General features: G+C 38.9%; 2 protein-coding genes across 2 annotated transcripts; one reads left to right on the top strand and one right to left on the bottom strand.

The window, feature by feature from the left end:
• The first annotated feature begins 45,470 nt into the window (after positions 1 to 45,470).
• On the top strand, positions 45,471 to 50,605 carry LOC104085878 (uncharacterized). Its single transcript, XM_009589996.4, has 5 exons — positions 45,471 to 45,811; positions 47,014 to 48,060; positions 49,115 to 49,518; positions 50,074 to 50,143; positions 50,270 to 50,605. Exons 2-5 carry the CDS (start codon positions 47,165 to 47,167, stop codon positions 50,331 to 50,333), a joined length of 1,434 nt encoding a protein of 477 aa, XP_009588291.1. The 5' UTR covers positions 45,471 to 45,811; positions 47,014 to 47,164; the 3' UTR covers positions 50,334 to 50,605.
• Positions 50,606 to 52,336: 1,731 nt separating this feature from the next.
• LOC104085880 (T-complex protein 1 subunit gamma-like) lies at positions 52,337 to 71,752 on the bottom strand. Its single transcript, XM_009589997.4, has 13 exons — positions 71,490 to 71,752; positions 70,811 to 70,872; positions 69,930 to 70,002; positions 69,766 to 69,833; positions 69,467 to 69,536; positions 67,264 to 67,332; positions 67,116 to 67,187; positions 59,955 to 60,028; positions 53,454 to 54,116; positions 53,252 to 53,377; positions 53,029 to 53,133; positions 52,868 to 52,942; positions 52,337 to 52,778 (listed from the first exon to the last, which is right to left on the bottom strand). The coding sequence occupies exons 1-13, from the start codon at positions 71,512 to 71,514 to the stop codon at positions 52,587 to 52,589; spliced, it is 1,674 nt and encodes a 557-aa protein (XP_009588292.1). The 5' UTR covers positions 71,515 to 71,752; the 3' UTR covers positions 52,337 to 52,586.
• Positions 71,753 to 72,089: the final 337 nt, after the last annotated feature.

Here is a 72,089-nt window from a genome sequence, read left to right as displayed (position 1 = left end):
AACTTGACAAAGCATCACCATGTATATCAACATCACTAATCTCATCATTACAGGCATTATATTATCAAGAGTGATATCTGGACATGAGATGCACATATTTAAATCATAACACATAGAAAATACCTTTCAAATCACAATCATTTGACTATACACTCAAGTGAGAACATTTTATTTCCTTAACACTTTTGGCCCTCAAGGTGGCCTCCTCGACTTACAGACTTTTCCATAACACATTAACGGAGGCAATCTCAACTCCCGGACTTTTCTAACAAGGATAGCAAATAGTTGCTCCTCATAATCCAATTATCCATTAACTTCACCTTCTTAGACATAGACACATGAAACACCGGGTATACGGAGAACAATAATAGGGAAACATCATACTCATAGTTTGGCCTATTTCCTTCAAGATTTCATAAGTCTAATGTGACTACACATACTTTACCTTTATTAACAATTCACATAGCATCCTCATGGAGAAAATATTGAGAACAACCTGTTCACTTTCGTCAACTTTAAATCTCTATGCCGAACACCCAAACTAAACCTTTGGCGACCTCTAACAATTAGTCTAAGATGTGCTAGCTTGAATATCACTATAATATTTCCTATCCAATATATTTGATCACGGGATGACGCTTCTTCTTTGACATGTGACATATGGGAGGCATAATCGGAAGGATAAATACATTAGTGTCAGCAATTCTTGGAAGTCTATGAGTCATGAAAAGGACAACAACAATTGTTTCATTCCATATGTGTTTTGTTCGGCAATAGTAAGCCTTAAAGAGAAATGGCCAAGTACATGACACCAGTCGTCTCCTGGAGTGTAGGAAAAATCAGTTCAAATCGAAATGAGAATATTTTGGCACCCCGAATGTGATATGGGTTTCAAAATGCATGAAATTGCATTACGCTCTTAACATTAACTGACACAAGGAATCTATGTCACAAGCCCATGGGGATGAAAAATAAGTTGAACACTTGTGAGATTATTATCATTCTCACAACTTAACCTTTGCCAATAGTTGATCCTATATGAGAGGACTATAGATACGACGAATTTGTGAAAATCTCAAATTTTCCAGAAATTTTTATGCGGACAAGTGACCTATTTCAATTGACAGCTACACATATGATAGGTGTTGAGATATGCTCTTATGTTACTAAACAGTGAAAAGGATTCATGATAATATTCACAAAGGAGTAAAGTGACTCTTTAAACCATATGAGCCATGTGCACAAGAGAAAGAGACTAGCTCAAGAAAGATCTCGGCACTAGGCTGCCTTACATTGGATTTGATACCACATAGGTAAACTTTATGACTATGCATGCATAAGCACAAGTGAGCAGATGTTATCTATTTAAATCAAAAGGTTTTGTAAGAAATTCATCAGGTATAGTCCCTTGTTGAGAATTCAGGAAAGCAAGTGGAAAGTATTAATCCTAGAGTTATAAATCACTCCAAGGAAATCATTATAAAACTCAATTCCTCAAGAGGTTGTAAATAAGAGAATTTTTGATAGAGTGGCTTCACGAATAATGTGTCTCGTCTAGAAAGTAAGTACATGCAATGTTTTATGATTCAACATTTTGGTTAAGACCATATTTATATTGGCCCTTTCAACATGGATGTACATATACAACAAGGAAAATAATGCGGTGTTCAATGATGTACTAAGGAGTGACTTACTTGATGACTTTAGATTGACAGGGCAATACCTTAATTGATGCCCCTCTACTCCGCATCCAAAACATACATTAGTACCATAGTGACATACTCCCGAATGACATCTCATACACTTCACACAATGAGGATGGGGTCCGCTAAACTGACTCGCCCCACTTACCTGATATTTACCCTTTTGCATACATCATAAGCATTCCCCTTAGTCTTCCTCCAAGACTTCATAGCGAGAGTAACAATCTCTGCAACAACTCGTTGTATAGACTTTTGAAATTGCCCAAATCTACCACCGCTAACACGCTTCTGAGCATACTCACAACGTGACGCAAAATATTTTTGCCTGCATATTGGGTAGACCGGGATGGGTGTATCCAACCTAAGGGCATTTGTTCTTCTTGTACCCCCTCTTTCCACAACCATAACATATTTCAAGAATCATCCAACATAAACTCGAGTGGCTAAACCCGAGTGGCTCTTCTTTCATATCAAACATTTCGGCTTATTGATGCCAATCATCCTCTTTCATTTCTTAGGTGCTCTCACAACATAAACTGGTGGCGTGGTGACATTAATAGAAATAGGGACACTTCCCCAAGCAAGTGGTTCTTTCATTCCCTCCTCGATGCCTCAAACCCATGGGTTACTCATATGGAAAATGAGACATGACGAGGAATTTAGCTTCCTATCTTGAGCTTTATCGCAAGATTTGGAGTATCAAAGAAGTGTGAAATGCCTAAATGTCCAAGTAGCCTCCTCATTATAGATGTGGTCAACAACACACCGATAGAAGGACTCTACTAGACATGGCTCCGAGACATCCTAGGACACTTTAAAACCTTAGACTCTGAGTGAACCCGGCCGAGTAAGCCTGTTAGATTTCCTTCTACCCAAACTCATCCATGAATAAAGAGGATGTGTACTCCATTAATCAAACATTGAAAATATTTTATTAATAACTCCCATTTCATATCCATTAGCAAATTCATTTATAATTTCCAAAATATTACAAGTTTATAGATATAATGAAAAACATGTTTCCCAAATACCAACATTTCTAGTTCAATTTCCCACATCAATCACCACCAACAACCTGTCTACGGAGCCTCTAAATACAACACAAGATTAGTATGGAAGTGCCGGCAATAAGGCCCCGGCTATACCTCAAAACACAATGTATGACTCAAATGACATCCGGCCCGGAATAGAGTAGGGCTCACCAAAACTTGTTGAATAGAGAGTGACTGCTAACGAGGACCAAAGCTGCCCGTTGATAAATCACCTGCATCCATTAAAGATGCATCGCCCCCGGCAAAAAGGGACATTAGTACATATGGAATAGAACTAGTATGTAAAGAAAATTGTCCTCTTTCAAAATAGAATGCCAATGTAAGAAAGGGAAAACCATGGAAACAACAATCAATAATCAATGATATTCAAATGCCAAGTTAGAACATAATAATTCCCAAAATATGAAGATAACACTGTGAAGTCATAATCAAAATATTATAACAACAACAACAACCCAGTAAAATTCCACCAGTGGGGTCTGGGGAGGGTAGAGTGTACGCAGACCTTACCCCTACCCCAGAGGGGGTAGAGAGGCTGTTTCCGGGAGACCATCGCCTCAGAGACAATAGATCTGTGACAACAAAACCCAAAAAATAATCAGCAACGTGAGAGACAGCAAATAAATGGAAAAGCAGTAACACAAATATTATGCAAAAGTGTGAAACACAACATAAATCTCTAGCAGTGCTAGACAAGACACTATCATACTCGTCGGTACAAAGAGGGAAACCGGGAAAAAGAGGAAAACTGCTCAACTACCCTTTAACCTATAACCCTAATGCTCGATCTCCACACCTTTCTATCAAGAGCCATTCCCTCAAAAATCTGGAGCCGCGCCGTGTCCTGTCTAATCACCTCGCCCCAATACTTCTTGGGCCGCCCTCTACCTCTTCTCATACCTGTCAAAGCCAACCGCTCACACCTCCTAACTGGGGCATCTAGGCTTCTCCTATGCACGTGTCCGAACCATCTAAGTCGTGCTTCCCGCATCTTGTCGTCCACCGGAGCCATGCCCACCCTCTCCCGAATATCTTCATTCCTAATCTTATCCAGCCTAGTGTGCCCACACATCCATCTCAACATCCTCATTTCTGCTACTTTCATCTTCTGTATATGTGAATTCTTGACTGGCCAACACTCAGCCCCATACAACATGGTCGGTCTAACCACCGCTCTATAAAACTTACCTTTGAGTTTTGGTGGCACATTCTTGTCACACAGGACCCCAGACGTTAACCTCCATTTCATCCACCCCACTCCAATACGGTGCGTAACATCCCCGTCGATCTCCCCATCTCCCTGGATAATTGACCCTAAGTACTTAAACCTTTCTCTCTTGAGGATGACCTGTGAGTCAAGCTTGACTTCCACATCTGCTTTCCCCGTCACGTCGCTGAACTTACATTCCACATATTCCGTTTTACTCCTACTCAACTTGAAACCTTTAGACTCTAAGTCCAACCTCCATACCTCCAGTCTTCCATTAACGTCACCTCGCGTCTCATCAATCAGAACTATATCATCAGCGATCAACCTACACCATGGAACCTCTCCTTGGATATGGTGTGTCAGTGCGTTCATCGCCAGGGAAAATAAGAACGGGCTGAGCGTAGATCCTTGGTGTAACCCCATAACCATCGGAAAATGCTCTGAGTCACCTCCCACAGTCCTAACCCGAGTCATAGCTCCATCATACATATCATTTATTGCCCTAATGTAAGCCACCGGCATACCTTTCACCTCCAGACACCTCCAAAGGACGTCACTGGGGACCTTGTCATACGCCTTCTCTAGGTCAATAAACACCATATACAAATCCTTTTTCCTATCCATGTATTGTTCCACCAACCTCCTGATAAGGTAGATAGCTTCCGTAGTAGAATGACCCGGCATGAACCCGAACTGGTTTTCCAATATAGACACCGCCCTTCTTATCCTCCCTTCCACCACCCTCTCCCAAACTTTCATGGTATGACTTAGTAACTTGATATAAAATATGATAATAATATTATTTTTGGTTGGGAGACATCAACCAAAATTACTCTCAATACCAATACCACCGTAGTTTTATCACGGAGTCCGATCACGACCCAATCGGATAGGCCATCTCATTAGAGACATCAACTACAATCACAATTTCAATTACAATTTCCAACACAATCACCACCATGTGTGCGGCATGGTGTCCAATCATGACCCGATCGGCTAGTCCATCTCTTCTGAAACATCATCCATTTCTATCAATCATCTCATCCCAATTAAGGGGAATAATTTTATCACATCAATCTCATCCCAAATAAGGGGAATAATCACAATCCACTCCTACACTGACACGTGTAGTTTCGGGGTTAGGTTATTTCAACCTACCCTTCCTTGGTGACTATCGATACTCCCAAAAATATTATTATTGTTTTTGCACACAAAGGTAACATAGGTTCAAATGTATTTACCTCATCATCTTTCACATTGTATGAATCTTCACTAGTATTTTCAACCAATAACAACAGCAATACTCTCTTGGCTCTTTTGGCCATTCACAAGATTCTTTATTCAAGGCACGGTGGCCGTATTTGATATTCCATACTTTTATTTCTTCCCTCTCATGTATCATCATCATAAATATCAACATATATAATATTCCAAAAATCACAACTTTAAGTTCATTAGGAATGAACAATTTAAGCACAATAGATTTCTTTTCGAGAAATAGAGTAAAATAATTGGCAATTTATGTGCAAGTTAAAATCATCAACAAGTTACACACCATTTATTCTTGAAATACTTTTCCCCAAAAAAATGGGCAATACACAATTTTCACTCACGAATATGTAAGAACGCAAAACACATTGAAAATACTCACAAAGCACAACATTAGTTAGGATAGCCACATTTGGGCATGACTTGAGTACATAAGCTTTTAGGCAAATCTATTTTCGAAGTCAATTCGAAATAGTTGAATCAAAGCTCATTTCATAATCTTTCTCACATCATCTTATTTCATTGGCACCATTGGTCACTAAATATAACTTTCACTCTTGGCACGTTGGCCACACTTTATACCCACAATTCACTTATTTCACTTCCAATCATCTATATAGATTATCAACAATAATACATTTCCAATCAAGACTTTAGGTACACATATGAGCAATTAAGAGTCTTAAGCATATTGAGATTTTCTCACACAATTTGGCATCATAGCCTTTATTTGAAACAGGTCTCAAAGACATAACATTTTAATACACATATCTCTTGAACATATTCCCAAAGGATAACATAATGTGATAGGAACATTCGGAACATGTTTTGAATACATAATTCTCGACACTTCGCTTATTCGGGACAATCGAATTTATAGGGAACAACTCGAACCATGAGAATAAGGAACTTGAGCCAACCATACTTGAAACTTACGGGAACATCATGGAATTCAATTCTAAGAGAGTAGTTTAGCCAACATACCTCGCTTTGAGCTTTCCTTAAATTACTACAACTTTCCGGAAATTCTAGAAATCCCAATCTATTTTGAGACATAACAAAATTGAACACAAATTAGGAAGGTATTCATAGTTTCAACTCATTTGAGCATTTTATCAAACACTAGGTGTGCAAATTTGGTTACAAGGTTCTTCTACAAGGTTTCCTTCATTCTACAACCCAATCTTTACTCATTTAAGCTCAAAATTCTTCCCACAAACCTTATTGGTACATGAATGTATAAATAATACTCTCATGCCCAAGAATCATACTCCTAATTAATCATCTTCTATCCAAATTCAAAATTGAAAACTAGGGTATGGAACCTTACCTCTTAGATGAAGAACTTGTGAGATTTTCTTGTTGGATTTCAAAGCTTGGACAATATCTTGATGAACAAAGCACTTGAGCTTCTTCCTCTCTATAGAACACTCTCACTTCTCTCTAATATCATCACATAATTACCCCAAAATAAGCCCCAAAGCCTATTTATCAAAATAGGGTCGGGTTATGGAAATAGGGAAATAGACCCTCCGAACTCAGGTATGTGGTCGCACAATGGATCGCAAATTCGATGCCCAGAAGTGGGCTGCACTAGTCAGGTTTGCGACCATTTTGTGGCCGCATAATACGTTTTGCGATCGCATAATGATTCTGTGGTCGCACATCTGACTGCAGAATCACATTCTTCCAGCCTTTGGTAATTTGGTCATACCTTCTTGTAGGAGTGTCCAAATGAAGTACGATTTGAAGCGTTAGCAACTAGACTCGAAGCACTTTCATTTGATAGGTAGATCATCACATAAATCCTTATATGTATGTAGATATGCTCGTCCAAAGTTTGGTATTGTGTGTACCCATTTGAAACTTTAGTCTATCATGAAATTTCCAGCTTGATTTGGACTTAGGGCTCTCCTTAGACCCCACATCACTTATAATATGCCTCGTACACTTATTATCATATCCAATTGATATCTATCATATTAATAGTCCTCATCTGCACACAAAATAATATAATTAGCGCACATCAACTTTCTTAATAGTGCTAAAGTAGTTCAAAATTTTCCGGTGTGTTACAGTCTCACCCAGTACAAGCTGCTCAGGCAATAAGCCACTTCAAACACTGACTTAGATCTCATATGATGCCATCAATGCGCCGACAAGCTACAACTCGAATATGACACATAAGGCGGAATGAACTCCGGAAAAGAATTACCCAGCCTGCATAACGAATAAAACGGTTGAACAGATGTTATGAACCCTCCTCAGAGGATGAGAAACAAAATATGCATGAATAGATATAGGGAACCGTACTCAACATAATGATGTTGAGGCGTGCAACACGATCCAAACATGATATCCTTGCAGCGTGCAACCCGATCCAAATAGCATACCTGTGGCGGCGTGCCACCCGATCCACTCATAACAATAAATAAGGACATACCGAATATTGGCTACAAGCACGCCAAGTGCAAAAACACAACTCTGGGGAGACGGATAGTGCAATACGACACAAAACCCAAGCACGACTAAGGTACGATAAATGACCTGCATCACGAGAGCCATCCTACTCATATGACACCACAAGCTACACGGGACCTCAACACATGTACGAATAATCAAGCCGTCTCAATCCGGCACAACCCTCACAGTTCACAACCAAAGGAATAGAGCGCCTTCCAAGCATAAACTCTCACATTAACGATAGTACCAAAAATCTCCATACTTGGTTTCGATCCTTAACAATCAAGTGACTAGCATGTCACACTCATATAATTTCCCCGTGGCATACGCTCCCACGACCTTCCGCCCAGGTAGCCAAGTCCGCACATCCATACCACCAATTGTACTAATTCTGTAAAGTAGATCAAGAATCCGTAAATCAATACACAATGCTCCTTCCACATAACACCATTGCCAGGCGACACTAGGATAATGTCAGCTTACTCTGAACATCAAATTCTTCCCGGCTCATCCGAGATCGTGACATTCTTGTCAACATCGAACTGCAACCTTGGTCATCAACTTTCAAATTCCCATGCCGCTCACTGCATCTATCATGCCGCTACATGAGAATACACGAATTCATCATAACTCTTGAACTACCAATAGAATAACACTTCATTAGCTAAAAACCTTTCACTTAGCTCATTTCCGAAGAGCCCATGCAACATTCAACTGAATTCCCAAACCACAGAAAATACAACCTCAAGCCGTCATCTAGACCGTGATAACTCTTTCGGAATCCATTTACAAAACAAATCTATTTGAATCAAATACCTCCCAAATCAATCAAGTTATGGTGGATGTCAAGCCCGCACGTACAACCACAACCACATATATGACTTCACACGCCGAAGGAACTGATCATTGCCACGATCATGTCGAGTCAACCATTACTAATCGACCCAATTTCTTTCAATTTACTCTTGACCTGACTTAGAAATATAATAGCTCCATTCATAACATAACGAACTCAATCCGCGCTCATCCCAAGTGACCCAAATCGCAAGACCGCATCGTCTCAATACCCATGAATCATTTCATACCTCCTTACGCGCATCCGAAGCTATTTCATCCTTTCCTCCAATACTGCACTGCATACCCGATGGTAACATAGAACATTCCAAGTCTCATTCGTAATCCACTGTGAAAACTTTATCCTTAACCACAATACGGACCTAAAATCCTTAGGTACTATACTTTGATTCTTGAACCCACTAGGACTGCTGTCGAGAGTCATCCACTCTGACTTGGTCCCGAATATAACGAAACTCCAATGCTCTACTAGCACATAAACCGATAAGGAAAAATATAGCACACATTCGACAAGTTACTTGCTCGAATCACTCCTGATACTTTCTTTTCTTAGTCATAAATAATCCACCAATGGATCGATAACCAGAAACCGCACAAGCAGATAGCCAGGCGATCCAATCATAGACGGTGGGGCTCCCCCACTTAGCTTTAAGCTACCATCACATAATGTAGAGCCCACAAGATTCCTCCTTCTCAATTACCATGATCCTGTACCGTTAACCCGCTAAATTTCTCGAAGTCTTTTTTTAAGATTTTCATGAACATTCTGAATCATCATTCACAATTACATGTTCGACCTCCTACCGGGTAGCAAGTAGTATTCTTCCAAGAAGCTTTGTCAACATCACGCAACCGCTAACCTACCCATAGGAGATAACCCACATGTGAAATTCCATGCCGACATCTTCCAACGGCGCTGCACTGGTTACAACTACCACAAAATCAGTAAACCCTCCCGAACCCATGCTCGTCCAACAGTTGTAGAAGTATGTTCACTCTCCATTGACATCAACTGAAAACCTGACAATGCCTTCCAAACTCAAAGCTATGTTGCATCCATAACGATAATCAAATCTTCACACCCTTCTTTATTTCAGGCAAACTCCTTTCTGTCATATTCAATCTTTCTCTGTACAGTAACAACCATTCAAATTATAATCTGTGGACCTATTCACTCCCACCATGCCTTCCAAATCGCTCTAGCCTTCCTCAAGGTACGTGGCTATCCTACCACAGAATCCATTTGCTACTTTGTCACTCCCACTTTGGTCAAACCATCTCCTTTAAGCAACTTCTCGACATCCGCTTCTCATGCTTGACCTGCTAGTAATTTATCCTCCATGAGACACCTCCCGCCATGTCCTTCCTCGTACTTCGCTGCCCAAATATTTCCTTAAATTAATTCCATACCTATAGCATCGGAACTAATGAATTGCCACCAACTCTAAACCTCCTAGAAGATCATCTTTCTCGAGCCACTAATATCAGAAATACCAATTCGATCCTGAAGCGTTGCACACTGCTATCTCTGACAACCGCCCCTCAGGCACTATTTTACAACACCCTGTCCCGAAGGAAAAATCAAAAAAGACCATAACACCGGCGAACCGTAATGCATTCAAACAAAGACGATGATACCGCGTCATAACGAAATTTCCACCACGCTTGAAGATACCAAGTCTAGCTACTCCATAACCCAAAACCTGGACATCTATAGTCTAGTTTCCTTTTCTCCACTGGAATTACCTCTAAATCATGTACTGAGAAATCCTCCTTCTGAGCCATTTATTGTCGCGATCCATACATAAGCATTGTACCATTACACCAACAAGGTGCGATAACAACTCATGAACAACATAGCAATCTGTGCATAGCCTCAAAACCATAGGAAGTACAGATACTGAACTAAAACGACATAACATCTTTCTGCAAGGCGGCGATAATAGCCTACCCAAACACGCAGGGAAAAATATCATGCACCACGTCTGCAGTATCAATACCACTACTCGACGTCTAATTGATAACAAGCGCCCTCACGTCGCGTAATATTGAGTAGGAAGGAAAAAAGGCACAAGCCTCAATGGAATCAAATTGCACGATGAGGAATCAAGAAGGGAAGTGCTCCTAACAGCCATGTAGCCTCTCGAGGATAAGTACAGACGTCTCCGTACCGATCCGCAAGACTCTACTAGACTTGCTCATGACTCGTGAACCTAACGCTCTGATACCAAGTTGTCACGACCTAAAATCCACTAAAGGTTGTGATGGCGCCTAACACCGCTGTCAGGCAAACCAACGGTAATTAATCACTTAATTACTTATTTTAGTGTTTTGAAATCATAATTTTCATTAATTAAATAGTATGAAAAAGAATTTATAGGGTAAAGGGTAATATTTACATGAATTGCAATAATGAACAACCCGTAGGAACTCCTAAAACCCGGTGTCACAAGTGCATGAGCATCAACTAGGAAATATAATAAAATACAACATCTGTCTAGAATAAATATTAGACAGGAGAATATAAATAACTCTAATGGAGACTCTACAGGATGAGGATCGTAACATGAAATGCAGCTCACGGTAAAGTCCCTGCAATAGCCGCTCCTCTGCGCCCAAAAGACCACCAGACATATATGTACATGCACAAAAAGTGCAGCAAGTGTAGCATGAGTACATAAATCAACGCGTACCCAGTAAGTATCTAGCCTAACCCCAGAGAAGTAGTGACAAGGGGTCGACATCAACACTTACTAGTGGTCCAATAAGACAGACACAGTGGAAGTAAACAGCTGTGAGTCAGAGTAAATAAGCGAAATAACAAGTATAATACGTGGCACATTCTTCCTCTCAACAATAACTCAAACTCCCATCTAGTAGTTACCTTCTCAATCGGAGTATATATATTTTGGAACTTACTAGATAGGTCGTCACAGTTCAATCAGGAAAAACTCACAGATATGTTGGCTTCTTGCTAATTATTGCGCACGATTTCATAAGAGTATTTTATAAAAATGCCGAGGTGTACGGCCCGATCCATCATAACATTGCCAAACCATAGATATATCTATTTTATTGTCGAGGTGAACGGCTCGCTCATATGAGAGTGTGGTACATAATCCTGTCGAGGCGTACGACCCGATCTATCATAATGTGCGCATTGCCGAGGGTCGAACGGAATGAACCATAGATATATCTATCCTTCCGAGGCGAACGGCCCAATCCTATTAGAATAAGAAGCTTTCATGTGACCTTGACCCCACTCATGAATAGACGTGGAGTTATAAATTTTAAGGGAAACCTTTCGATGAGAACGCATAACGCAGGAGAAATTCGTAAGAGGAGTACAATTATTTCACAGCTAATCATGAAGCCTGCTGAATCTCTACAATAGCAATTCTATCACTCTATACAAGTCTAGGCTCAAGTCGCAACATAAAATAAACGAATTTAATAGGCAAGAGACAACTCAAATAGTACAGTTATAGCATAGCGGGAACCTAAGTCTACCCGGACATAACATGAATCTAGCTACGCACGGACTCTCATCACCTTGTGCGTACGTAGCCCCCGCAACAAGTAGCACATAACAAAAACATCACCTAGGGGTAGTTTCCCCCTCATATAGTTAGATAGGAGACTTACCTCGCTCCGAAGTTCCAAAGCCGGCTCCAACGCCTCTCAAACACCTCAAATTGATGTCCGTCTCTTCAAAACTAGCCAAACAAATGTGTAAATTCATAAATATATACTCTATTACCCATAGTTAATCAATTAATAACAATCCCCAACTCCGCTCAAAATGTCAATAAAAATCAACCCCTGGGTCCACGTACCCGGATTCCGAATATTTTCGAAGATAAACTTTACCCATAACACCACGAACTAAAATATATAACTTATTCCAAATTCCTTGTCCAATTTAGTGGTCAAAATCCAAAAATACAAAATTCTAGGTTTTCTACCAAAATCCCAAATTTCTACTCATTTCCATGTTTAAATCCATATACAAACCATGTATTTAACTTGTAATAGGTGGGAATCACTTACCTTGTGTTGCTTGATGACAATCACCCCTTGAAGCTCTCCAAAATCGCCCCAACCAAGTGAAAATGAAAGGAATTAGGCCAAATCCCGTTCTTAAAAGAACACATTGCCCAGCGACCTCTCGCAGCGGTCACCCTTCAGCCCCCTGCCTTCGCATATGTAGATAAGACTCCACTTCTATGGAGTCTCATCAGTGACCAAGAATCCGCTTCTGCGGTCCCGCAGGTGCGGCACAAACCTCGCACTTGTGCCTCCAGCCTCCCTCACTTTCTACCGCTTCTGCGACCACTGGGCCGCTTCTGCGGTCAAACAGATGCGGGAAACTCTTTGCACATGTGGCCACTGCCAGTCTCTTCCCATTTTTCTTCTACGGGATCGACCTCGCTTCTTCGACCAAGACATCGCAGAAGCGATCACACCAGCTGCTGTCGAGCTTCAGCATTTCTCAAGTCCAAAAATCAATCTGTTAACTATCTGGAATCCACCCGAGGCCCTCGAGACCTTAACCAAATATACCAACACATCCAAAAATGCAATACAAACTTAGTCGAAGCCTTAAACTATGTCAAACAATGTCAAAATCATAAATCGCGCCTCGAATCAAACTTATAAATTTTCAAATTTCCAAATTCTATATCTTGTGTCGAAACGTATCAAATCAATCTGGAATGACTTCAAATTTTGCACACGAGTCATAAATGACATAACGAAGCTATACCAAGTCTTGTAACCCCAAACGGACATCGATAAAATTAAAATCCACTTCAAGTCAAACGTAAGAATTTCTTAAACCTTTAAAATACCAACCTTCCATAATAAGCGCAGAAATGCTCCTGGGTGATACGATACTCAACCCGAATATACACCCAAGTCAAAAATCATCATACAAACCTATTGGAACCGTTGAATACCGATTTTAAGGTCGTTTACTCAAAAGTCAAATCTTAGCCGTTTCTTTCAACTTAAAGCTTCTGAAATTAGAATTTTCTTTCCAAAACAATCCTGAACTTCCCAGAATTCTATTCCGACCACACGTACAAGTCATACTACCTGAAGTGAAGCTACTCAAGGCCTCAAACTACCAAACGATGAACTAGAGCTCAAAATTATCGGTCAAGATGTTACAGTGGTCGTATGTTCGGGTTGAGTATCGGGTCTCCCGGGAGCATTTCAGCGCTCATTATGGAAGTAACATTTTGAAAGTTTAAGAATTTCTTAAGTTTGATTTAAAGTGGACTCTGTTGTTATCGATGTCCGTTTGAGTTTTCGAGCCTTTTAATAGGTTCGTACTGTAATTTATGACTTGTGCGTAAATTTTAGCGTCATTCCAGAAAGTTTAAGTGTGATTCAGACGCGTTCGGCGAAGTTTGAATGTTTGAGAGTTTAAAGAAAGGTTTTGATCGTCAATTCATAATTTTGATGTTGTTTGACATGGTTTGAGGCTTTGACTAAGCCTGTATCATGCCTTGGGATGTGTTGGTATGCTTGGACTGGGCCTCGGATGCGAATCAGATTGGAAACGGATCGAGTTTAGGCTTGGAATAATTGCTGAGGCAGCTGTGATCTAGTGCAATTGCACCTGCATTGAAAGAGCCGCAGGTGCGAGACCGCAGAAGCGGTTGGGTTTTAAGGTTGGTTGGATTCACAGGTGCGAGGACTTTATCGCACGTACGGGGGTGCAGATGCGGGCGGAGGAGTGCAGAAGCGAAAGCGGTCTGGGGATGGAAGATCGCAGGTGCAGATGTTGCAGCGCACCTGCGGAGCCGCAGGTACGGTCGTGGGCATGCAGTTGTGGAAGGCTACTCGAGCTAAGGAGTTCGCAAATGTGGGTGGTTTTCACAGAAGCGGATGCGTATCTGCGATTGAGGGCCCACAGGAGCGAAAAGCTGGCATCTTTGGGGAAAGCCGCATTTGCAAGGTAGCTTCCACAAAAATGGAACCGCAGATGCGAAAAATCGACTGGGCAGAATATATATATATATATATTCGCTCATTTCATTTCATTTTTCTCTCTTAGATCCGAATTTGGGGCGATTTTGGAGAGTTATTTCATCCTTCTCTTGGGGGTAAGTGTTCCTAAACCACTTTTGATTATATTTCATAAACACATATGGAATTTAAACATGGAAATTTATAGAAATTGGGGGATTTTGAAAGAAACCTAGAATTTGGTATTTTGGATTTTTGACCACGAAATTGTTTGACTAGTTTTGGAGAGACGGGCATCGGTTTGGAGGTGTTTGAGAGATGTTGGAGCCGGTTATGGAAATTCGGAGCGAGGTAAGTCTCCTTTCTAACTCTGTGAGGGGGAAACTACCCCTAGGTGATGTATTTGATATGTGCTACTTGTTGCGGGGGCTACATACGCATGAGGTGACGGGAGTCCGTACATGGTTAAACATTCATGTTATTGTCCAGGTAGACTTAGTTTCACACCATGCTATAACTGTACTATTTGAGTTGTCCCCTACCTATTAAATTCCTTTATTTTACATTATGACTTAACTTGCGTAGAGTGATAGACTTGATATTGTAGAGATTTGATGGGCTTCATGATTAGTCGCAGAATAATTTTACTCCTCTTACGAATGTCTCCTGCGCTATGCGTTTCATCGAAAAGTTTTCCTTAAAGTTCATAACTCGCATGTTTATTTGTGAATGGGGTCAAGGACCTGTTAAATCTTCTTATTCTAATGGGATCGGGCCGTTCACCTCGGCGGTATAATAGATACATCTATGGTTCGTGCCATTCGACCCTCGGCAATGCGCACATTATGATGGGATCGGATCGTTCGCCTCGGCAGGATTATGTATCACACTCTCATAGGAGCGGGCCATTCACCTCGTCAATATAATAGATGTATCTATGGTTCATGCCATTCGACCCTCGGTAGTACACATATTATGATGGGATTGAGCCGTACGCCTCGACATTTCTATAAAATACTCTTATGAAATCGTGCGTAATACTTGACAAGAAGCCAGTGTATCTGTGAGTTTTCCTGATTTGAACTGTGACGGCCTATCTGGTGAGGTCCATTATATATATATATATATATACACACACACATATACACACAGTCCGATTGAGGAGGTAACTGCTTAGTGAGAGCTTGCGTTTACCGTTTATCTGCTCTGTCCCATATTTATTTACTTCTTACTGTACCTGTCTTATTGGACTACTAGTAAGTGTCGATGTCGATCCCTCGTCACTTTTTCTCTAGGGTTAGGCTAGATACTTACTGGGTACGCGTTGATTTACGTACTCATGCTACAATTGCTGCATTTATTGTGCATGTATATATATATATGTTTCTGGAGGTCCTCCGGGCGCAAAGGCGCGGCATTTATGGGGACTTTATGGTGAGCTGCATTCCATGTTACAATCCGCAACATGCAGAGTCTCCATCAGAGTTATTAATGTTCTCCTGTCTGACTTGTATTCCAGACAGATATTGTATTTTATTATATTTCCTACTTAATGTTCATACACTTGTGACACCGGATTTTGGAGGTTCCTACTGGTTGTTCGTTATTGTCGTTCACGTAATTATTATCATTTTACCCTGTAAATTCTATTTTATAATATTTAATTAATGGAGATTAAGATTTTGAAAGTAATAAATGAGTAATTAAGTTGATCAATCATCGTTGGCTTGCCTGACGGCGGCGTTAAATGTCACGACCCAAAATCCACTAAAGGCCGTGATGGCGCCGGACACCACTGTCAGGCAAGCCAACAATAAATACTAGATTTGGGTTCTCATTTGTAATATTTTTGAAATCATATTTTCCTTCAAATTAAATGGTAGAGGGTGAGATTTTCAGAATAAATAATAATATTTTTAACAATCTCAATACTAATATATCATAATCATCCCAGAACCTGGTGTCACAAGTGCGTGAGTATTTACTATGAGGTAAAATACAATACAATAAATGTCCAATACAAAATTTGGACAGGAAACAAAAATACAAATACTCTGAAGGAGACTCTGCTGGCTGTGAATCGTCTCACAAAAATGCAGCTCACCTAAGTCCCCGTATCAACCACGTTGTTGTGCCCACACTGTCGCTAAACATATGTGTGTCTGCACAACAAAATATGCAGCAAGTGTAGTATAAGTACGTAATCAACGCGTACCCAGTAAGTATCCCGCCTAACCTCGAAAAAGTAGTGACGAGGGGTCGATTCAGACACTTACTATGGCTATAATTAATATACCAATGATATGATAAATTATGGATTTTATGAGGCAACGGTAAACACAATAACATGAGGCAGGTAAATAATTCTCTTGTTAATAGTGGATTTCCAAATTTATTTTTCGTCTTTTAATAATTTATAACTCCGTCCAATGAGGCCATATCAAATTATCAATTTATCTCCGACTAGGGAGAAAATATCATTATTTATAAATTTCAAGGCAAGCAATACAAGCATGCGCAAATCATTGCCGAGGTCGTATGGCCCGATCCAACAAATATTTAAATTATGCACTGCCAGAGGGTTGAATGGCGAGAACCATAGATGCATCTATTTAATCTACCGAGGCGTTCGGCCCATTCCACAAAAGATAACACATTCAAACAATAATTCATCAAGGGGCAATTATCCAAGAAAAGGCAATTTCTCTTTTAAAAGTCAAGAAAATGATGTTCAACTTTTTTGAAATTCATTAATCAAGTTCGATATGATTTAAGCAATTTACATTTGACAATGAGGTTACAAATATCGCAAGTATAGCATGCTTTTGGGTCCTAGACTACCCGAACTTAAACATAATAGTAGCTACGCACGGACTCTCGTCACCTTATGTGTACGTAGCCCCCACAAATAGAAGCTCGTATTGATTTAATTTATCTATGGGGATTATTCCCTCTTACAAGGTTAGAAAGGAGACTTACCTCGCTCCGAAGTTTCACAACCGGCTCTCAAGCCCTTCCGACGACTCAAACTGATGCCCAACACTCCAAAACTGGTCAATAATTATGCAAACTCATATATATATACTCAAATACTGATTATAATCCTATTTACAATAATTCCCAACTCCGTTCGAAAAGTTGATAAAATCACCCTCAGGCCCACGTGCCCGGATTCCGAAAATTTTAAAAGATAATTATTACCCATAGCCTTATGAACTCGAATATATGATTTATTCTCAATTCCTTGCACAAATTTCATGGCAAAAATCCAAAATACCAAGTTCTAGGTCTTTCTTCAAAATATCAATTTTCTACTAGTTTTCATATCTAAATCCGTATATAAACCTTGTATTTAGCTTGCAATAGGTGGGAATCACTTACCTTGCTGTAGATAATGAAGATGGAGCTCCAAAATCGCTCCAATATCGGGTCCCATGGAGAAAATGAAGTGCAAATGAGCCAAAACCTCGATTTTAAAAGAACACTGCCCAGGTCCGCCCTTCTTCGCGATCGCGGAAAGACCATCGCGATCGCGAAGGCCAAAGACACACTGCACCCAAATTTCCTCTTCGCGTTCGCGTTCCTCACGACTCATTCGTGAAGCTTTTCTCCCTCACTGCTTCACGTTCGCATACCCAGCCTCGCGTTCGCGTAGGCCAAACATCCTCAGGCCCAGTCCTCATTTCCTTCGAAGCGTTCGCGACTCCCCACTCGCGTTCGCGTAGGTTCCTCAAGTTCTTCACCGCGTTCGCGTCTCAACCTTCGCGTTCGCGAAGGCTAAATTCCAGAAGCCTCAAAGTTCCTCTTCGCGAATGCGGGACTCCTTTCCCGTTAGCGTAGAAGGAAACCAGATACCAGATACAGCAGCAGCAAATCCTTCCATTTTGGTCTGAAACCACCCTGAAACACACCTGAGGCCCCCGGGACCTTGTCCAATCATACCAACCAGTCCCATAACATAACACAAACTTGCTCGAGACCTCAAATCACATCAAACAATATCGAAATCATGAATCGCAACTCAATTCAAGCTTTATGAACTTTAAAATTTCAACTTCTACATTCGGTGCCGAAACATATCAAATCACGTCCGATTGTCCTCAAATTTTGCACACAAGTGACATTTGACATTATGGACCTACTCCAACTTCCGGAATCGAATTCCGACCCCGATATCAAAAAGTCCACTTCCGGTCAAACTTCTCAAAAAACTTCAAATTTATAGCCTTAGCCAAATGACTCCAAAATGACCTACGGACCTCCGAATCCACTTCCGGACGCGCTTCCAATACCAGAATCACCATACAGAGCTATTCCCAGACTCGGAATCCCAAACGGACATTGATAACATTGAAATGCACTTCAATCCAAATTTATGGAATTCTTCCAAAATGTAACTTCCACAATAGGTGCCGAAACGCTCCCGCGGCATCCAAAACCTGATCCGGACATACGCCAAAGTCCTAATTCATCATACGAACCTGTTGGAACCTTCAAATCCCGATTCTGAGATCGTTTACTCAAAAATCCAACCTTAGTCAATTCTTCCAACTTAAAGCTTTCGAAATAAGAATTTTCTTTCCAAATCAACTCTGAACTTCCGAAATTTCAAATTACGACCACGCGTACAAGATATAATACCTGAAGTGAAGCTGCTCATGTCCTCAAACCGCCGAACGACATGCTAGAGCTCAAAATGACAGATCGGGTCGTTACATTCTCTCGTACTTAAACATACGTTCGTCCTCAAACATGCTAAGAACTGCGCTGGAATTTTCTGAAATCACTGTTGAACACCTCGTGCACCTACTCGGGCTACCACAACTCAGTTGAGCACATTAGATCGATCAAATCTGAAGATATTCTCTTTTATTTAGGCAAATAAGCCTTAGACCCCAATTCCAATATCTGAATTTCTCTACCAGGCCTGCTTCCAACATACGAACATTGTATCAATCATCACACGATGTACCAGAACATGACTGCATACCTTTGCTAAATTCACACCATGCACCGCAACATTCACATGACCATAATAACATTCTCTGATCATAATAGCTGATATTCCCCAAATCTGATGCTCACCATGCACCTCATGACATATATAAGTCTGGTTCCAACTCTTGCAATATCGCCACGACGGAGGAGACGTGTAGAAATTCATAACCGACTGTCGAGTCAATAAATAATTGAGTCTCTCTTCCTGACTAGAATCATCACCTCATTATAACCAAATAATGGTATTTGCTCTTTACTATACTTCATATAATCTGATCGCACTGATCCCGGATCCAATAATTTTGTCTCACCCAGTATAAGTTGCACAGGCAATAAGCCACCTTAGACATGATCAAAAGTCTCATGTGGTGTCACAATGTGCCAATAAGCTACAAACTCGATGTGATACATGAGGAAAATAAACTCTGGAAGGGACCACTCAACCCCCGTAACTAACTAGACAACCGAAAAGGTGTCATGAACCTTTCTCAGAAAATGGGACACAAAACACATGAAATAGAATATGGGGGACTGTACTCAACATCACACAGTTGCGGCGTGCAACCCGATCCAAACAACATACCCGTAGCGGCGTGCCATCCGAGCCGCACAAAAAGAATCTATAAAGAAATACTTACCGAGCTAGAATGCTCATTACTACAAAATATCCGAATATCGGACACAAGCACGCTAAGTGCATAATACCATCCCTGGGGGGACCGACAGCGCCATACGCTACAAAACTCAAGCACAACTAAGGTACGATATATGATCTGAATCTCGAGAGCCATCCTGATCACATAGCACTATCGCTACACGGAACCTCAACACATAAGAAATTTATCAAGCCGTTTCACAACTCACACGGCACAATATAGTATTACATGAAATAGCCAACAACAAAATGACATCCAACGTCCGAATAGCCCCCTATAAGGAGCGCTATGCGGAAATGAACACATCCGGCCTGATATAGAGCCCACATTTATATCTAAATCCATCCACGGACCTCAAGCCAATTCTGATCGCACCGTACTAGGCTAATAACCTTCAAGGATCCATAATAACCCTTTTTCCATAACACACAAGAACAGCCATCATAACCGAAACAAACTTTCACAGTCCACAACCAAATGAACCGAGCGCCCTCCAAGCATAAATTCTCGAATTAGCGATATCGCCACAATCTTCATACTTGGTTTCAATATTCACTCAATCAAGTGACTACATGTCACACTTATACAATCTTCCCATGGGATACGCTCCCACGACCTTCCACACCATGTAACAAGTCTTCACATCCATACCACCGGCCGCACAAATGCTGTAAAGCAAATCAAAAACCCGAAATCACTACTCAAAGACTCTTACATAGGACACCGATCTCAGGTGACGCTAAAGACAATACCCGCTTACTCTAACCATCTGAATCATTTCCCGCTCATCCGAGCTCTTGGCATTTTTGTCGACACCAAACTGCAACCTTGATCCTCAACTTCCGAACCCCATGTCGATCACTGCACTTAATCATGCCAATGCGCAAGAGAAAAAAAATTTCATCTTAACTTCCGAACTACTAATAAGGTAAACACTACATTACATAGAAACATTTTACTTAACTCATTCCAAGAGAACCATCGCAACACGCGACTGAATCTTCATATCCGCAGATAATACCAACCTCAAGTAGTGGTCTAAACCACCATAACCCTTCTGGATCCATCTGCACATAACATGCCATAATACTTGAATTCCTCCAAATAAAAATCAATTACGGCGGCCGTCAAGCCTCGCACGTACTGCCACAAATCACATGCATAACTCAATACACTGAAGGAACTGATCATTGCCACCATCATGCCAATTCAACCATTGTTAGCTGACCCGTCCCTTCCCAATTTATTCTTAAATTGCCTTAGAAATAATAATAGCTCCATTCATTACATCACGAACCTAAATCTGCACTCATCCCGAGTGACCTTACTTCACGAGACCACACTGTCCAAAATCCCACGAACCATCTCATACCATCCTTGTGTGCATGTTCGCATCTTCAACTGGTACCCCTATTCTGGAAAAATCCCTCTATGAACCTGAAGTTATTTTCTTCCATTCCTCCAATGCTACACCGCAACCCGAAGCTAACGTAGAACACTCCAAGCCCATTTCATAATATGTTGCAAAAGCTCGATACTTAACCATGCTACAAGCTCAAAATCCTTAGGCACCACACTTTAACTTTTAAATCCACTAGGACCGTTGTTGAGAGTCACCCATTCCGACCTGGCCCCGAATATAATCAACTCCAAGGCTCTACTAGCACATGAACACTCTCTCAATAAGCACCCGGCTCAATCACTTTCCTTGTACATCACATTTACACGAAACACAAACTCTGAGTCTTCCCAAAGCCTGAACATGAATCGACAAGGCATAATATTCCACACATTCCTCAAATCCTTTGCTCAAATTACCACCGATGTTTTCTTTCCTTAGTCGTAATGACCTACCAATACACCGATAACTAGAAACCGCACAAGTTGACAACTACGTAATCCAATCACAGACGGTGGGGTTTTCCCACTTAGCTTGAAGCTATACTTACAAAATTCTTGAATCCACCGAGATTCTTTCTTCATCGTTGACATGATCCTACATACGCAACTCACCAAATTTCTCGAAACCTTTTTGTTAAACCTTTTATGAACACTTCGAATTACTAGCCACATTTACATATTCGACCTCTTGCCGGATAATCAGTAGAATTCTTCGCAGAGCTTCGTCGACCACGCGACCACTAACCTGCTCACAGGAGATAACCCACATGTGGAAATTACATGCCGACATATTCCAACATCGCTGCACTGGGTATAATAACCGCGAAGCCAATAAGCCATCCTTAGACTATGCTCGTTCACCAGCTGTACAACTCCGTTCACTCCTCATGGACATCAACTAAATGTGCGACAATACATTCTAATCCAAAGTCATGTTGTATCCCTCTTCATATCGGCAAACTCATTTTTGTCGCATCCAATCTTCCCTTGGTATAACAACCAACATTCCAAATTAAGTCTGTAGACCTAGTCACTGTCCACCATGAATCCCAAATCACTCCAAACTTTCCTCAAGACGTGTAGCTATCCTATCACAGATTCCACATGCTACTCTGCCACTCTCCCACTTGGTCAAACTCACTTCTTCAAGCAATTATTTGACTCTCGCTCCTCACTCTTGGCCTTCTAGAAAATTTAACCACTGCAAGGCACCTCCCACATGTACTTCCTCATCCTTCGCTGCCCAGTTGTTGCCTTAAATTAAAAATCTATCTTTGTAGCACTTGAACCAATAGATCGCTACTAACTTTAAACATCTTAGAAGATCATCTTTCTCGAGCCATCAATACTAGAAGTACCAATTTGATTCTGAAATTGCTACACTTTGTTATCTCTGACAACCGTATCCCAAGCACCATTTCACAATACCAGATCCCGATGTCAAATTGAAGAAGGCCATAACATTGGCGAACCTTAACGCGTTCAACAAGGACGATGACACCACATCACAGTTTGAGAACTCTACTATGCTCGAAAATACTAAGCCTCGTTACTCCTTCAACCCAAATCTGGACATTCATAGGCCAATTGCTTTTCCTCCGTCAGAAATAAGACACCAAATCTCGGAACCATGCACTAAGTAAACCTTTTTCCAAGTCATTCACTGCCCCGACACATAGAAAAGCATCCTACTATCACATCAATACCATGCGATTACAACTCATGAGCATTATAGCAACTGGTGCATAGCCTCAAAGCTCTCAGAAGTACAACTGGGCTGAAATGACAGAATATCCTTCCACAAGGCGACGACATAGCCCAATCACATACATAAGGAGAAACATCCTGCACCACATCTGTAGTACCCTTACAATCCCTCAATTCTCGATTCATAACAAGCGCTTCACATCGCATAAGATTGAATGGGAAAGAAATGAAGGCATAAGCCTCAAAGGAATCAAATCGCACGATAAGGAAATCAAGAAGGGAAGTGCTCCTAACAGCCATGTAGCCTCTAGAAGATAAGTACAGACGTCTTTGTACCAATCCACAAGACTCTACTAGACTCGCTCATGACTCGTGAGACCTAAGTGAACCTAGTGCTCTGATACCACATTGTCACGACCCAAAATCCATTAAGGTCGTGATGGCACCGGACACCACTGTCAGGCAAGCCAACAATAAATACTAGATTTGGGTTCTCATTTTTAATATTTTTGAAATCATATTTTCTTTCAAATTAAATTGTAAAGGGTGAGATTTTCAGAATAAATAATAATATTTTAAACAACCTCAATACTAATATCTCATAATCATCCCAGAATTCGGTATCACAAGTGCATGAGCATTTACTAGGAGGTAAAATATAATACAATAACTGTCCGGAATACAAAATTTGGACAGGAAAGAAAAATACAAATACTCCGAAGGAGACTCTGCTAGCTGCGAATCGTCTCACAAAAATGCAGCTCACCTAAGTCCCTGTATCAACCACGTTGTTGTGTCCACAAGGTCGCTAAACATATGTGTGCATGCACAAAATAAATGTGCAGCAAGTATAGTATGAGTACGTAAATCAACGCGTACCCAGTAAGTATCCCGCCTAACCTCGAAAACGTAGTGACGAGGGGTCGACTCAAACACTTACTATGGCTATAATTAATATACCAATGATATGATGAATTATGGATTTTATGAGGCAACGGTAAACACAATAACATGAGGCAGGTAAATAATTCTCTTGTTAATAGAGGATTTCCAAATTTAATTTTCGTCTTTTAACAATTTATATCTCCGGCCAATGAGGCCATATCAAATTATCAATTTATCTCCTACCAGGGAGAAAATATCATTATTTATAAATTTCAAGGCAAGCAATACAAGCATGCGCAAATTATTGCCGAGGTTGTACGGCCCGATCCAACAAATATTTAAACTGTGCACTGCCAGAGGGTCGAATGGCGCGAACTATAGATGCATCTATTTAATCTACCGAGGCGTTCGGCCCGTTCCACAAAAGATAACACATTCAAACAATCAATCAAGAATTCATCAAGGGGCAATTATCCAAGAAAAGGCAATTTATCTTTTAAAAGTCAAGAAAATGATGTTCAATGTTTTTGAAATTCATTAACCAAGTTCGATATAATTTAAGCAATTTACATTTCACAATGAGGTTACAAATATCACAAGTATAGCATACTTTTGGGTCCTAGACTGCTACGTACGGACTCTCGTCACCTCGTGCGTATGTAGGCCCCACAAATAGAAGCACGTATTGATTGAATTCACCTATGGAGTTTAGTTCCCTCTTACAAGGTTAGAAAGGAGACTTACCTTGCTCTGAAGTTCCATAACCGGCTCCCAAGCCCTTCCGACGACTCAAACTGATGCCCAACGCACCAAAATTGGTCAATAATTATGCAAACCCATTAATATATACTCAAATACTCATTATAATCCTATTTACAACAATTTCCAACTCCGTTCGAAAAGTCGATAAAATCACCATCGGGCCCACGAGCCCGGATTCTGAAAATATTCAAAGATAATTATTACTGATAGCCTTATAAACTCGAATATATGATTTATTTCCAATTCATTCCCCAAATTTCATGGCAAAAATCCAAAATACCAAGTTCTAGGTCTTTCTTCAAAATATCAATTTTCTACTAGTTTTCATATCTAAATTCGTATATAAACCTTGTATTTAGCTTGAAATATGTGGTAATCACTTACCTTGATGTAGATAATGAAGATGGGGCTCCAAAATCGCTCCAATACCGGCTCCCATGGAGGAAATGAAGTACAAATGAGCCAAAACCTTGATTTTAAAAGAACATTGCCCAGGTCCGCCCTTCTTCGCGATCGCGGAAAGACCATCGCGATCGCGAAGGCCAAAGACACACTGCCCCCAAATTTCCTCTTGGCGCTCGCGTTCCTCACGACATGTTCATGAAGCTTTCTGCCCTCACAGCTTCGCGTTCGCATACCCAGCCTCGCGTTCGCATAGGCCAAACATCCTCAGGCCCAGTCCTCATTTTCTTCTACGCGTTTGCGACTCCCCATTGTCCGTGTAGGTTCCTCAAGTTCTTCACCGCGTTCGCATCTCAACCTTTACGTTCGCGAAGGCAGGCCAAATCCCAGCAGCCTCAAAGTTCCTCTTCGCGAACGCGGGACTCCCTTCGCGTTCGCGAAGAAGAAAACCAGATACCAGATATAGCAGCAGCAAATCCTTCCGTTTTGGTCTGAAACCACCGTGAAGCACACCCGAGGCCCCCGAGACCCCGTCCAATCATACCAACCAGTCCCATAACATAACACAAACTTACTCGAGACCTCAAATCACATCAAACAACATCGAAATCATGAATCGCAACTCAATTCAAGCTTTATGAGCTTTAAAATTTCAACTTCTACATTCGGTGCCGAAACCTACCAAATCACGTCCGATTGTCCTAAAATTTTGCACATTAAGTCACATTTGACATTACGGAACTTCCAGAATCGGATTCTGACCCCGATATCAAAAATTCCACTTCCGGTCAAACTTCTCAAAAACCTTCAAATTTCTAGCCTTAGCCAAATGACTCCAAAATGATTTACGGACCTCCGAATCTACTTCCGGACCCGCTCCCAATACCAGAATCACCATACAGAGCTATTCCCAGACTCGAAATCCCAAACAGATATTAATAACATTGAAGTGCACTTCAACCCAAATTTATAGAAGTTTTCCAAAATGCTAACTTCCACAATAGGTGCCGAAACGCTCCCGGGGCATCCAAAACTCAATCCGGACATTCGCCCAAGTCTGAATTCATCATACGAATCTATTAGAACCTTCAAATCCCAATTCCGAGATCGTTTACTCAAAAATCTAACCTTAGTAAATTCTTCCAACTTAAAGCTTCCGGAATGAGAATTTTCTTTCCAGATCAACTCTGAACTTCCGAAATTTCAAATTTCGACCACGCGTACAAGTCATAATACCTGAAGTGAAGCTGCTCATGGCCTCAAACCGCCAAATGACGCGCCAGAGCTCAAAATGACCGGTCGAGTCGTTACAACATTTTTAGTCTTCTAAATATATTTTTCAACTTTTCTTACTCCATAATGGAGTAATCTCTTTTCGTTGGAATAGTTGATGAAGCTTGATATATTTTATATTACTATCTAAATTTTTATATATTCTTGGCATGAAACGTTTTATTTACATTTCATATTGTGCTGGAATGATGGTTTTAAATTACTCTATTATCACGTCTATATATTTTATCTCTAAGTTATTGTTATAATAATTTTGTAATTCTCACGGAGCAAAATTAATATATAATAATTGATGAATAAAATAGTAGAGCGGGAGTAATTTTTTAGTAAACTATTATTTCAAGTGAGTAATCTTGCTTGTCTTAGTTTTAATTCTCACAGAGGAATTGTTGTAGGAAAGATTATAGATCCTTAGTAAAAATATTCTCACGAAATTTTTACTTTCTTTTAGCACAATTCAAGCAAGAAAAATATTTCGGTTTAAACGTTACTAATCTTAAGTTAATAAATTAACATAATTCTCATGGAGTGTGATTAATTGAATATTTCTTAGTGAGAAAAATATAATTGTATTAGAAATAAGCAATTATTCTTTAGAGAAATAAATGTAGAAATTGAGATTTTATTATAGTAATATTATCAAGTGAATTCAATGATTCCCAACTCTTTTTTAAAATTATAAATCTTTCAAAAGTTATTTATTTTGTTTAAGTAATTAACAAGTTTTAAACATCACTCACTTTTCATCAATTTCATTCATTCAAGTAGTAGTTACAAGTCTGTAGCATAGATTATCCAGTCTCTGTGGGACGATATCTTAAATTATACTAGAATTTGATAGAGTACGAGCAGGAAATTCCAATACACATTGGCCTCGTCAAATTTTTGGCGTCGTTGCCGAGGATTGGCATACTTCTACTTCTGATTAAATATTTTGTTACTAATTTGAGAATTTATTATTATTTTTATTTCTGTTAATATTTTCACTATCTACTAATAAATGCTTGTTCCTATTACTTCTATCATTAGCTTTCCTTTAGTATATTTAGTATAATATTACTAGTACTTTTTACCTACACTACTATTCTAATTTTCTTTCTAATTACTATTATTTACTAGTACTACTTTTATTTATACTTAAAATAATACTATATTATTTTTTTTCATAGTTAGCATTACTACTTACGTTCTTTTTTAATTTCATTGTTTTATGTCTTTATTTTTATGGTTAGTGTTAGCCTAATTACTAATAGTATTATTTATAAACAATAATATTATCGTACCTTTTTTTTTCACCAACTATTTTTGTTATCTTTGAAAATTTTCTTTGTTATTTTATTAACTACTAGTACTACGTTAGAAACTAGTTTTAATCTCTTTTTTCACTCTTTAAAATTTTAGGTAGTTTATGACCTGCTCTTCTACAAAAAAGTTAGCTAGTTACGATCCAAAAATTGAAAGATCTCTTCGATTATGCAGGAAAGGACAAACATCATCTTCCCAAAGCATAGCTCGTGAAGGAATGGAGAATCAGGAAGTACAACACATTCAACCACCAATCGATGTAGAGGATCAGTTTGACGAAGTAGCATCAAGACCAACAAACAGAATTCTTAGGGATTATGCTAGATCTGACCGCTTCAACTGTGAATCTAGTGTCAGAAAAATCCCTGAGGCAGCCAACAACTTTGAAATTAGGACTGGCCTGATTCAAACGATTCAACAGTCTTGCATCTTCACTTGAGACACAAGTGAAGATCCACACAGTCATTTAATTGACTTTCTGGAACTTGTTGAAACGGCTAAGTATAATGGAGTACCTCCTCAAGCTATCAAGTTAAGGATATTTCCTTTTTCTTTAAAAGAAAATTCCAAGACTTGGTTGCAAAGTTTGCCACAAGGTTCCATTACCACATGGGATCAGATGACTCAGAAATTTTTAAATAAATATTTTTTCCCTGCTAAAACTATAAAGTTAAGACAGAAAATATCTAATTACTTGCAAACTAACATTGAGTCAGTTTATCAAGCTTGAAAAATATTAAAAGCAATGTTAAGAAAATGTCCACACTATGACATTCCTGAACACATGCAACTGTATATTTTTTATCACGGGTTAAAACTCTCTAGTAGAAATGTGATTGATGCAGCTGCAAGAGGTTCTGTAATGGAAGAAATCACGGAGGAAGCATTGCAATTGTTGAACGAGATTTCCGAGAATGCCATCCAACAGCCATCTGAGCGTGTAATCATCAAGAAGGTTGCTACGGTAAATCAGGTTGATGCTTTAAATACACTAATGCAGCAAATTATTTCTTTGGCACAAAAGTTTGAATCTTTTCAGGTGAATACACAATAACCAAGCCAGTCTTAGGCTTGTGACATGTGTGGAGGAAACCATCTAAACCATGAATGTCAAGCAACCAATCACAAAGATGAACATGTCCATTCTGTCAGTTATAAATCGTACCCTTTTGGGAGTCCAATGGCACAAAAGCATCCAGGATTTCAATAGAGCAATCCAGATGGTGCAGAGAACTCTCAAATCTTCCAAAAGTAACAAGTACAAGGTCTGTCGGGATACCAAGATCAGAACTGTGGGCAACCAAACTATAGATCTTATAAACAAGCAGGGCCATATCAGCAAAGGCCTCAACAAGCTCATTCAAGTCTTGATGACCTTTTGTATAAGTACATTAAGGTCACTGATGAAATGATGGAAAGCCAGGATTCAACCCTCAAAAAACTGGAAATTCAATTAAGCCAACTAGCAACTTTTGTGTCAGAAAAGATTCAAGGTGCCTTGCTAAGCAATAAAGAGAAAAATCCAAAGGATCAACTTAAGGCCATCACCTTACAGTCAAGTAAGGAGCTTGATGAACCCTATGCAGACCAGTCAGAACAACAGGTAAACAAGGGTAAGAATGTTGAAATACCTTCTGAACTTTCTTAAGAGAAAGAAGTCAAGAAAAAAGAAGAAGAAAAATATTGAAAAATTGACTCTTTTCCCTGTGACAATTCCTTTTTCACAAAAAATGAAAAGAGAAAAGCTTGATTATCAATTTTCAAAGTTTTTGGAGATTTTAAAACAAATTCATATTAATATTCCTTTCACTGATGCTTTGTTGTTGTCACGGCCCAAAATCTCACTAGTCGTGATGACACCTAACACAACCCGCTAGGTAAGCCAATAATCAACTATCCAATTTAATGAGATTTATTAAGAGAAGAAATTATAATACAACTGAACTATTATACAAAGGATTTTTCAAGGACTGGCAGTACAAATCATGAGCTTCTAAGATTTAGATTTTTACAAGACTGAACTAAAATAATTACAACATCTGTTGAAATGAAAATGAACAAAATTCGAATCTAATGCTACCAAGGACAAGTGATATCCATAATTGGAACGTAGGTACATCTTCAGATCCAGCTCCCGCCGTACACAGCAACCTCAGCATCCAACATCTGCATGCACGGTGCAGAAGTGTAGTATGAGTACAACCGACCCCATGTACTCAATAAGTAACAAATCTAACCTTAGGTTGAAAGTAGTGACGAGCTGGGACAACGATCAGAGTCCAACTCCCATAACCAGCAACATTTCATAACAATATAATAAAGATGGTACAAGAAATAGCTCAGCTCGTTCACAGTTACGGAAAATAGGCATGCTTTTCAAGTATAACAGTAAATCTCAAATCTTTCACCGAAAACACCAAAAATATGAGTAAGTTTGAAAACTGCGACTTTTCCCAAAAACATTCAACAACAGTTAAGAAGTATCATTGTCAGATGGCATGAGAAAAGTACAGCTTTGTGCCTACATGTCAATGTGCATGTGAATGTCACAAATGTCACAAAACCGTGTAACATGAGGGAATGCATCTCTATGCCTTTGTGCCAAGTACACATGTCAATGCAATACACCACAGTGATGAACTCATGTACCCGCACTCTCAGAGTACTCAATCTCATTGCCTCACACTCTCACTCATCATGCTCAGTCACTCAGCACACTCGGTTACTCAGCATTGTATATTACTTGTTGCGGCGCGCAGCCCGATTCCATAATGAATCAATAAAACATGCGCTCACTGTAGGTGTGCAGACTCCGGAGGGGCGGATCCTACCCAAATGCTAATATAATATGCTACGGTGTGCAACCCAATCCATATATAGCCCTAAGGCTTGTTGTGGCGTGCAACCCGATCCACATATATATAGCCATAAGGCTTGTTGCGGCGTGTAACCCGAGCCCCCCCCCCCCACATATATATATATATATATATATATATATATATATATATATATATATATATATATATATATATATATATTGCGGCGTGCAACCTGATCCCATCAATATCACTCACAATCCAACACTCAGGCCCCAACTCGGTCATCAATCTCTCCAGTCTCTCGGGCTTATAAATCTCATGCCAATCAGCCCAAATAATGACAACAATATGATGTCACAACGAATGATAACATAGACTGAGATATGATATGTAAAAAAATAAACATGACTAAGTATGTAGATGCAATTTAAACAAATAACTCAACTGCAGAGATGACCTCATTAGGTACAACCAGAATAAGAATATAGCCTAAACATGATTTCTAATATGATCCACAGCTCAATTTCTCTAACACGTGAAAATTTTATGGATAGAAACAAGATTAAGTAACTACACAGTATCACAGAATCAACCGAGTCATAATTCACGCGGTGCACACCCACACGCCCGTCACCTAGCATGTGTGTCACCTTAACACTAAGCACATAACATGTATATTCAGCAGTTCATACCCTCAGCACCAAGTTTAGAAGTTCTACTTACCTCGAACAAGACAAATCCAATACTGAGCAAGTCAAACGATACTCCAAAACTGCCATCTCACGCGTACCGATCTCTGAACGGCTCGAAACTAGCCAAAAGCAACTCAAATACACCAAATAATGCATAAGGAAACAATTCCAAATCATAAATGTCAAATCTTTAATCAAAATCTCAAAGTCAACCAAAAAGTCAAATCCAGGCTTGCACCTCGGAACCCGACAAAACTTACAAAATCCAACAACACATTCAATTACGAGTCCAACCATACTAGTTTCACTCAAATCCGTCTCCGAATCGTTGTTCAAAACTTATAAATTTACTCTATAAACTTTAGACAAAATCCCCCAATTTCTTTCTTGAAATCCTCAATTAAATGCCAAAAACGAAGATAGATCCATGAAATAAAATCGAAACCGAGTAGAGAACACTTACCCCAATCCATGTGATGAAAATCGCCTCAACAATTGCTAAATCCCGAGGTCCCCAACCCAAAATATGGATAAATGTCTCAAAGGTCCAAAATTTGATATTAAATCCGCTACCCAGGCTTCCTTCTTCGCGATTGCGATGAACAAATTCTTCAACAGCGTTTTCCAAACTCTTCCCAAGAAACCTGTAGTATAATGATTATAACTTTTTGTAAAAAACACCAAATGAAAAATGGTTTGACTTTCTAAACACTAGACATCAAGGGCTACAACTTTCAATTTTGGATCATCTCCAAATTCCTTATAGATTGCAAGATATAAGCTTCCAAAGTCAGCCATGTGCAGCAGAAATTTCTCCTATGCGATAGATAAAAGGCTTTCATGATCGCGATTCACAAGGCCCCAAACTGCAGTTTACTCGTCCCAAACGTGACCAAGTGTTTGCGATCGCGATGCACACCCCTTTAGCCAAAAATCAGCAACTGAAAATGGCCTAAAAATGGTCTGAAAACACCCCAAAACTCACCCGAGCCCTCAGGGCTCCACGCCACACAAGCTTAGAAACATCATGCGAACTTGCTCGAATGATCAAATCACCAAAATAACACCTGAAACCATGAATCAGACATCAACACGCATGAAATTTGAAGGGAGAACTCAAGAACTTCTAGAATTTCAACCAAGCATCTGAATGCTATCAAACCAACTCCGAACGACCCTGAATTTTGCAGGCATGTTCCAAATCATAACGCAAACCTACTCGATGTTTCAAATCTCACTTAACAACATCAAAATCACAAATCGCACCTCAAATCGACTTAATGAAGTTAATGAACTTTCAAAATTCAAAACTAACGGCGAACAAGCCTAAACACCTCGAATTGATCTCAAATTTGGCACACAAGTCATAAATCACATAACAGACCTACTATAACTTTTGAAATTGAAATCCGACCCCGATATCAATAAAGTCAAACATCAGTCAAACCTATGAGCATTTCCAAACCTTTAAATTTTTAACTTTCGCCAATTAGTGCCGAAATCTTCTAGAATTATCCAAATGCAAATCCGGGCATACACCCGAGTCCAAAATCACCATCCGGACCTAACAGAATCATCAAAACTCATATCCGAGGTCGAATACTAAAAAGTTAAACTTGGTCAACTCTTCCAACTTAAAGCCTCAACTATGAAATTCATTCTTCCAAGCCAATTCTGAAAACACCTGAAAACCAACGCTGACGATTCATACACGTCATAATACATCATATGAAGCTATTCAAGACTTCAAATAGCTGAACGGAATGCAAATGCTCAAAACGACCGGTCGGATCGTTACATTTTCCCCCACTTAAACATGTGTTTGTCCTCGAACGTGCCAAGAGTCATTCCAAAGCCATCAAACCGCCGTGTAATCTTACCATGTACATACCTGAGGGTGATTCCGCATCACTCTATTCCATATAGGCCTAACAACACAATATAACTGAAGATCATTACTTCAACCTTAGCCCGTAAACCACATAACCCAATTTCCAACATCCGAAATTTCCTATAAAACCTGAATCATGCATCTACACATTGTATAAGTCTGAACAAGTTGTATCAAGCCATAACCATAACCCAAGATGTAATCACATGATATACCGCACAACTCGCGTACTTGTAGCAATAACTTTTTACCATAATAATTGTTCAAAGCAAACCCGGTACCAGTAATAAACCTCATATCAAATAAAACCTCGTTCAAAACCTTAGTACACTACTGATGATGAAAGAAATATGCAGAAACTCATAACCACTCATCAGATCAACAAGTCATGGAGCCCTCTTTCGTGCGACAGGAACCGTAGTCTAAATTCTAAGCTGACCTCCGATATTATTTCTCCATACATACTGAAATCAAATCTGATAGTACCCATTCTAGGTCCAATGACCTCATCTCGTCAAACACAACCATTTTATTGGCATGCAACACCAATACAACCTAGAGCCACAAACTGTACAATCTGTGCACCAATACGCAATAACTCGATGCACCAAAAAATTAAAAAAGACTCAAATGAGAAATCTGTCCCGCAAGCTCAACAAGTACCACCACAACCACAATGCTATGAGCCCATCATACATAGTAGAACCAAGACACATGAATCAATCACAAAGGATCATATCTCAACATAACTCCGTTACAATGCGTGACCCCATCCTAACACTGGTCCACATGAAATACCTCAAGCCACAATGCTCAAAACCAACAACCACGCACAATTTGACATCAAGTACCCAAGGTGCATGACCGTAACCACGGAGAAGCAAATAACGCAATATACCATAGCCGAAAAAGGCCATAACCAAGGCTCAATCAACTATTCCACATCCCAATAACCATTTCGCTCAAATTCCACTAGAAGACCCAAACAGAGCCGCACCATGTGTGCGTATAACCAACAAATCATCGCCCCTCGTATCATAGAAGAGTAACTCATAGAACATATCAGATACAAATAAGATCAATTCTAACTAAATCGAACATCCCTCAACTATAATAGTACGGAGTCAACCAATTTGACCTAGTGTAGAATACACATCCTCATTAGGCCTACCAATGAGCCTCCAAATCAACTTCAGTCGTCCCTAATTGGATAAATAGCCTTCCAAAAGTCCATCATGACTAACCATAGTACGTGCTACCATATAGCTAACTTTGGCCACATCTTCACAGTCCGCAACCCCGAAACAATCTGTTTCTGAGAGCTCCCTGTCTCCAAATCCATATAACACATGAATCACAATAGCCGCAACTTTACCTCACGAACAATTAACACATCTCATATACACAATCATCCTCATGAGAGATATTTCTATAATTACTTCGTGCAACATAGCAAAATTCGAACATCAGTTGTCGATCAATCAGGCGAGTACCGTAATACCAATGAAGCATCTGTAAGTCAACACACAGTGCGCCTTCTGAAATGCGCACCCTTCTCAGGAATTACCAAGTAGTTATAACATTCATCTAAATATTTAAAACTGTCCATGTTGTCCAAAATTCATGACCATCCCTCCAAATATGAACCGTGACTTTGCACATGCAAATCTCAATCCCACACAACACACCGCATTTATCATGACATCATATGAAAAGTACGAGAATCTCATAATCAACTCTAAGTCACAAGCAGAATACCTACCTGTAACACCCCGAAAATTTTTGAAGAACTTAAGTGTAAAGCCCGGTAAAATTTGCAAAGAAAATAATATTTCATGGTGCCGGATTAGGCTTACGTGTTTGAGGATTATAGAAATTCTTCGCGGCGAGCAAGCTCGCCGCGGCTCGTACCTTTTGGGTTGAACAATGTACGGGAAAGTAAAGGAAAATTTTTGGCGGAACTGTGCATTTCTGCGGTCCATTATGCGAGCGCAGAATCACTCTACGGACCGCATAATGGCCGCAGAGTGACGCAGTTATTTGGGTCTGTTGGAAGCAATTATGCGGTCGACTATGCGATCGCATAACTGTTATGCGATGTATTATGCGACCGCATAACTGTTATGCGGACCGCATAGTGACCGCAGACTCAGGCAGATTTTTGGTCATTTTGGACACCAATTATGCGACCCATATGCGGTCCGCATAACCATTATGCGGTCGCATATGCGACCGCAGAACCTGTCCGGAGCTCCATTTTTGAGTTTTTAAAATCCGACCCTACTTCGTTAAATACACGCTTTGGGTCATTTTTGAGCAAAAATCTAATGTTTTAGAGAGAAAGGAGAGTGTTTTAGAGAGAGGAAAACCCTAGGCTAATTATTCATCAAGTCTTGCTCAAATCTTGGAAGATTAATAAGGAAAACCCACAAGTTCTTCATCTAAGAGGTAAGGTTCCATACCCTAGTTTTTAATTTTGAATTTGGGTAGAAGATGGTTGATTAGGAGTATGATTCATGGGTATGAGATTATTATTTATACATGCATGTACCAATAAGAATTGTGGAAATATTGTTGAGCTGAAATAAGCAAGGATTGGGTAGTGGAGTAAAGAAAATCTTGTAGGAGAACCTTGTAGTTAAAATTGCACACCTAGTGTCTGATAAAATGCTCAAATGAGCTGAGACCATGAATATCTTCCTAATTGTTGTTAAATTTTGTTATGTCTCAAAATAGATTGGGATTGCTAAAATTTTCAGAACGTTGTAGTAATTTAAGGAAAGCTCAATTGAGGTATGTTGGCTAAACTTTCTCTCTTGGAATTGAATTTCATAATGTTACTGTGAGTTTCAAAGTATGGGTTGCGTATTAAAATGTTGTGGCTTTGAATCGTATTTCAAATGAAAGCTAGTATGCCAAATTGTGTGAGAAAATCTCAATATTTTTAAGACTCTTAATTGCTCATATATGTACCTAACGTCTTGATTAGGAATGTCTTATTGTTGATAACCTATAAAGATGGTTGGAAGTGAAATCAGTGAATTGGGAATATAAAGTGTGGCCAACGTGCCAATAGTGAAAGGTATACTTGTGGCCAATGGTGCCGATGTAATGAAATAATGTGAAAAAGGTTATGAAATGAACTTTGACTCAACTATTCCAAAATTTACTTCGACAATATAATCGGCTAAAAGTTTATGAACTCAAGTGATGCCCATATGTGGATGTCTTAGCTAATGCTATGCTTTGTAAGTAATTTTCAATGTGCTTTACATTCTTACACATTCGTGAATGGAAATTGTGTATGATTATAATTTGTGCTTCGATTGCCAATCATTTTACTCCATTTATTGGAAAGAAATCGATTATGTTTAAAGCCTTCATTACTAATGAACTTAAAGTTGTGATTTCTGGAATATTTTACTTGTTGATAATTATGATGATGATCTATGAAAGGGAAGAAATGAAAGTGTGGAATATAAAATACGGCCATTGTGCCATGAATAAAGAATTATATGTATGGCCAAGAGAGCCAATGAAATAATAATGTTGTAAGTGATTGAAAGTACGGATTAGGTGATATGTGATGTGAAAGGTTATGAGATGTACGTATTTGTACTTTTGTTTCTAATGTGTTATGAAACCCTATGGACGGTCTTTGAAACGCATAGGTATATTGTGTTATGAAACCTTATGGACGGCCTTTGAAGCGCATAGGTATATTTTGTTATGAAACCCTATGGACGGTCTTTGAAACGCATAGGTATATTATATTATGAAACCCTATGGACGGTCTATGAAACGCATAGGTATATTGTGTTATGAAATCCTGTGGACGGTCTATGAACGCATAGGTACATTATGATATGAAATCCTGTGGACGGTCTATGAACGCATAGGTACATTGTGTTATGAAATCTTGTGGACGGTCTATGAAATGCATAGGTACATTGTGTTATGAAACCCTGTGGACGGTCTATGAAATGCATAGGTACATTGTGTTATGAAATTCATTGTGATATGAAATCCCATGGACGGTCTATGAAATGCATAGGTGCATTGTGTATAAGAGGTATAGATGTACGGTATGAATAAACACTATAGACGGTCTATGAAACGCACAAGTGTATAATATGATAGGTGAACACTAAGGACGGTCTAATGAGACACATTATTAATGCAGATAATAGGTGTCCCTTTTGTTGTCCTTGTTGTACAGGTTATTTCAATTACATTATATTATGTGTTCCATGTATAGATCATATGGGCATTCTATTTTGAAAGAGGATTTCTAGCTATACATACTAGTGATATTCGATAGTACTAACGTCCCTTTTGCCGGGAGCGATGCATCTTTAATGGATGCAGGTGGTTCTACAGCAGGTGGCATTGATCAGTGATAGCAGTGCACTCCTTTCAGCCGATTTGGTGAGCCCCACTTCATTTCGGGGTCATGTATATTTTGTTTCTCATGTACTTTGTGGTTGAGGTATAGCCGGGGGCCTTGTTGCCGGCATTTTCATATTACTCTTCAGTTGTACTTAGAGGCTCCGTAGACAGGTTGTGGGTGGTATTTGATGTTTGGAATTAGATTAGAACTGTTAGTAGTTGGCAACATATTTTTCATTAAATCTATAAACTCGTACTATTTTAAAAATATTGAATGATGTTGTTAATGGGAATGAAATGGAAGCGGTCAATGAAATCTCTTCAGTATTTGATTAACGGAGTACATCTCCTCTTTATTCACGAATTAAATTTGGGTAGAAGGAATTTAACAGGCTTGCTCGGTCGGGTTCACTCGATTGAGCGTCGGTCGCGCTCCTCGGTTTTGGGGCGTGACACTACCCGGTCAGCCGGAATCCTTCCATTTAATCTCACCCAGCAGAAAATCACAATATGCAACATGCTCCTCACGCCAGTAGGAAATATCCATTTCAAACTGTGGTAAAACCCATCGAGGACTCTCCGAAACCCATTTGCACATAACCAAACCATCAGAACTGAATCTCTCTAACTCAACCAATCCACACAGGTCTCCAAATCCAAGAGTATTACCGCCGAGCACCTGTAGAGACTCACCGCATCATAAGTACCCGAAGAACCGATCATATCTATTACCTTGCTGATCCAACCTACTACTAAGTTGTACTATTTCTCTGAGTTCCTTCCGAATTATCCTGAAGTTGACACTTCTTCTCGTCATAATACCATGATCCTCAAACAAAACTCACCCCACGAGATCCTAGAATAAAACCACACCTCCATAAGGCCCATAAGCTATTGTATTACCTCTCAAGCACCCTAAAAGTACCACAGTCAAGACACTCACTCCGAAGTGTCCTTATGTGAACTTGAAACTATTTCCTTTATATTCCTGATATTGAAATTTAGAATTCATAGTGATACAAATATACCGCGAGTCCCGACACCATCCGATGCAAATCTCGGAGTCTAGCCATATACAAATTTGAATAAATTCTCAATTGCTATATATAATTCTTGAATCCATTAGATCCTTCTCGAGAGTCATCTACTCTGCTCAAATCTCGAATGCACCACCCAAATGGGCCGAACGACCTCTGCCCCATTAGCATGACAACACCTAAAGAAGTAACCTTGCCTTAATGCAACCAAGAAAATTCCTACTCCAATGCGCACTACATCCGTCACAAATAACAACTCAAATTATTCCATGATTTCCATATACCCATAAATTGTAATATAATCCGTATTCAGAAATTCCATTACTCGTCTCATCCTCGATCTCAACCTCTGCAAGTCATAACTGATTCACAAGTATGCCTCAAACCTAAAACAGCACAACACATAACCATGCAATCAAATTAGTGATAGCAAACTCCCCCACTTGGCTCAAAGCCATAGATCAAAACACTCGATAACTCACAATACACATACCCCATTACTATCATAATACCGCAACGAGATTCAACTAGATCCTTCATAAGCTCGTGTAACACAAACCATCTGCAATTCCCGCATTCATCCTCGTGACGGTCAGGTCAACTTTCTCAACTAATCCGAACTCAAATCGCAACACCTATACCCACTGGTAGAAAAGAAAGCCTCCACACAACATTATAAGGATCACACATCCGTAGGTTACCGCGGCAGGTGATAACCCACCTGCTTAGCCTCAAACTGGCATCTCTCTATCCCGTTTCACAGCCACAACTACTACGCAGTCGCTTTCTTCCTGAGTCTGAACTTATCAACAAGACATGAAAATCTGCTTCGTTCCTCAATTAAACAACATGAAAGATCCGTCAATATACTCATAACTCAAGACTATATGTCATATCAAGACAAGAATCAAGCACCGAATAGTCCTTTTTTCATCTCAAGCAAACTCTTCTCATCACATTCAAACAATCTGAACACATCCCGTAGTCATATAATATTTCATCATATAGCCATCTAACCACTCACCGAGCCATAAATTCCACTCATAGGGACACTATCGGACATTTAAGTCCAAAAGAATATACTCACATAACTGAAATCCCCGTGCTCAAGCTACCATCAAAAACTGGCCTCAAGTCCTCTAGACTGGCCCATCATCAACACACAGAAATCATATCTCGCACCTCATCCATGGAATCACAAGCCGTCGACGCACAACTGATACTGAGCGCTCACATGCGCATACGAGTGTGTTGAAGGAATTCAAAGAGTTACGCTTCAAGCTGAATCAATATCGCACGATAAGGAAAGAAAGATGGAAAGTTTATCCTAAATGTCGTGTAGCCTCTCGAAGATAGGTATGTACATCATCATACTGATCCTCAAGACTCTACTAGACACTTGCTTATGACTCGTAGAACCTATGAACCTAGATCTTTGATACCAACATGTCACGACCCAAAATTCCACTAGTCGTGATGGCACCTGACCCAACCTGCTAGGTAAGCCAATAACCAACTATCCAATTTAATGAGATTTATTAAGAGAAGAAATAATAATACAACTGAACTAGTATACAAAAGATTTTCTAAGGACTGGTAGTACAAATCATGAGCTTCTAAGATTTAGATTTTTACAAGACTGAACTAAAATAATTACAACATATGTTGAAATGTAAATGAACAGAATTTAAATTTAATGCTACCAAGGACAAGTGATAGCCATAACTGGAACGCAGGTACATCTTCAGATCCAGCTCCCAGCGTACACAGCAACCTCAACATTCAACATCTGCACGCAAGGTGTAGAAGTGTAGTATGAGTACAACTGACCCCATGTACTCAATAAGTAACAACGGTTAGAGTCCAACTCTAATAACCAGCAACAGTTCATAACAATATAATAAATATGGTACAATAAATAGCTCAGCTCGTTCACAGTTACGGAAAATAGGCATGCTTTTCAAGTATAACAGTAAATCTCAAATCTTTCACCGAAAACACCAAAAATATTAGTAAGTTTGAAAATTATGATTTCTCCCAAAAACATTTAACAACAGTTAAGAAGTCTCATTATCATATGGCATGAAGAAAGTACATCTCTATGCCTACATGTTAATGTGCATGTGAATGTCATAAATGTCACAAAACCGTGTGACATGAGGGAATGCATCTCTATGCATGTGTACCAAGTATACATGTTAATGCAATGCACCACAGTAATGAACTCATGTACCCGCATTTTAAGAGTACTCAATCTCACTATCTCACACTCACACTCATCACGCTCAGTCACTCAACTCACTCGGTCACTCAGTCCTGCACGGTACTTGTTGTGGCGCGCAGCCCGGTCCCATCATGAATCAATAGAACCTGAGCTCATTGTGGGTGTGCAAACTCCGGAGGGTGCATTCCTACCTAAGTGCTAATATAATCTGCGGCGGCGTGCAGTCCGATCCACATATAGTCATAAGGCTTGTTGCGGCGTGCAACCCTATCCACATATATATAGCCATAAGGATTGTTTGTGGCGTGCAACCCGATCTCTATATATATATATATATATATATATATATATATATATATATATATATATATATATATATATATATATATATATATATATATATATATACATGCTGCGGCATGCAGCCCGATCCCATCAATATCACTCACAATCCGGCCCTCAGGCCCCAACTCAGTCATTAATCTCTCCAGTCTCTCGAGCTCATAAATCTCATGCCAATCAGCCCAAATAATGACAATAATATGATGTCATAACGAATGATAACAGAGACTGAGATATGATATGTAAATGAATGAACATGATTAAGTATGTAGATGCAATTTAAATAAATAACTCAACAGTAGAGACGACCTCAGTAGGTACCAACAGAATAAGCATATAACCTAAACATGATTTCTAATATGATTCACAGCTTAATTTCTCTAACATGTGGAAATTCCATGGATAGAAACAAGATTAAGTAACTATACAGTATCACAGAATCAACCGAGTCGTAATTCATGCGGTTCACGCTCACACGCCCGTCACCTAGCATGCGCGTCACCTTAACACTAAGCACATAACATGTATATTCAGTGGTTCATACCTTCAGCACCAAGTTTAGAAGTTTTACTTACCTCGAACAAGCCAAATCCAATACCGAGCAAGCCAAAGGATACTTCAAAAATGCCATTTTGCGCTTACCGACCTCCGAACGGCTCGAAACTAGCCAAAAGCAACTAAAATACAGCAAATAATGCCTAAGGAAACAATTTCAAATGATAAAGGTCAAATCTTTAATCAAAAGCCCAAAGTCAACCAAAAAGTCAAATCCAGGCCCGCACCTCGGAACCTGACAAAACATACAAAATCCAACAACCCATTCGATTACGAGTCAAACCATACTAGTTTCACTCAAATCTGACTCCGAATCGTTGTTCAAAACTCAAAAATTCACTCTATGAAACTTTAGACAAAATCCTCCAATTTCTCTCTAGAAATCCTCAATTAAATGCCAAAAACGAAGATAGATTCATGAAATAAAATTGAAACAGAGTAGAGAACACTTACCCCAATCCATATGATGAAAATCGACTAAAAATAGCTAAATCCCGAGGTCCCCAACTCAAAATATGGATAAATGGCTCAAAGGTCCGAAATTGGACATTAAATCCATTGCCTAGGCTTCCTTCTTCGCGACGGCGATGAATAAATTCTTCATCAGCGATTCCCAAACTCTTTCAAGATAGCCTCTAGTATAATGGCCATAACGTTTTCTACAAAACTCCAAATGAAAAATAGTTTAACTTTCTGAAAACTAGACATCAAGGGCTACAACTTCTAATTTTAGATCATCTCCAAATTCCTTATAGATTGCAAGTTATAAGTTTCATAAGTCAGCCATGTGCAGCAGGAATTTCTCCTATGCGATCGCGAAAAGGCCTTCGCGATCACGATTCACAAGGCCCCAAACTGCAGTTTGCTCTTCGCTAGCGCAACCAAATGTTCGCGATCGCGATGCACACCCCTGTAGCCAAAAATCAGCAACTGAAAATGGCCTAAAATGGTCCAAAACTCACCCCAAGCCCTGGGGCTCCACGCCAAACATCCACACAAGTCTAGAAATATCATGCAAACTTGCTCGCGTGATCAAATCACCAAAATAACACCCAAAACCATGAATCGGACATCAACACGCATGAAATTTGAAGGGAGAACTCAAGAACTTCTAGAATTACAACCAAGCGTCTGAATGCTATCAAACCAACTGCGAACGACCCCGAATTTTGCAGGCAAGTTTCAAATGATAACGCAGACCTACTCGTTGTTTCAAATCTCACTTAACAATATCAAAATTATAAATCGCACCTCAAATCAACTTAATGAAGTTAATGAACTTTCAAAATTCAAAACCGACGGCGAACAAGCCTAAACACTTCGGATTGATCTCAAATTTGACACACAAGTCATAAATGACATAATGGATCTACTATAACTCCCAAAATAGAAATTTGACCCCGATATCAATAAAATCAAACCTCGATCAAACCTATGAACATTTCCAAACCTTCAAATTTTTAATCTTCGCCAATTAGTGCTGAAACCTTCTAGAATTATCCAAATGCAAATCCGGGCATACACACGAGTCCAAAATCACCATCCGAACCTAACGGAATTATAAAAACTCTGATCCGAGGTCGAATACTAAAAAGTCAAACTTGGTCAACTCTTCCAACGTAAAGCTTTAACTATGAAATTTATTCTTCCAAACTAATTCCGAAAATACCTGAAAACCAACGCCGACGATTCACATATGTCATAATACATCATATGAAGCTACCCAAGACTTCAAATAGTTGAACAGAATGCAAATGCTCAAAATGACCGATCAAGTCGTTACAGTTACAAATGCCTTCTTATTCCAAATTTCTAAAAGAAATTTTATCAAGTAAAAGGAAATTGGAAGAAGTTTCTGTGGTGATGCTTACTGAAAAATGTAGTGCTATACTTCAAAATAAGCTACCACAAAAACTTGGTGATCCAGGTTGTTTTACGATTCCATGCACTTTGGGAGGAGTATATTTTGAAAAGCACTTTGTGATTCTGGAGCTTCAATTAACTTGCACAAAAATAAGACTGCAGCCGGTGAATATACTCCTCGAAAATGCAATTAGTGGAATTATGAGATTATAGGAGCTACTATTCGTGACAATTGGATAGTTGATTTGGAGAATCGAACATGCAGCTGTAGAAAATGGAGCATCATGGGAATTCCTTGCAAGCATGCTATTACAGCAATTTGGGCTAAGATGGATGATATTCTTGACTATGTGGATGACTACTACAAGGTAGAAACGTACGGAAAAATTTATCAGCATGCAATTCTTCTGATAAATGGGCCACAAATATGGGCTAAATCAACTAAAATTCCTCCTTGGCCTCCAAGGATGGTAAGAAAGAATAAGAGAGGAAGAAAACAAAAAGTGAGAAGAAAGGAAGTTGATGAGGTTGGAGCAAGTCGAACAAGGATGAAAAGGAAGCACGTCTCTAGACGGTAGTATATGCAACAAGTCTGGCCACAACAAAAGAACTCGCAAATATAATGTTGTGCAACCAGAGACTACTTCAATCCGTGAAAAACTGCATGTACTATCTATGGAACTATATTAAAATTAGTTGTTTATTAAATAAACTTAAACTAACATAGAATATATATATATATATTCATAGTTCAAATTAGACGGTGGCAAGTTGAGATGCGACCAGAAGAAGTTGGACAAGAAGTAGCAGTTGAAATAGATTCTGGTTGGATATACTCTCAACAGACACAACAAAATTAAATGGATTACTGGTAAATTTACTTTTTCTAGTACTAATATGTGTTAAATGTTAATGGTAGCTTATCCTCATTTCAAATGCTTATATGTGCATTTTTCAGGTATTGCTATCAGCTTCTTTGGTGCTGCTACTATGCTGCTTTCCGATATTTGGTGATGTAGTACTGCTAATGAGTTGTAGTTTCATGTGGTGCTATTCTGTTGCATTTTCAAGTGCTTCTTTTTCAAATGACGTTGTTATTGTTCTACTTTTCTTTTTTGGTCTTGGGGTGGTGCTACTATGGTGCGCTTTTTCAAATTTCTGCTATAGATATAAAGTTTTCTTTGTTGTGATTGCCAAAGACATTTCAATGTTCAGGATATTATCACAGATAAGGCGACTTCTTTTGAGTTAATTAAAATGGACTGTGAGTTAATTAAAATGTTGTCAAGCAATTATATAAAATAGTAGTAACTGTTTGTTCCCAAGAATTAAAGAACTATATATTGTAAATGCCCCTACATAGTTTGTTTTGAAGGAAATATCACGTGCATATTCGGATGTCTGTTAGAAAACTCACGATAGTTAGGTTTGAGACTTAAAATATATTACTTTTTAAAAAACTATGAACTATTAATACTCCACCCAAAAAAAAATAAGATTACTTTGGGCCAAAGTACAAGGGGTATCGTACTATTTGGAGCTTTTCCTCAATTTTGAATGTAGCATGCCAAAATTGACTTTCCAAGTTGGCACAAGCAATAAGTATTTATGACCCTGTGGCATGTGGGAACTGTTGTGTTCTTTTCCAAGCCACACGTAAACAAAAAATTGGAGTATACAAAAAATAAAATAAAAATAAAAAAGCAAAAGGAACTGTGTTCTTTTTTGGTTTTTCTCCGTTTGGTTATCCAACTCCAAGGGAATATAATAAAATATCAACACCCAAAAAAGAATACAATTCTTCTTCGTCATTCCTCTTCTCATCTTTCGAATTCTCTTTGTTCTCGCCGGTCGCCGGAGATTCTATCGGAATTTTTTTCAAGACGTTTATGGATTGCAGAAGCAGATCCCTTTCAGCATCGCCGTCCGCCGCCAACAATCAATCTTTGCTTCTTCCTATTCTGCAGTTTTCATCTCAGCTCTCTAACCCTTCATTCACTCCTTTTACTCCTTGGATACGATACCTCCCGTTCAGTTTCTCCTGATTTCTCTATCTCTAAAGGTATATTGACTATCTTACCCTTGATTCCTGCTTAATGTTTAAACTATTAGCTAAAGGTTGGATTTTTACTTCTTTTTTTGAAATGAGCGAAAAGAGTGCAAGGATTTTTACTGTTTCTGAATGGTGCAAAGGTTAATTGTATTGTAGTTTTCCTAAATTTGAGCTAGAGGTTGAATTTTTACTGCTTTATAGAACTGCAGAATGTTATTGACTATTTTACCAATGATTTCCTGTTTACTCTTTCAAATTTAGAATAATAGTATATTGAAACAGGAATGTAAGTTAATTGTAGTTCTCCCAAGTTTGAGCTAAAGGTTGGACTTTTACTGCTTTATCCAAAGAAAGAAAAGAGTTGGATTTTACTGCTTTATCAGAAGAAGAAAAAAAACACGAGTAAAGGTTGGATTTTTACTGCTTCTCAATGATGCAAAGGTTTTGAAGTTGTTAAAATTGTAAATTTAACTGAAGGTAATTATTATAGGACATTAACAAGAATATATGCTAATTGCCGTTTTCCTAAATTTTAGCTAAAGGTTGAATTTTTGCTGCTTCTGAATGCTGCAAAGGTTCTGAAAATGTAGAAAGTTAATGTTTTACTAAGGTGATTATTGTAGGAGATAAGCTGTGTAAACATCATTGGTTTTAACTTTTATGTATGTAAGTGCAATGGTAAATATTATACTGCTTTAAATCAAATTTTTGTCTTTCAAGTATGGTTGTACTTTGTAGAACTTATTTGAGAACCAACATAAAAAGAGTCTTAATTGGATTGAAGCACTAAAATTAATTTGCATAAAAGTAAGCTGATCAAAAGGTTGTAAGAGAAAGGCCTCGTGGTTAAGGCATGGGAGTAACAACCTACAGATGTCAAGTATGAATCCTAGTTAAAACACTTGGTGAGCCCACCTGTTCTAACCTTGGTAGACAAGATTACACAAGCAATGTATGCTTGTTGGTTGGACAGGATGTCTGGTGAATTAATCGAGGTGGTCATAAGCTAGCCATGACACCATAGATATTAAAAAGGAAAAAAATGTAGACAGATCTAAAGTGTAGAGCTTATGATAGTTGGTAGTCTAGAATAAATTTGGACCCGTCAAAGTTAAACAGTGTTTTTTAACCGGCCTTATATGCATGTGTTACATTTTTAGTTCTATAATTCTAGCTTTTGTATGTAATTTAAGTTCAAAATTTTGTTGCAGTTTAAACTCTTTCAGTGAAGCTGTCATTTTTTCCAAAACCTGGAGCCTAAATTTAAGCTTGAATTAAGGAGACATTATCCGAGTTACAGCCAAGAAGAGGAAGTGGTGTGGCACTTAAAATGATTTAAGTGCTTTCTATGCACAACTAAAGATGGCTGCTTCTACAAGTGTGACAAGTCCTCTACATAGGAAGATGTCTGGGAGGAGAGCTAAGACTTCTGGTTGGGCTGCATTTGACCATAACGAGAGACGGAAGCAACAAGGTCTTGAGCCAGAGCCTGAAACAGAACCCTTCCCGCTCTTATCCGTTCCTACCACTTCCTTAAGTGGTCCATCTGAAAGCATCACAAAGAATAGTGGAGACGTGGTAGATAAACCTTTTTCATCCCTGCTGCGACCATCTGTAAGTTTTCCATCCTTAATGGCTACTGAAGGGTCTAATGCCAATCAAATACAAGTTGGCGATTCTCGTCTCAACCAGAGTGATGGTTTTATCAAAGGAAGAGGTTTTCTTGAGGTGTGTCAAAAGCTTAAGGGGCTCCACCCCTGGGCTGACGACACCTTGATTGCAGATGTCATGGCTGGTGTAAATGATTTCAATACGGCCTTAACATTGTTGGAAGCAATGATATCTCCTGATCATACATACGTTGCACATGACAACAGAAAAACCAAGGGATTTGATATTGACAATTTTTTAACTCCAAAAGAAGCAAATACTCCCTGCGTGCAAAAGTTTAAAGAAGGAGAGACAGATACTAAAGGTGTGAAGTCTAATAATGAGGCTTCTCTCGCGAATAACAGTAACTTTGCTGCTAATAAAGGTGTGTCATTGACCGACAGCGTGAATTTGGATGACTTGAGTCATGTGTTCGTTAAGTGTCTTCAGAGCAACAGTCAAGAACTAATAAACAACTTTGTTTCTAATGAGAACAAACTTCATTTTGATGGAGCAGCGGGGAGTTTGGGGCTTATACCAGTTGAGCCTGCGCGGGAAGAGGATGATATTTATTCAATCCATCGGAAGGACGCGATGAAAATGACGAGGTAAATTTTACTTGCACTTGTATATAGGCATTTTACCTTTAGAATGATAATATGATTAAACGACCATTTCCTTGCTTCCCTATTTTAATTTCATTTAAGATTGCAAGGATGGTTTATAATGAAGATAAGGATAAAGTATACCAGCAGAGGGTCAAGCGTTGGCTGGGTTTTGTTCATGCCAGTAACTTGATTGAAAAAATGAAACCGTTAAGATTTTAGCCAAATGTGTTAAAACTGTGACTCTTATTTTACAAAAAAAACTTTGAATTTTTTTACCGAAGGTCTGAACCATGCACCAATTTGAAGAATCCAAAAAGAAATAAGGCAACATTCGTGAGAGGAAAAAGAATTTAACACCCTTTTCATCTATCCTCTCCTTTCTTTTACCTATCACCAGTATTAACACCTTTTTCGAAGTAAATATAGAAGCAAGTGGAAAGATGGGATGCAGACAATTTACAGCTAGAACACAATGATAGGGCACAATAATATCCCACTATTTAAATATCAAAGATTTCGATCATCGATTGATACAGATACTTAGCGGGGAATATATGTAAAATTCTACAGGTGCAACAGTAGTCCTACTTATCAGGGCAGCTAAGACTGGTATCTTGAGTTTGTGTTTCATGAAATCTTTTATATTATATATGTGTGAGGCTGTGGTAGTTGGTGAATATTTCTGTTGTTAGTGATATTTCTCTACATGAGGTGATACTCTCTCTAAGATCCTGTGAGCCGCAGATGTCTTCTCAAAGCTTGGCCTGGTTTGGTTGTCAAATAAATAATTATTCATATGTGGCCTATTTGGAGATGGCAAACTTTAGTATGAAATATTGGGAGAATTTTAGTGGCCAAACAACTTCAAGAACAAATATCATCTTTGAACAAACTAAGTTATGCAACATAATATGATGAAACAAACCATCTTCGTTCTTTGTTATATTTTCATTGCAACTGTAATTTTTAGAAGTTACATGCTTTTGAACGTGTAAAGCTCTTATCCTGGTTATTATTAAATCAATTCTGAGATCCTCTCTTCTTCTATAAACAGGTCAGCGGCTCGACACTCTAAGGCTGCCAGTGACGCCTATCTCAGAGGTGACCACTTATCTGCCCAACATTTTTCTCTAAAAGCCCAAGAAGAGTGGGTTGTCGCTAACAGGCTAAATGCCCAGGCAGCAAAGGAAATTCTGAGCATCCGCAACTGTAAGAATGATGAGTGGACATTCGACTTGCATGGTCTTCATGCAACAGAGGCAGTTGAAGCTTTACAAGAACATTTGCAAAAGATTGAATCTCAGGTGAATCGTGCTGGTCATATGAATCAAGTGAACTTGAAGCCCAGCTTTGGAGCTGCTGTATCTGTTGAAACTTCAGATTGTATTGATGTGGATAATGAGAGCAAAGGGTCCCTGATGAATAAGCAGCGACCAGCTTTCTTGGAGGTTATAACAGGTACTTTTCTCTTGATAAGTGTTGCTCAAGGATATGATACATCTTATAAGTAGAGATGTATTCACCAGCAACATGTTCTTCAATGTGGTTGTAGTTATAAGTTGCGTGTTTGAACCTGTTTTTACTTCTATCTGGATGACTGTCACTTCACCACTCACTCTATTTCTTTAGCTCTAGGCATTCTGTTGCTATCTGGAAGTATTGTGAGAATGGTGTGTTTTCAAAAAATGTTGTGCATTAGTTGCTTTAACTAGGAAAATTGAGTAGCCTGCTGTGACTTGCTAAGCTTGATACATGATGAATCACTATCAAGAGCTCAATTTCATACATGTTATCAGGTCATAGCATCACGACATAAATGAGTCTGTAATCCTTCCTTTTAATAAAGCATACTTGTTATGTTGATCATTCTTACCAGCGTGGCAAAACTTCTCATGGATCGTCATTTGTTTTTGAATTTTATTTAATTGGAGCATCTTTTTTTACTAGTTTAACTGATTTACAAGCATAAGGTCGTCTGACTAGTCTGAAGTGTTGCTGTATACAATTTCACAGGTAAAGGAACTCATAGCCGGGGACATGCTGCCCTTCCATTGGCCATAAGAAGCTTTCTCATCGAGAACGGGTATTATTCTCTTCCTTTTAGGCATACAGGTCTAGTTTGTGCGGTTCTAATTTTCTAAGTCAACATTTAGCAAATGTTCACTTTACCCAGTCAAACTAAATGAAACATGAATATTATGTTCTGCAGATATCGTTATGAGGAGACGAGGCCGGGGGTGATCAGAGTTAGGCCAAAGTTCCGACCACAATAAATTAAGTTTATGCCCCCCCCACAAAAAAAAAAAAAAAAAAAAAAAGCAAGCACTTCTCTATATTATTAACTTTGTTGAGAGATCTTGAGTCTCGGAACTGGTCCGAGACTCAAATCCTCCTTTGGTGGTTTGCGTAACTATATACTCCCTCTTTTCCGTTATATAGGTAACTATTTCCTTTTAGTTGGTTCTAAAAAGAATGACACCTATTGTATTTGGTATATTTTGACTTTGAACTCTTCATTTATCCTTAACAGCATGCTCTTGTAGTCGTAGAACTGTTATGGTATGTTTAAAACCACAAGTTCTATAGGGTGGTTTTGGCATGTGTAAAAGTCTCTTTTCTTTCTTAATTCTATGTTCAATCATATGTCAGCCGTATAAAATGAAACAGATGGAATAATATTGAGTATAATACTATTATGCATCTTGCTTTAGTAGTTTGTAATTCGATACCACTGAATATTATGCTTTTCATTGGTTATACTAGAATATATTGGAGGCATCTTTGGCACCATAGTCCTAATACTAAGGTTTATAAACTTGATAAATTTTTAATCACTGGTGGGATTGTGATACTGCTAGTAATTTGGCCAAGGTCGTCACTGCAACTGCTAAAGCTCTATCCTCTTCTAAATCTTATCATAATTTTCTCTTTCTCTTGCCAACAAGAGGTTTTTTTATACGGTATGACTCCACAAAATCTTCTCTGTTCCATTAATCTCTTTTGTTTTTAGAGCAGCAACTAAGCGAATTTTGTTCTAAGACATCAAACAAGTGAGTTTTTGCAAACAAATCTCATGATGCGAGTGGCTTCTCTGTCTATTTATTACCTGTTGTGTATGAACTCTAAAATAGAACTGGGGGAGTTGTTCAAGTCAGTGAACAGGAAACTTAATGCAATTTGGGTATGCTTAGAAACTTGTAGTACTTGAACACCTAAGCTCAAACTGAAATTGATTTAGGTAAACGCTGGAAAGCATGCCTTATGTCTTATCACCAAATCCGAAAGAAGACTATTGTCGTATGATATGAAAATTCAATAATCACCAACTTTTCCAATGAATCAAACCAACTCTTATTTTTAAAGAACACGAGTTCAATTTGAGTACAACAACAACAAACCCAATATAATCCCACAAGTGGGGTCTAGGGAGCGTAGTGTGTACATAGACCTTACCCCTACCTTGAGGGGTCGTTTGGTATGCGGACTAAATTATCCGGGGATTATAGACTAATTTATCCCAAATAATATCAAGTTTGATGGGATAAGGTGGGATTATTCAGTATTAAGTTTGGGATTAAATTTATACCACGTTCCAGGATAAATTTGTACCATCAACCAACATTGTATAAATTTAATCCCTTACCTACCTTATCCCGCGTACCAAACGACCCCTGAAGATAAGAGGTTCCCGATAGACCACTAGCTCAATGAAAGGTGAAAAGAAAGCAGTAGCAACAAACAGTAACAATAACAAGATAATAAGAAAACGAAGCAAAAGAAACATGTAATAGAAATCTAACAATAATAGAATACAAGACTAACACTAATACTACTGGTATGGGAAAGAAATACTCTCCACTACCTACTAGCCTTCTACCTTCATTCTCGACCTCCACACCTTCTTATCAGGGGTTCAACTTGAGTGCCAACCTCTTTTTTCCAGGTATCCGAGATCCATTGACCCCAACAATCCGCTTCGCGCCAGTTGTCCCCTAAAGCACTCGTTATCAAAGGGTTCTCCATTCCCACGATTCGAACATGATAAATCAGTAAGAAGATTCTCATCCCATCACACCCCCCCTTTGGTTTGAGTGCCAGCTCTTGCTTACAAAGAAGCAGCATGATTGAAGAGGCAGACCATGACAAGCATGGGGATATGACATTCATCTGGGGTTTAGTGAGTAGCCCAGATCATGACCTAATTCTACATGATTTCATGACAACCAAAGAGAATCATCGTTCTTGCAACAACAAAGTTAACAAAACGAACCTCAACTGAAGAAAAACCTCAGCAACGAACTATTTGATTAACTTTCTTTTCACTAAAAAATCTCAATAGAAGAAAAATTTATATAATGCCATAAGTCAGTAGTCAAAACAGCAAAAGGTACATGTCAAGCACAAATTTTTTGAACAATCAGCCAGGATTAGCCTCCACCAAAGCCCATATAGATAACAAAACTTTAAATGGTTTGTAGCTGCAGTTTGAATTTTGAAAGCATTCCCGTGCAGCATGGGTGCTATGTTCATTCTGGAATTAGCTGGTCGTTGTCTGCATCGCCTTCTTCCTCGATTTTTGGTTTTGATTGACCTTGCCCAGCTCCAGGGGCTTGCTTCTTCTTTATTCCACTCACAATATCATCAATTCTCAGAAGCAGGCAAGCTGCTTCAATAGCAGTTTTAAAAGCCTGTGCTTTTACAGCATAGGAATCCCATATCTGGATATTTAAAGTTTCTCCAATTAATATAAGTTCCTAAATTTAATTACTAAAGATGACAACAGGTGAGAAAGAAGTTAATATCATACCTTATGCTCTTTCATGTCAGCAATCTCACCAGTGTTTCCGTCTATGCCTATCCATGCATTCTCGCCATTTGCATGCTATAGGAATGTGAAAAGAATTAGATGATGAACACAAATATATACTTAAGGCAGCATATCCAACCTCAAACATGTAGAATTTTCACCTTTCCTTGAAGGGCAGTCATAGTGCGAATCACTTTAACACCACAGTTCTGAGCCAAAGTTCGTGGTATAGCTTCAAAAGCAATTGCAGCAGCTTCATAAGGCCACTGCATATATGACAATAGAAGGATGAGAGTTTTAGACTTCCTTTGTTTTTTCCAATTTCCACTTCATGACTTGATATCTCTCTGCAAAAAGTAGTAAAAGTTGAACAAAACAACTTACCTTTTCTATGCCTTCAACGGATGAACTTTTCTGCTTTAACATGGCAGATACAGTTAACTCTGTTGCACCACCACCGGGAACCAGTTTAGGGTGCTTGATGATGTTTCTGGCAACAGACATGGCATCCTGCAAAAGTATATGAAACAGCTCAAACAGTGTACTTAACAGATCCTCTGCTAAATATGTGGAACTGAGAAAATACCTGTAGATTCCTTTCCACTTCATTCAGTAGATCCTTGCTCGCACCCCTTAAAAGTACAGTACATGCTTTTGGATCCTTGCAATCAACGATGAAAGTAAAGAATTCGTCCCCAATTTTTTTCACCTCAAACAGACCAGCACCAGTACCAACATCAGATTCCTGCAACTCATCGGGTCTATTAACAATAACTGCCCCACACGCCTTGGCAATTCTGTTATTGTCTGTCTTCCTTAGCCTTCTGATTGCAGTGACACCAGCCTTGCTCAGATAATGGCATGCCAGATCGCTCAGTCCCTTTTCAGTAATAACCACGTCTGGCTTGAACTTAAGTATCTGTGCGCACATGTTCTCAATGTATTCTTCTTCCATTTTCAAGAGGACAGTCCAATCTTCCTCTCTAAGCAACTCTGCATTGGTTTGGTTCTCGCCTTTCTTGTACTCCAGAGGACTATCAAGAAGAATAATGCGAGGGTTTACAATCTTTCTCTTCATTTTGCCAGGGGCAACTACATCTTTATTTATCATTACTCCTTTAAGCACCACTGAGTCTTCCAACTGCCCACCCGGAACCTTCTCAACCTTGATGTACTTCTTGATGTCCACCTCGCGAAGCCCTTGGCCAACTTCCACGCCAACTATTGTTGTGGCATTAATAGCTAAATCCTGAGATAATACATATTAGACCATAAACACTAATTTAGTAATACATGACCCTTTCAATCCTATTACAGTAAAGGACTTTTCTATTATATATAAATGAGAAGTTGGTCGACCAAGGGTATATTTGTCATTATACCCTTTCATTTTATTATTTTAATATTATTTTCTATTAATATAGAAATGAGTACATATCTACACTATTCTAGAAAAGTTACTTTCCTTTCCTTGCATCCATCAAAACCCAACACCCTATACTTTTCCGTCGCTTTCATCTCCTTTGCTCAGCCACTTTATCTCCTTTACTCTTCTGTAAGTCACTTTCATCTCCTTTGCTCACACTCACTATAAGGCTTCAAAAAATGACCCTTCAAATTTTTAAATGCCAAATTTGTTTGCAAAAGCTTTTCTCTGACCAATAATCAGCAAAGCGGCAAATAAGTTTAAGTAAATTTAATGTTTGTACCATTACATGAACAGATCTTGAATTACATGAAAAGTGAATGCTCAATATGTTTGGGATCCTATGAAGACAAGAAATTGTTAAAGTTATGCCTAAATGTTACCATAGATTTCATTCTCCATGTCTTGATAAGTGGCTTCGTTAAACTTGTCCCCTTTGTAAATCTTCTATTGATTCTTCTACTAGAATTTTAAGTTGTCCGAATTGATACTCATCTGCCTAAGTTATGCGTACAGATTCAGATTTCATCTATTATATAGGAACTGATTCAAACAATGACGATATTCAAGATATAAACAATATAATAATGTCGTTTACTCTTGTAATTTTGAATATTATCTATCTTTTTCTGGTTGTGGTTGCTTATTATTGACACTTTTCTTGATTTGTTTTATTTTTCTTATAGGACTCGCTCTCTGTTGTGATAGCTGTGTATTCGCGCGTTTTAGTAGCAAAGATCACTATGTGGTAAGTACTGCTCTTCTACTAGATTTATTCTTTAATATTTGACCAGAGCATCAAAAGTTTTTGATTTTGGAAACAACATTCCCTCTGTCTATCTAAGTCGTTTGTCATTTATTTATTTTAATTGTTTTTTATGAGTAAAGAATTTACTCATTTTATTCATTTCAGGTCATCCCATCATACTTTAACTCTTTTCAACTAAAAGGTAATCTATTCTATTCAGAATTGGTTATGAAATTTTATATCTTAATTTTTAGTGTACATGCATCTGATTTTCTTTGTTGTGAGTGCTTTATGGGAATATTTGGGGTTGTTTTACTTTAATTTTCTCGATATAATCATATATTTTCCATGGTGCACTAATTCGATAAAGTTAAAACAGTAATGATTTTATATTTTAGAAGAATTTTTAGGGATAAAATTACGCGGTTGAATGTGCACAGATGAAATCTTATATTCATGCAAATTACCTTTTTCCTTTGCCAGCAAATACATAGAAAAAGACCACTATTGTTATCGGCAAAGAACTCCAAGTTCTACCCTAAACTCTTCAAACTCACGCCTAATTCTCTAACTACAAAAGTCAAATAAGATCGGAAAATATAAAAACAGTAAGATTTGGAAAAAAATTAAAAAAGGAGCAGACGTGAAAGTAGCAATACCCAGTTGAGAAAATGGAGAGAAATGGAAAAAGAATTGTTTGAGAGGTCTGGGGAGAACTTGAACAAGTATAACGAAAAAAAAGAAGGTAAAACAAATAAACAATCAATCTTTTTACAAACTGGGAAAAATATTTGGGAAAAAATTGAAAGAAAAGTATACTAATTAGGAGGTGAAAGAGATATCTTCTAGAATTGTGTAGTGTTAGCGTTGAAAAAAGTCATCTCGTCCAGTGGCGAAGCCACATGGTCACAAGGGTGGTCAAGTGACCACCCTTCGTCGAAAAATTGCACTGTGTACATAGGTAAAATATTACGTTTTAGAGGTATATAACACATATTGAACACCCTTTGTCGGGTATTTTTTTCACATCTTTCAAGTTTGAATACCCTTGAAAACATTTCTAGCTTCGCCACTGATCTCGACAAAGCACTTTTATGATTGAGCTAAATGACAACTATACCCTTGGTCGACCATCATGGCTTTTCTATATAATAGACCTAGTGGTTAGTGGTTACCAAACCAAAGTAGAGGTGCTGGGAAGAAGAGACATTGTGCCCCCCCTCCCCCCCCCCCCCAACACCACTACCATAACATATACACATATATACACATATACATATACACACACACACACACACATATATATATATATATATATGTGTGTGTGTGTGTGTGTGTGTGTGTATATGTATATGTGCATGTGTGTGTGTGTGAACTATGTTTCAATCCCAAAAATCTCTCAATCTAGTTGCCAAAAAGAAACTTCTAAAATATTATTAATAACATCATATAGAAAGAAATGGAAGAACAAATATAGCAATATAACTATAAGTGAACTTATAGGAGGGGATTTCAATGGTCATATTGGGTCAACTGTAGGTGGCTATGGCGAGGTGCATGGCGGTTTCGGCTTTGGGGATAGGAACGGAGGAGGAACTTCACTTTTGGATTTCGCTAAAGCATTTGAGCTGGTGATTGCGAACTCTAGCTGTCCGAAGAGGGAGGAGCATTTGGTTACGTTCCAAAGTACGGTGGCGAATACTCAGATTGACTACCTCTTCCTCAGGAGGTGTGATAGAGGGTTGTACAAGAATTACAAGGTTATCCCGGGGGAGATTCTCGCGACGCAGCATAGGCTCTTGGTGATGGACGTTGGTATCATGATAAAGAGGAAGAAGAGGTCTGTTCGAGGATGACCGAAAATCAGGTGGGGAGCCTTGACAAAGGATAAAGCTCAGGAGTTGGAGGGGAGGTTATCGGCTATGGGAGCATGGAGGACTAGTGGGGACGCGACCGCTAAGTGGACGACGACGGCGAACTGTATAAGGGAGGTGGCGAGAGAGGTATTAGGGGTCTCGAGGAGTTACTCCGGCGGGCACAAAGGTGACTGGTGGTGGAATGAAGTGGTCCAAGGTAAAGTGGAAGCGAAGAAGGCTGCGTACCTGAAGTTAGTAGGGAGCACAGTCGAGAAGGAGAGGAGAGCGAACAGAGAGAGGTATAAGGTAGCTAGGAAGGAGGCGAAGTTGGCAATCACAGAGGCTAAGACTACACGTTTGGTCGTCTGTACGAGGAATTGGGGGACAAAGGCGGGGATAAGAAGTTATTCCGGCTGGCCAAGGCGAGAGAGAGGAAGGCTCGGGATCTGGACCAAGTAAGGTGCATCAGAGACAAGGACGGTAAAGTATCGATGGGAGACGCACAAATTAAGCGGAGATGGCAGACTTACTTCCATAAACTTCTGAATGAAGAAGGAGACAGGGATATTCTGTTAGGTGAATTGGGGCATTCTGAGAGTCAGCGAGATTTTGGGTACTGTAGACACATCAAGGTTGAGGAGGTCGTGGAGGCTATGTGTAAGATGAGTAGGGGCAGAGCAACCGGGTCAGACGAAATTCCGGTAGAATTTTGGAAGTGTGTGGGTAGAGCAAGCTTGGAGTGGTTGATTGGGCTGTTTAATATTTTTTTCAGGACAAAGAGGATGTCAGACGAGTGGAGATGGAGTACGGTGGTACCATTGTACAAGAATAAAGGTGATATCCAGAGTTGCAATAACTATAGGGGTATCAAGTTACTAAGTCATACCATGAAAGTTTGGGAGAGGGTGGTTGAAGTGAGGGTGAGAAGGACGGTGTCTATATCCGATAACCGGTTCGGGTTCATGCCGGGTCGCTCAACTACAGAAGCTATCCACCTTATTAGGAGGTTGGTGGAACAGTACAGGGATAGGAAGAAGGATCTTCACATGGTGTTTATTGACCTGGAGAAAACGTATGATAAGGTGCTTAGGGAGGTCCTTTGGAGATGCCTGAAGGCAAAGAGTGTGTCGGTCACTTACATCAGGGGGCGATTAAGGACATGTGTGATGGAGCTAAGACTCAGGTTAGGACCGTGGGAGACGATTCTGAGCATTTTCCGGTTGTTATGGGATTGCACCAACGATCTGCACTCAGTCCGCTCTTATTTGTTTGGTGATGGATGCAGTGACACACCATATTCAAGGGGAGGTGTCATGGTGTATGTTATTCCCTGATAACATAGTTCTGATTGATGAAACGCGAGGCGGCGTTAACGAGAGACTGGAGGTTTGGAGACGGACCCTTGAATCTAAGGGTTTCAAGTTGAGCAGGACGAAGACAGAATACCTGGAGTTCAAGTTCAGCGCCGACGCGAGTGAAGCGGGCATAGACGTGAGGCTTGGGTCACAAGTCATCCCCAAGAGTGGCAGTTTCAAGTACCTTGGGTCAGTTATTCAGGGGATGGGGAGACGAGGATGTTGCACACCGTATAGGGGTGGGGTGGATGAAATAAAGGTTAGCATTTGGAGTCTTATGTGACAAGAAAGTGCCATTGATGCTAAAAGGTAAGTTTTATAGAGCGATGGTTAGATCAGCCATGTTGTATGGGGAAAAGTGTTGGCCAATTAAGAACTCACATATTCAGAAGCTGAAAGTAGTAGAAATGAGGATGTTGAGGTAGATGTGCGGGCACATTAGGATGGATAAGATTAGGAATGAATATAGTCGGAAGAAGGTGGGCGTGGCTTCAATGGATGACAAGATGCGGGAAGCGAAGGTTAGATGGTTCGGGCACGTGCATAGGAGAACGAGAAGAGGTAGAGGGCGGCCTAAGAAGTATTGGAGAGAGGTGATTAGGCAGGATATGGCGTGACTTCAGATTTCCGAGGACATGGCCCTTGATAGGAAGGTATGGAGGTCGAGCATTAGGAGGTAGTTGAGCATTTTTCTACATCATTCCAGGTGAGACTAGTTTGATAGGGTTGTGTCTTAGACTGCTAGTGGTTAATGTTGTGTTCATACTATTCTTCCGTTTTTCATAGTACCGAGCCTTATTTACTTGTTATTGTTATTGCTTTTCATCTATTTTCTTGTCCTTATGTTGTTATTATTTCTGTGATTTCTGTTGATGGTACTGATTTATTACCTCTGTTCGTCTTCTTGAGCCGAGGGTCTTTCGGAAACAGCCTCTCTACTCCCTCGGGGTAGGGGTAAGGTCTGCGTACTCATTACCCTCCCCAGACCCTACTTGTGGGATTACACGGGGGGTTGTTGTTGTTGTAACTATAAGAGAACTATAAGAAGCGTTAGTAGTCAGCTAGTCTCTATGCATGTCTTTCTTCTTGATCCTCAAACAATTAATTCTTTTTGTATCGGGTAAAAGAACTCAACATAACTATGACATTAATGTCAACTAGTGATATATCCATGTCTTCCTCATGTTCAAACCATGACTTCTTTTCATGTTGGGTAATAGACTCATGAGAAAGATATCTATGCATAAATATATGTGTGATGCTTTTGGTTATTCCCACTTGTAGGTTATAGTACATATCTTCAACAAGAGGTAATCTATACAAAATTAAGACACAATACTAAGTTAAACCATTTTATTGTTTGATGTTTGTCGGTGTTCAGATGATAGAAGAAAACCAAAAGCACACTATTGCATTGTTTTATTGTTAATGAAATAGTGCAGAACCAGCTAAGAGCTCGAAAACAACGATTTCTTGATTTTAGGACTCTCATATTTCCTCTTGTTCAATTGCAATGATAAACTTCATGAAAGAAAATCCCCATGTCAATGGAGAAGAGAATTTCTTCAAATGATAATCCTTGCTTTAAAAAACAGGTCTACATGAACATTTCAGTCCAAATATTTACTTCAAGGTGAAGGTTTTTCAATTCATTTCTTCATGACCTATGGAGAGCGGTTATTAGAAATAAATTAATACTTACTGCAATTAAATCCCCAAATTGACTAGTAAATTTTGTTCCAATGCAACTCTTCACCAGCCCCAACATTGTTGCTCCTGCCACAATAGCAATTATTTTGAGTAATAGTGCATGTTACATCACATTCAGAAAATTTACACCTGAGCTACAATAATGCATAAATTCTCTTCCTGTATTTTTTTTTTATGAAGTAATATGTTTTATTAAGAAGGCATCAAGAAGATGCAAAGTTACAAGAGGCACATGAGCTAAATAAACTAAAGATTACAGGAGAATATTGTTTGCCCCCAAACAAAGTCTCAATCTAGGACAAGAGAGCTAATAAAGTCCCAAAGGAGCCCTGTGCTATTTACGGGGGACAACTTTGTCCAGCAAAAAAGGTTGAACAGGCATTTAGATTTGAGTATATGGTTCGGGGTTGAGGTGTCATCAAAGCATCTTCTATTCCTCTCGTTCCATAAACACCAAAAAATAGTTGCAGGGATCATAAGCCAGATCTTCTTGATGACCTTATCAACCTCCCAAAGACTCCAGCTCATATGTGCCTCTCTCAGGGTCTGTGGCATTACCCAGCTTAGACCAAAAATACAAAAGAACATGTTCCATAAGTCTGTGGCTACTGGGCAGTGTAGAAGTAGGTGATTAATTGTTTCCTGGTGTCTCCTGCAAAGATAACATCTGTTGACCAGCTGAAATCTCCTTCTGCATAGGTTATCTTGTGTTAAGCAGGCTTCGTGAAGGGCAATTCAGTTGAAGCATGTCACCTTCACAGGTAATTTTGTCCTCCATATCAGTTTCCAAGGCCATGAATGCAATACCTGATTCTGATTGTTAAGTTGCCTGTAGCAATCTTTAACAGTATAAAGACCTTTACATCCCCATCTCATGCTGTCTGGAACATTCTCATCAATGTTGTAGGCCTCTAATTTTGCTAGCATTTCCATAAGTCTTCTATCTCCCAGTCTTGAACAGATCTTCTGAGCTGCACATCCCAATTATCATTTGCTCTGTTATGAGCAATAGAAGAATTCTTGTCCAAGGCAATGTTGAATAAGCTAGGATAGTCCTCCATGAGAGCAGTGTTGTTTAGCCATTTATCCTTCCAAAACTTAATATGACATCCATTGCCTGGTTTGAAATGAATATTCTGAAAAAATACATTCCCCAGTTTACTAATATGCTTCCAGGGCCCTACTCCATGGGATGCACTAACAGTTTTAGTGCTCCAATTGTCTTTAATCCCATGTTTTGCATCGATCACCTCTTTCCATAGACTTGGTTCACATGTGCAATATCTCCAGAGCCATTTCATTAGCAAACCTTTATTGTGCTTGTCTAGATCTCTGACCCCCAATCCACCTTTGCATTTAGGTTGTAAGACCTTATCCCATTTAATCAAGTGATACTTGTGAGAACTGTTGTTTCCTTCCCATAAAAAAGTCCCTCCTGAACTTGTCCAGCCTTTTAAGAACCTTTTTAGGGATGGGAAACAGTGACATGACAAAAGTGGGTATACTATCAAGATGAGAGTGAGTCTTCCTCCCATAGAGAGGTATTGTTGTTGCCATGAAGCCAGTCTTTTCTCAAAATTCTCCACTACACCATTCCAGATATCACAACTTTTGAATTTAGCTCCCAGGGGAAGCCCCAAATATGTGGTAGGCAATGACCCTATACTGCAACTGATGATCCTTGCCAACTCCTCAATGTTGCTCACCCGATTGACTGGATATATAATACTTTTCTGCTTGTTGATGTGAAGTCCAGATAATGCTTCGAATAGCTGGAGTGTAAGATTTAGGTACAGGATTTGGACTCTATCTGCCTCACAGAAGATCAGTGTGTCATCAGCATATAATAAATGGGAGATAGTAATTGAGTTTCCAATGTTTGTGCCTACACTGAATCCTTGGATCCATTGCATCTGTCTTGCTTTTTCCATCATTTTACTTAAACCCTCCATGGCTAGTATGAATAGGAAGGGGGAAAGAGGATCCCCTTGCCTAATTCCTTTCTGTGGTGAAAAGAAACCAACAGGACCTCTATTGATTAAGACTGAGTACTTGACCGTAGAGATACTGTATTTGATCCACTTTAACCATTTGTCTCCAAACCCCATTCTCCTCAAAATAGATAGCAAGTAAGACCAGTTTAATTGATCAAATGCCTTTTCTATATCCAGTTGACACATAACACCAGGTGTGTCAGTTTTAAGCCTCCAATCCAACACTTCATTAGCTATGAGAGCTGCATCAGTAATCTGTCTGTGTTTAATGAAACCATTTTTATGAGAAGAGACCAGCTTCCCAATAACCTTTTTCAGTCTTTCTGCTAACACCTTGGCCACAATCTTATAAACACTACCAATAAGGCTTATTGGTCTGTAATCCCTAAGCTCAATGGCTCCCTTCTTCTTAGGTATCAAGGCAATGAAAGAGGCATTGCATGATCTCTCCATGTAACAGTGCTGGTGGAAATGATTTAGTGCATCCATAATCTCTGGTTTGATGAAATCCCATGACTTCTGAAAGAAGGCCATGGTAAAGCCATCTGGACCTGGGGCTTTATCTGGGGCATGGGGCACATGATTGAATGATAGCATAAACTTCATCTTCCTCAAAACCTTTTTCAAGCAGCTCACTTTCCTCCTCTGATATTCTGGCAACATCTTCAAAGTTGGAAGATGGTCTCCACCCTTCCTTCTCTGTGTAAAGAGCTTGGTAATAGTTTAATATCTCCCCCTTGATCAATTCTTTATCTTCTGTAATCTCATTGTTTATCTTGAGCTTGTCAATCGAGTTGCATCTCCTAAAAGAGTTGGCCTAAGACTGAAAGTATTTAGTGTTCCTGTCCCCTTCTTTTAACCATAAGCATCTAGATTTTTGCCTCCAAAAAATTTCTTCAGCTTTAGCAATCTCTTCCAACTCCATTCTTAGAGTCAGAAAACTTTGTTTTTCTACTTGAGTTGGAGCTTTGCTTTCAGTTGCTTGTTCTAAGGCTAAGAGTTCATCAAGAGCCTTGCTTCTCTTAGTGTCTAACATGCCGTAAACTTCTTTGTTCCATTTGGAGATATCCTTCTTCAAGCTCCTCAACTTTTGAATTAGAACAAAGTCTGGGTTGCCACTTATTGTGTAATTTTGCCACCACCCTTTCACCATATCAATGAATCCCTCCTTTTGAAGCCACATGTTTTCAAATTTAAAGTAAGATGTTGCTGAGTCCCATTCTCCACTTTCTAGCAATAAAGGTTTGTGATCTGAGATGACTCTTGGGAGTGCTAGTTGCTTGATGGCTCTAAAACTTTCATTCCATTCTGTGGAGACCAAGAACCTGTCAATTCTTGAGGCTTGGAAAATATCCTCCCCTCTCGACCAGGTGTATTGGGCTCCATGTAATGGCAAATCCATTAGTTGCAGGTCCTCTAATGCTTCAGAGAAGCATCTCATAGCTTTGGTCCTTCTATAACAGTTCAATCTTTCAGATTCATACATACATACATTGAAATCCCCTCCAACAACCCATTGTTCCTCCCAAATACCTCTGACTGATCCCAATTCCTGCCAAAAATCTTCCCTTTCAGCATTGGAGTGAGGACAATAAACACCTGTAAACCCCCATCTGAAGTCCTCTTGGAGGCTTTCAAGAAAGCAAGTATTAGTAAAGCACCCCTGGTGAGAGTCAATACACCTCCACAATCTCTTATCCCATAGAATAAGAATGCCACCCCTAGTGCCACTAGCCTTCACCTCTGCCCATTCAGCCCACCTATTCCCCCAAATTTGGTAAAGCATATTGGTTGGGATGTTCTCCATTTTGGTTTTTTGGAGACACAGAATGTCAGCTTTCCACTTTCTAACTAGTGATGTGATAGTGCTCCTTTTATCCCTGTCATTGAGACCCCTAATATTCCAGCTTAGAATTTTAACCTTCATCTGGAAAGAGACTTGCCTTGCCTGCCCCTTTCCTTTTTATTCCTTCTTTCATAGTTGATGCCACAGATTAAGTTCTGAACCTCAGTTTTTCCTTTTTTCCTCCCTTTCCCCTTCTTACTAGTTGAAGAGGGTGATCCCCTTTGTTGTAATTGAACTTGTCTTTTCTGGTCCATTCTCATGATTAAGTCAAAAATTTCGTGCTCAAATCCCGCTCCATTGATCCCGAAAGCCTTGCATACTTTACCCAACACCAATTTGGTCCATTTGGAGGTTTCTACTGCTGTAGGTTGTTGAATTCCTGGTTGGAATCCCTGTAGTTCCAGTTGTTCGTCATCGTGCCATGGTAGAGAAAGTGACTCAGTGTATGAATCTGTTTCTGAGCGCACTAATGCAGTAGAAGGAACATCAGACCAGCCCATTTGTTGAGGTAGACCACATAGATTAGAAAGAACATTTTCCGATTCATCATCAGCTTCTGAGTGTGTTACAGGGGTTGCATGTGTTACTGCTTCAGAGAATGGCACTATGGATTAGGTCTGATGACAGAAGGTTGAAGAAGAAGATGGAATAGCAATGTTGGGATTAAGCTGTAGATCCTGTAGAGGCCCTTTAGCACTCCATACCTGATTAATAGTGGGTTTAGTTGCCTTCATCATTTGTTGGGCCTTCTTTTTTGGGGTTTTGTAATAATTAAAAGATTGGTCCACCATCTTCTCTTTAATGACTCCTGAGGTGCTCCCTTTATTGGGCCTGCTTTGGCTAATACTATTATTATTAGCCCGTTTATGGAGAAGGATGGAAGAGGGCCCAAAAGGTTTGAATTAAAGTGACCCTTTGACAGTTGTCCCCCCACGTGCAGTTGTCCCCCCATGTGCAGTTGTCCCCCCACATGCTTTGAACTGACAGAAAGCCCTTTATGTTCCCCTAAACCCATCGCCTTAGTTTTGGCCTCTGTTTTTGCATCGGCTGGCCGGAAAGGTTTTGGCGACGCTGCTACCTCCTTCAGAATTGATATTTCGAAACTCCAACACTCTACATCGAGCTTTATCTTATCTGGACATTCATTATTACCATTGTTAACACAGATTCTTGCCTAGAGATAGTGATTCTGATGCCTCGTATCTTCGTCAATGTCTATGAAGCCACCACACATGTCGCCAATGATTCTATATGTCTCGAGTTTCCAAGCATTAATGGGAATTCCGAAAGCCTTAATCCATTTTTGACCAGATCTCTGCGAGGCTAACTTAGTGCCCGCCACCGGCGACCACCACTCCAATGAAAGGCGTCGACCGTTCCAGAACCAATCTCCAGCATGGATTCTCACTGCTTCTTTTCTTGATGGAAATTCGAAGAGAAATTGATTGTGGGGCATTGGAGTTACTTTCAGACCCTCAAAAACCTTCCACCTATTCAGAAACCATTTTTGTATCACCTCATGGTTGGGGCTGTAGTTGAAGGGATCGTTGAAAGTGCCGACTAAGCACCTTGAGAGAAAATAGTGATTCCCGTCTTCTGCGCGTTGGTTAATTGTATTTACAGTGTTAACCATCCTGGTTGGAAGCTTCGTAACCGGCGACCGAGAAATTTTTGTTGTGTCTGCATAGGCCTGATGAGTAGGAGGAAGTCTAGATCTGCTTGTACTTTGTTTCCCCAGAAAGTGTAAAATTTTGTTTGCTATATCTTCCCATCCCAAGTTATAATCTGCCTCAGGAATAATCACTGCTCTCTTCCTGCTCCCCAACCATGATTCAATACGTATGAATCTACCATAGCTATTGAAATTTACAAAAGCTCTGTAATAGTATGACTGTGAACTCCACCCCCAATGTCTGTAGTAATTCCCTTCCCTTTTGGTTGCTTGTCTGAGTGTTGTGCAAACTCGCCTGAGACTTTCCTCATTTATGTTAATATTACACGAAAATCTTCTTCCCCTTTCAGCTATATTAAACCACCCCTCGTCGGAATCGATGATCTCAAAAGATTTCTCATCTGAAATAAAAAATATCTTGGCTTCCATCAGTTTTGAAATTTCATATGCATGTCTTGTCCTGTTTGGCTGTTTTAGCATTGTTAATGATTCTTAAGGTGATAACCTGCTATTCCTTTTCCAATCTTCTCCTCTCTTTTTTTTTTTGACAAGTCAGGCTCCAATTCATTTCTGGACTTTAAATTCTCTTCCTGTATTAAATCAGCATGAAAAATTTTAACTTGCAAAAGAGCAGGGAATGATGAGAAAATCAAAATCTAAGACAAGGAGGACTAAGTTAAATGAAAAGCACATAATCTGATCGTAAGTTCCCAAAAATTTACTCATCCAACATAAAAGTAAAGCTTATCCACCTACATTATCATCACACTACAGTATTCCTTTATGCATAAGTTCCACAAACTCAGTCTAATGTCAGTAAACCAACAGTTATTTCAAGAATTTCTTTTTAGAATGTTGTTTCTCTACTTAGGATTCCATTTCTAGACCTAGCAATTCCAACAGCCTTACAAAATCAGTTCCTTTGGCACTAAAATTTAAAAGCAATTAAGCAAGCTCAACTAATATTTTTCCTGTTTTAGCTTAAATTTGCCTGTAATTCAAAAGAATTCCTTCTTGAGGAAAAATGAGAAATGCCAAAAGTTCTTGGAAAGTCATCCAAAAAATCTAGCAGCCTGGTAGTTATCTAACCCCTTAAGGTAGGGAATGGAACTCTAAGTTGCTCCGACACGACAGTTTAGGTGCCGCACCCGTGTCGACACGACACTAGTATGGGGTGTGGGTATGGGATCCGTACCGGATCTGGTCAAACAATTTTGGGTACTTTGACCACGACGGACGAAAAAAATTAAGACGAGATACAATTTGATTCCCGAAATCATAACCAAAACTAGGATAAATTTGAAGAAAATAGCATGACCTTACCTAGGATATCAATCCTTTATTTATCTACAACTTGAGAACAAAAAAGAAATCCACACTTTATAAGCTACACGTAAGTATTCCACAAAATTTCTCATAATTTAGATATTTTTATATTTTTGAATTATTTTCAGCCAGATCTCCGCACCCGTATCCGTACTAGGATTCGTATCCCCGAATCTTAGAATTTACATCTTGAAGGATCCGACCTCTAGATCTGCACCCGTGTCCGAGCAACTTAGATGGAACTACTAAAATATTGAAGTACTCAGAATGGAGTTGCAAAATTACAAGGAAATGTAGGAAGCAATGGGAGCTTACGATCGTTGGCATCAACTGTCATTGCAATTTTGTCAAGCACGGCAACAGCATGCTCCAAAGCTTTAGTGTAAGCTGGTCACAGGAGCACATGTATTAATCTCAGATAACTTGAGCCGAAGGATTTATAAACTTGAGGATCATCTCTTACCTCGACATATTACAGTAGGATGATACTTTTTGTCAATAAAAGCTTCTGCAACATGGAGCATCTCACCAGCTGCACAAGATATTGATAAAATAATTAGTATTGTAAAAGGAGTAAGTAGCAAGCTGCCACCATAGAGATTTATTAATAAAAATGAATAATTTCTTTATTCATTTTATCATTTATTTAGTAGTTAATAGTATTTTAATTATTAATATTTTGATCAGTTGTTGAATAAATCAATTGAAAGGGAAATCATTTCGCCCTTCTTTAATTTAATTTAATTTAATTACACATGTCGTAAACCTATAAGTCGAGGTACTGCAGGAAAAAAAAAAAGCAGTAAAATTCGATCCAATTTATCATAATCGATTAGTTAACATGTTGGTTAACCGTATTGGCAATAAGAATTATTGAAAAAAATTCTTATATTCAAATTGTTTTAACGATGAATTAATAATGAGATGGACTAAGCAATCTAAAGAGAATATTGATTTTTATGAACTTCTCAGCATGGTACTGTGCCAGAAATTAAGTCTGCTTTTATTAACTTAAAAGAAATTCACGAAAACCTAAATCAAAAAAAAAAAAAAAAAAAAAATCATGTGCCAAAGTTTTCTTGAACTGGAAAAATTGGGTAAGATCCACCGAAGTTGGTGCTTTATGTACCAATGTTTTTTGCCCATTGCCTTAGATGTTCTTCTATTTCTCACTCCAAGTAGGGTCATTATTATCTAGTTGAAACTGCAATCACAGCTTCAGCCATTCCAGTTCAGTCAAATCTGATTTTTACAGAACATGCACTAGTTAAGGTCCAGGGGAGGGCTTTAGAAGACTTCGGCGAAATACATAAATAGCCCCTTTAAGTTATCCACAACGATCAGATAGACACTTAAAGGGGCTATTTATGTATTTCATCGTTTTACTTCCTTATATTTCCTATCAGGTTGTTTGGCAGATCCAACAAGAAAGCAAAAGAAGTTTACTTCCTCTCCTTTGTCTCACTTTAGAGGCGTTGAAACTTGAAACAGATGTGAAGGTATTGCATACCCTTTCAGTTTAACATCAAAACAAGACAAGAGTCTCTGCCCATCTTCTTGTATTTCCTCTATTACTCAGCCTTTTTTTAATTAAGAAGTCTTGAGGCTAGATTTCTCACCCTCGTCACCCGTAACCTTCGTCTCTTACTCCTCTATCCACCCCAATCAAGCATAGGCTTGGTTTTTGTTTTTGTTTTTTTTTTCCTAATCAAGTAAATGTTATTTTATTAATTATGATAAGCTCCTGTATACAAGAGGTATACCAAAAATTAGAATTGGCTTGGGTTTTGTTTTTGTGCTCCAACATTGCTCAGACTTCCTCTTTTTTGCTTCTCTTCCCTAATCCTTGTCCATTTCAGCCTCTACGCCTTCCCATCTCCTATTTCACCTCCCTCCCTCCCTCTTCCGCACGCACACATGACACATCATAATCACTCTCAAACACCATTCCTCCACCACAATCTAGTGCCTCAAAAGTGACCTTAGACATAGATTAGTAGATTGGGTAGGTTTCAAACATCACTAGAAATTGACCAAAAAAGTACACGGGCTAGAGATAAATTATATTGCTTGACTACAGATGAAACAATCTTCACGGCTAATTGATGTTCTAATTTTTTTCATCAAACAAGGTAAAATTTTATTTCACTAAAAGCGCCAAGCTGGTACATAGAGGTGTGTAGAGTGCAGTTACATAAAGCAAAACTCGGCTCCTTAACTGCAGATGTAAGGAACTACGGAAACCTATCAGCCTATCTGCATCCTTTACATACAAAATTTTGCACCAAGATGGCAAAGTTGATGTACATTTATCCCATCGATGTTCCAATTCATATCTTTGGTTTGAGAATTGATTCAAGTGGATTTTTTTTCAAATGAATTTGAACTTGGGAAAGGACTTGAATAACGTGAAACTGTTAAGATCCAAATACTTATAGAATAAGATTAGCAAAAGCTCTGCAAATTGTTTGCTATTAATTTCACTAAATCTGGTTGCTTATCTCTAAAGAATTTAGGCAATACTAACAGCTAGATAATATGAACCAATTGATTAAGCTTTAATGATTAACAAGATACCTAAGATGGGTGCATAAATGAGTTGCATGACAACAATTTAACTGATAAAACCAACCACCTAAATGACAAAAAATTAAATAGAGCCATACCAAGGACAATGACTGACGTTGTTCCATCTCCTACCTCTTCGTCTTGAGTGCGGCTTAGTTCAATCATGGACTGCAGCAACAGAAAGATAAAACCAATGTGACACTTTAAACAAGAAAGCGAGCATGCAACAATGTTACCATAAAAATATTCATAATAGAGTATGGCAGGTATTCAAATACTGAGACAACCGAAACAAAAATCCATGAGCTGAACAAGGGAACACACAAAACCACATAAGTTTCTAGAGATCATCAGGTGGAGAGAGAGAGAGAGAGAGAGAGAGAGAGAGAGCATATACCTTTGCTGCAGGGTGAGCAAGATCTAGCTCACGGAGAATTGCATTTCCATCATTGGTTACTACAATTCCTGTCAATATTCAATAACATTCATGCCCCACGCCAAAGTTACCAAGTCAGAGACACAGATTCATGAAACATATCAATATGTCTACAAATAATTTACCTCCGCTAGCATCGAGGAGCATTTTTAACATTGATCGTGGACCCAAAGTAGTGCGGATAATGTCAGCAACAGCCTGGCAGAAAAAGGAAAGATAAAAGAACTAACATACGTGCTACTGTGAGCAGTGAAAAGCAATTTAATTCTGAGATAAATGATTCCTTGTTCACATTTTGTCTCCTTGTTTGTCCAATGTATTCTTTTCTAATTTATTTTTCATGCAGTTTGTTATTTTAGGTTGGGAGCAGCAAATCAAATAAATGCCTTGAAGACACTTGAGCTAGCAAATAGAAGTTCAAGAACACCCAAAATACGGCTAAGAATTCTACTATTTCTCATTCATTCATGTATAATGTTGATACTGCCCAACAAGAACTATCAATTGCAATGATTTCAAGAATTGCTTAGACAACATAATGAGAAAAAGAAGGGCCCAATATAACAAACATTCAATTCAATAATTCCATTGTCAAGATCACCTGTCAACATGCATCTAATGCAAAGAGTGCAGATTTGTACAAGATAATCACATAATGCAATTTGACTGGTGAAGCTGCAGATGAACCGAAAGCATATCATCAAGTAATCATCCAAGTCCAAGTCCAATTTAGCATGGTCTAATAAATAAACACATGAATTTTCCATAAATGTATAGGAAACAACAAGAACTCAAACTAGTGCGGCACGTGCAATTTCAAAAGGATCAACAATTTCTTCTTCAATTAAATGTCCCACGAAAAACATCAAATGTATACATTAGAAAAACCATTTCAATGGCTAGTGAAACTGAAAACCAAGTATATCAGCACACAAATAAAATTATACAAAATCGTGTCTACTCATTCTAAGAATAAGCATAGAAAAAAATGTGCAGATAACTGCACCTTTGCCGCTTGGATATTGGCTCGCTGCACCTTGCCACCTTGCTCGCGCTTCATAGAATCCTCTGCTCAATATAAACCATGGTAAAATAACAACTACCAAGATGGGTCCCAGAAACTAAAACATTAACAGTACATTTGGTCCGAAGACAAGTAATGCAAGGATTAGTAATGAAGAGATTGAAATGTAGGGATTAACAATGCAAGGAATATTTCTTGTTGGATAATTTTTTTTTTAAACGAAAGATAATAAGTTTGAAGTGATGAGGGTATTTTTGTCATTTTGTCTGTTTTAATCCATGTATTACTAGTACCTCTGTTCTTATTCCACATTCTATCTCACATAAAATAGTATATAGAGTTTTCATAACTTATGTATTATTTTAGAAGGAAAGTAAAATGGTAACCGAAAAATGTAATATGCTATACATAGATTGATTCTCCTTATGCAATGCTCATTTTTATACCAAGACTAGTTCTCCTTAAAGCATAACCAAACGGGCACTAAAAAGCTCAAAATCATAGCAAACACTACATCCTCAAAGACCCTTTAAGGGCATCTTACTTAACCCATTCTAAAAATCAATCTTGCACAAAAAGAACGAGTTTTTAAGGAAATGGATATACAGAAAATATATGGAAATGTGGGAGGAAAAAAAAACAGGAAAAAAAGAAAACTTACGGAGAACAAGAACTGGGGCAGGCATTTTGTTGATTGAATAGTGCTTTAGAGTGGAAAAGTTAAGATTTTTGCTCTTCGGAGATACTGAGGTTCGTGAGAGAGGGGGTGGGTTAGCTCAGAGGTAACACTGAACTGTGATCACTGTCCGAGATTTGAGTTATTTACTCTGTTTTATTTGAAACAGTGGAAAACCCTGGAAGGGTTTTGGGGGGAAATCAAGTGCATCGCTCTCTATGTTTTTATCATTTGTGCCCATTCATATTATAACACTTGGTTTATACTGCAGTATAAAACAAGTTACTTCTCCCAATCATGTGGCATCTTTTGATTGGGCAGGAGTTTCAAAGGAAATCAACTTATGGTAAACCTTAAACATTTGTATGGTAAATGATTATAAATCATCTCATTTAAGTAAAATAAGAATTTTAAAATTGAATTATTTTTAAATATTAAAAAATTATATTCTTTTGAGTCATAATAAAAAAGAAAAACGTGTCACATAAATTAACATAAAATTATAAGAGTTTTAATTAACAATAGTTAAATAATAAAAAATTATGATAAAGATATATAACATATATTTATTGATTTGATACAAAT

Source organism: Nicotiana tomentosiformis, chromosome 5 (genome assembly GCF_000390325.3).
Source record: "Nicotiana tomentosiformis chromosome 5, ASM39032v3, whole genome shotgun sequence".
Taxonomy (NCBI): Eukaryota; Viridiplantae; Streptophyta; class Magnoliopsida; order Solanales; family Solanaceae; genus Nicotiana; species Nicotiana tomentosiformis.
Note: the sequence above shows the minus strand (reverse complement) of the source record. Positions and strands in the feature narration are given on the sequence as shown.

Excerpts from the sequence above, each read along its gene's own strand:
- LOC104085878 (XM_009589996.4), top strand. The coding sequence starts at position 47,165 with ATGGCTGCTTCTACAAGTGTGACAAGTCCTCTACATAGGAAGATGTCT. Across the intron at positions 48,061-49,114 it reads GACGCGATGAAAATGACGAG|GTCAGCGGCTCGACACTCTA; the intron begins GTAAATTTTACT and ends TTCTATAAACAG. Across the intron at positions 50,144-50,269 it reads AGCTTTCTCATCGAGAACGG|ATATCGTTATGAGGAGACGA; the intron begins GTATTATTCTCT and ends TATGTTCTGCAG.
- LOC104085880 (XM_009589997.4), bottom strand. The coding sequence starts at position 71,514 with ATGCCTGCCCCAGTTCTTGTTCTCC. Across the intron at positions 67,333-69,466 it reads AACGTCAGTCATTGTCCTTG|CTGGTGAGATGCTCCATGTT; the intron begins GTATGGCTCTAT and ends TATCTTGTGCAG. Across the intron at positions 53,378-53,453 it reads AAGTGGAAAGGAATCTACAG|GATGCCATGTCTGTTGCCAG; the intron begins GTATTTTCTCAG and ends ATACTTTTGCAG.